The sequence below is a fragment of the Lupinus angustifolius genome, unplaced genomic scaffold (genome assembly GCF_001865875.1).
Source record: "Lupinus angustifolius cultivar Tanjil unplaced genomic scaffold, LupAngTanjil_v1.0 Scaffold_511, whole genome shotgun sequence".
Classification (NCBI taxonomy): domain Eukaryota; kingdom Viridiplantae; phylum Streptophyta; class Magnoliopsida; order Fabales; family Fabaceae; genus Lupinus; species Lupinus angustifolius.
In genome coordinates, this window is record NW_017727873.1 from 27767 (window position 1) to 99855 (window position 72089).

A 72089-nucleotide genomic window follows, 5' to 3' on the forward strand; every position below is an offset into this window, starting at 1 on the left:
TCCAATCAGCTAGAGGAAAACTACAATTCTTACCCTGCTTCCTATATACTGAACACTGAGGAGATCAAGATGGTTCACCTACCAGATTTAACAAAACCAAACTACCAAAACCAATATTTGGAAAATGATCTCAATGCAATGGATGTTAAGGCCACCTCATTTCATATGGTACCAGAACCATCATTTGCATATTCATCAGGTTACAATTGCCATCAACTCCCTGAACCACAAATGGACTTTACATTATTCCCAGGGTGCCATGACCTTGCTCCAGAGCCATTTGACCCCAACTTTATTGACATATTTGAGCAGAAAAATTGTTCAGAAAGTGTAAGCAGTCAGAAGTTTGTGACCAAGTTGCCAACTCTTGGATTAGAGGGAAGTTGTCAAAATACAATTCCAAATGGGTTCTTTGAGGAATTCCCTACTGAGATGTTGGAATATTTTGAGCATGTTCCAAACTAACTATTTTTAATTAGCCTATTATAGTAATATGTCTAGCAATCATTATTGCTCCTAGTTGTTGTACCATCCTTTTGGGGAAAAACATTTAATGCTATGTAACTTACATTTGCAATTAGCTAATGCATGATCATGTAGTTTCAGTTACTTGGGTTTACCAAGTAGGAACTTCAAACACCAATATCTGTCAACTTTAGGAACTTTGGTATGTAATACATGCACATTTGAGAGTATTTACCATATTTAAATATTTAACTAACCTTTGTAGAGATACTTTATTTTATGAACATCAGAACCTGTGACAGACCTAATAATTTTTTGGTTTTAGTTTCAGATTTACCCTCTCCTTTTTGTGTCGCAACCTAAACAAAATAGCCTTCAATGACCCTCCACTATGCCACCAAAAAAGTATACTAAAAAAAGTGTTGCTGCTACTTCATAAAACGTACCCTGTGTATTGAATTCATTACTATCTTAAATAACGAGTTTGTCATAATCACGGTACCTGTGTATTGAATTCATCAGTACCTGAATTCATTAAAAACTACCACATACCCAAGTGAACCACTACATGAGAATAAACAATTCTCCAATACCTTTAGCGGGTACCCACAAATCAAAAGTGGGCGCAAACATATCCATTTGCAATTTTTAGACAAATTCTAATGCCCTATCCAATATAACCATCACTTTTTGGTAATATCTCTTACCATAAATAATACCCATTTTACCATGCTAGTGGAGATGTAGGTCCCTCACCATGATTTTGTTACGTCTCTCGTGATCCTCCCAAATCCAGGTCACTAGTTTCCAATCTTCACCGTTAATTTTAATATTAAAAATGTCATTTTTTTCCCACCAACTTAATCATATTCCAGAAAGTCCCTTCTCTCACTAATAGAAATTTCCTTTCAACTTTGTCACAATTTTCATTATCTTTGATCAGAACAGCAACACTCACCACCAAAGCTTCATTATCAGTTTAACCAGAAAATGGTTAAAGCTATCAGAGTTCACGAACTTGGTGGTCCTCAGGTCCCTTTCTCTTTTTCTTTTATCTTTTCCGCTTCTCAGTTCTCACTCACATAGTTACCTTTTGGGATTCTTCATATAAAAAATTGATCTTTATCATTTGGGTATACATGTTTCTCACCAATTTGAAAGACCCATGTTCCAGAAAGAGAATTTGAATTTCAGTATTGCTTCCTGTAATATTATTTGTGCTATATTTTTTTTCCCAACAATTTTCTAAAGGGATCATTTCGTTATTTGCCTTGTTTGTTTAGACTAATAAAGTGAATTTGAAAAAGTGATTTTTTATAATGTAAAATATATAGATTCTCAAATAAGGTTGACTTCGACCTTTTTAGCTGCTTCTGCATTTTTGTATAAGTGTGTCAGTGTCAAAGGTGATTTTTTGTTTCAAAGCGATTACTTCTTTAAGGACTCATTTGATCAGGCTTAAAAAAAGTGGTTTTGGCAAAGTGAATTTTGATGAGCAGGAAAATATAGTTTCTGACAAAGCTGGATTTAATTTTTTTCTTTGCAATTTCTGCTTTTTCCTTAAGTCCAACCAAACAAATATGTGCCAGAGAGGAAGTGATTTTCTTGATCAAAATAATCACTTTTGGTGTGAAAAAAGCTTAAACAAAGGGTCCCTTACTATTTCTTATTAAATTGTAGATTAGCACGTGTTTCAGTGGTTAGATTAATCCTATTAAGCTTGTGGTAATGCCTAATGATAACAGGTTCTAAAGTGGGAGGATGTGGAAATTGGAGAGCCAAAAGAAGGCGAGATCCGTGTAAAGAACAAAGCCATTGGGATTAATTTCATCGATGTCTACTTTCGTAAAGGAGTTTATAAAGCCCCCTCTCTTCCGTTCACTCCAGGTTTCCTAGTTTGATTTACTTCTAATAAATGATTCTGCATGTAATATTTCTAGTTCTTGTGGTAAAAGTGGACAAAAAGTATGGTATAGGGTGCTGAATTATTTGTTCTATAATGCTGTTAATGACCCAAGTAGGTACTAATTATGTGTTAAGTCATGCCATGTAGCAACGTATACTTCATATTATTTAGCTTGATCTAGATCCTAGGTGTTGCTAGTTTCAATAACGAAGAGAATTTGTTTATGGATGATTTCACTTTTAATTGGTTGTTTCACAGGAAGATTAGTTTTTAATGAAACTTAAGGAAATCTTGCATTGATTTTTGTCTGTATACATAAAGGACAATTTGAGAGTGATCCTTTGTACAACGGTAAGGTTGCCTCCTTGTGACATGGAGGTTGTGTTTAGCCCTCTGCTACTAGGGTAAGATTGCCAGTGGATTTGAAAGACCTTGCCAGTTAGTCTCACACATGGAGCTCATCTTGAAAACTGAGCCACACCTTGTGGTTAGCGTTATTTAAGAGGATGGTTTGAAAGTATGAGGTGCAATTTTTACAACTATATAACTATCTATCAGCATATGTGTTTCTTTACATGTTCTTTGTGACTACTTTCTCCTCCTATTGATTTGTGCTTGTTTTGGAAACAATGTAAAGACAACAAGTAAAAAAAGGAATGAACCAGCTCTTTCGGCACGGACGTTCATAATTATGCATATCTTTTTAATAGCAATTCATTTCTATATAATGTAATGCTTGATTGGATAATTACCAAACTAAATTGAACACTTGAACTTTGGGCTACTATTTTTTTATGCACTGAAACACTTTTTTCAGCGAATCTGCTTGTAGTCATTGGCTATTTGGCTGCTATATGTCCTTTGATCAGTCTGAAGAAGAACACCCCGATTCTTCATTGCTTGTATTTGTAGCTCAAGAATCAACATTTACTTTATCATCATATGCATTGATGATTACTCTCTTAACTTTTAATGGAAAGCTAAGTTAATGCCCAAGGTATCATGTATTCAATTCTTTCCCCTTTTATGTGGCAGGTATGGAGGCTGTTGGAGTTGTTACGGCCGTAGGTGATGGACTCACTGGTAGGAAGGTTGGAGATCTTGTAGCTTATGCAGGTCAACCAATGGGCTCATATGCTGAAGAACAGATTCTTCCTGCAAATAAAGTAGTCCCTGTTCCTTCCTCAATTGACCCAGTTATTGTGGCATCTGTAATGATGAAGGGCATGACAGCTCAATTTTTGCTTCGGCGCTGTTTCAAGGTACCTGAAGGAAGTAAACTTAATGCGGTACGTATCTGGGTTAATGATGAACTGAGACTATACATATGACTTTACAGGTTGAACCCGGTCACACAATTCTTGTACATGCAGCAGCTGGTGGAGTTGGATCCTTATTGTGCCAGTGGGGAAATGCTCTTGGCGCGACCGTTATAGGAACCGTGTCCAGTAAAGAAAAGGCAGCTCAAGCCAAGGAGGATGGCTGCCATCATATTATAATCTCTACACAAGAGGATTTTGTTACCCGTGTCAACGAAATCACATCTGGCAATGGAGTTGAAGTTGTCTATGATTCTGTCGGAAAGGATACCTTTGAGGTAATACTGATTCTATGCTATGTTAATGCAATTGACACAATTAAAACTAAACCATCAACAATCACCAACTACATGATCCTAGATACTGAACTCCACAGTGATCATTATAAAAGAAATATGGCTATTAAGAAGAAAATGAGTTGCAAAGAACTCAAGAAGTAATGAATAAGAAACTTCTGTTATTGAAGATGAAAGAAATGAAGAATATGTGAAGTGTGAATCTTGAAAGAGTATCTAAAAAAACTTACTTTGATTAACTAACCTATGTTCTATTTATAGAAAGGAGGAAAGGGTATCTAACTAACATAACTAACAAAACTAATTCTATACATGTGCAAAATAAAGAATCCAAGAAGCTGAGTTAGGTGGTATGAAATTGTTTGAAATCTGGTGCAACTTGGTTTAGGCTTGGTGAAATGAGGATGCAAAGTTTGGACTGAGTTGGCCCATATGCAGAGTGATCCTGGCCTTGCCCTGGTGCTGAACTGTCTTGGCCTTGGCCAGGTGTGTGACTGTCTTGGCCTTGGCCTGGTGCGTGACTGTCTTGGCCTTGGCCTGGTGCGGAACTGAGTTGGCCTTGGTCTGGTGCAGGATGACTCTGGCCTGGTGTGGAACTGAGTTGGCCTTGGTCTGGTGCAGGATGACTCTGGCCTGGTGTGGAACTGAGTTGGCCTTGGTCTGGTGCAGGATGACTCTGGCCTGGTGTGGAACTGAGTTGGCCTTGGTCTGGTGCAGGATGACTCTGGCCTGGTGCAGGATGGCTCTGGCCTTGGCCTGGTGCGAAGTTGGCTTGGTCTTGAGCAGAGTTGTCTTGGCCTTGTGATATATTGGCTAATAATCATGGATTTTAGTCCACATTTGAAGCCATAGATCCTATTGAAAAACTTCATATTAATTTATTTTCATATTTAGAAATGAATTCAGTGTTTCATCCTATCAGCAACTTAGCATTGGGTTTCTCTCACTTTGCAAACCATGTGATGATATGAAAGTAGTCAAAACTAGTTACAGTACTTCAAATATAATCCATAAACCCTGAGAGCAAGAATTGATATGCTACTGATCAAGGCTTTCTTTTGTTATAAAGTTCTTAACTTGAGCTTTGGGTTATAATATCTATCGCAGCGATGTTTCTATCCTCATATTTCAAAATATAAGATTACTATGATATGAAGTCCTTAAGGGTGTATGCTATGGTCTGTGCAGGGTTCTTTGGTGTGCTTAAAGCTTCGAGGTTACATGGTCAGTTTCGGGCAATCTTCAGGTTCACCTGATCCAGTTCCATTATCTGCCCTAGCTGCAAAATCATTGTTCCTGACAAGGCCTACCCTAATGCAATATGTAGTCACTCGGGACGAACTATTGGAGACGGCTGGAGAGTTGTTTGCTAATATTGCTTCTGGTGTGCTGAAGGTTCGGGTTAATCATACTTACCCTTTGTCTGATGCAGCAAAAGCACATGAAGATCTGGAGGGTAGGAAGACCTCAGGATCTGTTGTGTTGATACCTTGAGCCACAGGTTGTGGTTGCCATACGCCAAAAAATATTTGGTTGATTCCTTGTGAATGAAGCTATAGATTTTGAATTATATTATTGTTGATGTATTGTTATGCATTTTGGAAAAGTTTATAACACATAAAAGTTGTTAGTGATTTTAGTAACATGTTAGTTTGTTTCTAAATTCTCATTTGGAAACAGAATTATACTCAGAAGAGTGAACTAGAGTTATTTCTATCATATATTTCCACATGGTAGTTTCAAACAAAAATCCCCTTTTATATGCTTAGTATATTAGGAATAAGTCTCATCTTCATTAATAGAGAGACAAATATTTCAATTTATTTATATTTTGAATGACAAAGATATTATTTTTATACTTAAAATGATAGATATGTCATTACATGTTAAATTTTCTTTGGTTTTTTAAGTATTTGTCTCTCTATTAATGGAGATGATCCATACTTATATATTAGAGGCTGCAATTAATTTTATGGAAAATGGTGATGAAGAAATTTTAAAAGAACAATTTTTTATTAGAAGATAGTTTATTTAATATTCGAAAGTGATGTATTCGGCTTTTTTTTATACCAATGTATTCTTTTGTTTTTGGATTCCTCAATATCTCAACCAATACCCAGTCAAACTTACTGAGTTTCTAAATTTAGACATGAATCCCATGATGATAATGCAAATGTACTTAATTTTTTCAGTTACATTTTTGGGTTGCTTACAATATTTTCTTTCTATTCTTTGACTAACCGTTAGGTGTAAAAAGTGATATAAGAGATATGTAGAAATAAGAGGAAAAAATGTACTCTTAGATGAGCGGTGTGGTTGGACTAGAGGTCCAAGTATAAGGTATTGAGTATCTGGATAGGAGCTCTTTTGGAATCTAGTTGAAGGTTGACTTGGATCTGCCGGTGGAGGTACCTGAAAAAGTTCGACGATCAAGTCAGGAAGACTAAAGAGGTAAGTAGATAAAAATAATGATAAGTAATAAGTTTTAAGTGATGAGGGAATAATAATACTTCCTCTGGAGGGGAAACCCTTATTTATAGGGGTTGAGATGGATGATGTGGCCCTGGAGGGTACTGTTGGCATGACCGACCATCCTAGCTTGTCGCAGGATGCTTTTCCCATGTCAAGCGGCTTTGATAAGGTCGAACTATGTGCGCAGTTGACTTGTAGCTTATGGCATGTCTAACAATTGTATTGTAGTTTGTCTTTGTCGTGTTGTCAAGAGGTATGTGAGATTGCAGATGTCATGGATGTGCGCTGTTGACAACATGTCAGACGGTGAGTGGTCCCGACCTGGAGTTTTGGCCTAAGGGAGATGATTCTGGTCAAGCCTTTTAATTGGTTATAGTCGGTCTTTGCTCGGCTAGAGGGGAGGCCATCTCGGGTAGTCAAGACGTCCGGATGATCGGGATGGAACAATTAGATCATCATTCATCGTTAATTTTCAATATCATTGACCCTTCAAATAGAAATGGAATAATACAAATGAACGGTATAAAATATAATGATTATACATAAATATTTAACAATGTATAGATATTAACACAAGAATTATAACTCCTTAATGACCGATAAATCTCTTATTCAATATGTGGAAGATTATTTTCTAGATAATACCACTGGTTTAAGTGGGCCTAATAATATATTTTTCCTTCTTTCTTCCCATATATCAAGCCACATCTTTACCCAACTCAAATTCGGAATAACTGATCAAATTACTTTAATTTAGTAACAATTCATCAATTTAAACTACTTGGGAATCCACTCTGCTACTTTTAGTTATTTTGACTTTTTGTGATTTTGACTTTCTTACTTTTATTTTAATTATTGAAATTAAAATCTAATTCGTCTATGATTACAAAAGTAAAAGCCACATCACTAATCCACCTTATCCTGTCAATCTATTTTAGTACCAGATACCTACATGGTAACACAAAAGCTTATGAAAAACAAAGTTAGTGTCTAGTCTATATCTGTTGTCTCACTTATTTGTGTCACTCCATATGTCAGGAGATATCATTAGTCAGAATAATATTTAATAATTATATTTTTAACTTAAATATTTTTTTTAACCAGTCAAAAATAATAATACATGTAATAGTACATAAAGTAGCACCACAAATGTACTCCCTTCTTTAATTGCCAATTTTGAAAACCAGAGGAGTTGAATTGAACCTTATTATATCCTAATTGAACTCATATATAATCGATTTGATAGGATTAATCACTAAGTTTGGATTTAAAAATAAAAAGATAAAATATAATATTTATGCACTATTAGTTAAATGATTTATTGATGGGAAATTCAACACAATAATAAGGAAATCTCTAACATAATATATGCAGCGGACAATAATTTCCCAAACTTGCTAGAATATATGAGGAGCAATAACAAATAATGTAGTAACTAAAAACACACAAAGGACACTACAATTTTAACGTAGTAACTAAAAACACACAAGGGATACTACAATTTTAATGTAGTAAACCTTTCCAATGTGAGAAGTAAAAACCACAGGACAAGCTAGTTAATCAAGCTCCACTATGATCAAAATAGGAATAGAAGAGGGTCTTTAAAATACAACACAAAACATGCTCAACAATACAACACAAAACATGCTCAACAATACAGCACAAAACGTGCTCAGTAATACATCACACAATAGAGTAACAAGCTTGAAAATGATAGCACAAAGTTGCAGAAAAAACCAGAAAAACAACCATTGTTTTGGCTCGTTTTCTACCACCTCGAATGACTTCTTACCGATCCAACTATTCAGAATGAAATACCAGAAGCTGTGAACTTGTTGTCTAAATTTCTGCCCAATCCAGCGGTGAACACAGACGCAGTCACAAATCTCCCATAACTGCTATGAGTTCCTGCGGGTTGAGTTCTTTCAACTTCTCTCTCACTTTTCTAATGCTTCTTTTTTTTGCCTAAACTGATTGTGCACCCTTGCCTCATTTGACCCCTATCAATTAGATTAAGTGAGACAAGTGGGTTTTGCCCAATTGGGTCTTTCTCTATATAGGAAGCGAGCCCAAACCCAACAAATCTCCCCCTCACAACTATGTGAAGAGAATCGTCAAACCAATGATCTTAAAAAAAGTTTCAAACTTCCACCTTGATAAGGCCTTAGTCATCATATCAACATCATTATCATCTATATGAACCTTAACCAATTCCAACAAACTAGCATCCAAAGTATCACGTATCCAATGATATCTCACATCAATGTGTTTGGACCTCGAACGAAAAGTTGAATTCTTCCGAAGATCAATTGCACTTTGACTATCACAAAATAACAAGTATTTATCTTGGAAAAAATCAAGCTCATGCAAGAATTTCTTCACCCAAAGCAACTCCTTGTATGCTTCTGCAATGGCAATGAACCATGCCTCAATAGTGGACAATGTAATGCACTTTTGCAACCTAGATTGTCATGCTACAACTCCACCTGCAAACTTAATCAAGTAACTGTAAGTGGACTTTCTGGAATCAATGTCTCCAACCATATCAGAATAAGTATAGCCCACAAGAGTAGGTTTATCACCTCCAAAACAAAGCCTCACACTAGCAGTACCACAAAGATAGCTCAAAATCCATTTCACAACATTCCAATGCTCTCTACCTGGATTTAAAAGAAATCTACTAACTGTACCAACAACATGTGCAATATCTGGTCTTGTACACACCATTACATACATCAAACTTCCCACAGCAGATGCATAAAGAACCTGTTGCATATCTGATTTTTCATCTTCATTTGAAGGATACTATTTAGCACTTAACTTAAAATGAGTAGAAGATGAGTGCTTACCGTCTTAGCATTTTCCATCTGGAACTTCTGTAACACTCTCATAATATAGTGTTCCTGTGACAGCCAAAGTTTCTTTTCTTGTCTATCTTGCATGATTCTTATACCAAGAATCTGGTTAGCAGCTCCTATGTCTTTAATGGCAAATGACTTGCCTAATTGCTTCTTTAACTTGTCAATCATAGAATTTTTTCCCCAACAATAAGCATGTCGTCAACATACAATAACAGGATGATGAAATCACCATCAACAAAATTTCTAATGAAGACACAATGATAAGAAGTAGTCTTCTTGTAGCTTTGCTCACACATAATAGACTCAAACTTCTACCATTGTCGTGGAGTCTGCTTTAAACCATATAGACACTTTCTCAACCTACACACATAGTCTTCTTTCTCTTCAACAAGAAAACATCAGGTTGTTTCATATAAATCTCTTCCTTCAAATCACCATGAAGGAAAGTAGTTTTTAAATCCATTTGCTCTACCTCTAAATCAAGAGTATCAGCCAAACTCAATATAATTCTAATGGATGACATCTTCACCACAAGAGAAAAAATCTCAATGAAATCAACACACTTTCTCTGTCTGAAACCTTAAACCACCAATTTGGCTTTATACCTTGGAGATGTAGAATTATTTCCTTGCTTCACCATGTAAATCCACATGTTTTCCAAAACCTTCTTCCATTTTGGCAATTTGACCAAATCACAAGTGTGATTATCATGTAAGGACTTCATTTCCTCTTACATTGCATCCAACCACTTCTTCTTTTCTTCATTCTCCCTGGCCTAATGATAATATCCAGGTTCTCCTCCATCTGTCACAACAATATAGTCATCTGAAGGGTACTTAGTAGGTGGTTTCCTCTACCTATTAGGTGTTAGATATTTGTGGAACGGCAAGCGCACCGTATCATCCAAGTAGTAAAATCCGGTAAAGTATTGGGATATCGTCCTCAGGGAACAGAGTGGATTTATACTACTTCCTACTAGAATGCATTGAGTATATATTTACGATGATGTTTTTATAAAAAATTGTGTTTAATTGTGAAAAATCATAAATTGACCTAAAAATTAGTAAAGTAAATTGGGATCGAAATGCATATTTTTTTCCCAATTACATCCATGGATTCAATTCCAAGTGAATTGTGAAATTACTGATTCAGATGCACATATCATTCAAATCATTCACATTAATCCCTTGAGTGTAAAGTCCTTAGATAATTGCTAAAATACCAATTCCTTGGATATTTGACCGATTAACCAGCATTAAGTTCCATGTAAAAGCAATTCATGCATCATTTTTCATTCCTAGAGCAACGATGTATGAAGGAAGATGATCCAGGTTTAGTATCAAGTTTAACTTCCCAATTAAACTCGAACCCAAGAACAAGAAATTAGTAGCAAATTAAATTCATGCATTAAGAACGGGATGAACTTCCCAAAATCAAATAACAATTACAATGGAATCAAATCTAGGAGTGCAAAGGTTAGAAAATTACATTTCGAATCCCACAGTAAGGTCTAATCGCTCCTTCTCGCTATTACAACACTCAAATCATGAAAATATACAAGGAATAATGCAAAGTAGAATCATTTCCACGATTTCTATCCTAATCTCCATGCCCTTCTCTCTATTTTTGTGCCAAAATTATTTTGAAAAGTAAATAAATCCCCACTGACTTCCAAAAACCGCCAATAGCAGTTCCAACTTCCAAGCCCTCGCCCAAGCTAGAGATTCTCGCTTGGGCGAGTAAATAAGAGGCTTTCAGACCTGAGCATCTCGCTTGGGCGAGGATCCTTCGCTGAGGCGAGGACCAGGCAGGACATCAGGTCCTTTTTTTGCTCCAATTGTCGCTTGGGCGAGCGACAACAGTGATTTCTAGTGATTTTTCTCCTATTTGTGGCTTGGGCGACCCTCTCCTTGCTTGGGAGAGGCTTGTGGTGCTCAGAAGTACCAATCTTCATCTTTTTCTCCTTTTTTCTTAAATCTTATCCCGAAACAACATAAACACATAAAATTTCCTACACATGACATGATTACTAAGTTATCAGGAATTTTACACAGTTACATCATAAATATGCACTAAGTGCCCCAAAAGCATATGAATTTCCTTAACAATTTGGCACTTAACATTAGGCATCTGAAGTTGAACTTGAGGTGGTTCAAAAGCATCGCCAAGATTCTCATCTCGTGACATCTCATGTTCATCTTCACCAATATCAATAGGAATATCTAACCCATCTCCAAACTGTTGATCATCAACATAATCATGTTGCTCACCATTTTGAATGTTATTCTCAACTGTATTCAAATCATGTACAGGCATCCAAAATGGATCAATATCAGACAATCTATTATCTTCCTCGTGTGTAGTCTTCTTCATCTTATCAATATCTTCAATGGTTTGATCTTTCATGAACTTCACATCACAGCTTCTAACAACCTTTATCTCAACAAGATCATACAATCTATAGCCAAATTCATCTTCACCATAACTGATAAAGATGCATTGCTTTGTCTTCGCATCCAACTTGGACGCTTCATTCTTTAGAACATGCACAAATGTCTTGCAACCGAAGACTCGCAAATGCTCATACCTGACATTCTTGCCAATAGGCAAAACAAGCATTGTCTACAAGCGCTGGAATTTCCAATGGGCAACGTGGGCGGCACACAAACATAATTTAAGGAAAAATTAAGAATTTTTCATATAAGTTATGATGTAATGTGATTTTTGGTCCCTAAAAAATTTGTAATATAATGTGATTTGTTCAACTTCATATAAAATATCAAATATTTTGTTAATTTTTTATCTTCAACTACCTTATTTTATTTATTATATGAATTTTTAATTTTTTTAATTATTCAACAATGTCTGCAGGCCGTCCGCAAGCCCGTTAGCCCATTTGTCTATTTGCCTGTTTCGCCCTGTCCATTTTGCCCGCAAAGCCCACTGGAATTTCCAATGGGCAACGTGGGCGGCCCACAAACATAATTTAAGGAAAAATTAAGAAATTTTCATATAAGTTATAATGTAATGTGATTTTTGGTCCCTAAAAAATTTGTAATATAATGTGATTTATTCAACTTCATATAAAACATCAAAGTTTTTATTAATTTTTTATCTTCAACTACTTTATTTTATTTATAATATGATTTTTTTATTTTTTAATTATTCAATAATGTCTGCAGGCCGTTCGCAATCCTATTTGCTCATTTTAAAATGGGCAGTGCATTGAATTTTGTCTGTTAAGCCAATGCGGGCATGCCCACGTCCGCTTGAATTATTGTTGGCATGGGCTAAACGGGTCGGGCGGCCCATTTTGCCATCTCTACCTGAAAGTACATCATTTTTGGCTAAACAATTCAACTCTTTTTCAATGATATGACTAAAACTGCAGTGCCACGAAGAAGCCTCCATATCCATGACATCCACACTTTCTTTAGCAACCAATGCTTTTTTCCAATACATTTTAGAAATTTCTCCCCTCTGGCCACAACCAAGTTACCTCTAGTGAGTTTCCGTTTTCCAGAATCAAAGTGATTATCATAACCACTAATCATCAAGCATATGCACAGAGATTAAATTGAAACGAACATTTAGAGCATGTTTAACCCCTATTAGCAACAATTGCACTCTCATGTTGGTATGCAATCAAATTTCACCAATATCAACTATCTTTGACACGCCATCATTATCCATCTTCAACACTCCAAAATCACCAGAAGTGTAAGATGTGAAGAATTCTTTCCTTGGTGTAACATGCAGTGTTGCACCATTATCAATTATCCACATACTCTCATATGATACAAGATTAACTGAATCACTATAATGAAGAATAATAAGATCATCACATGTGGCAGTAGTAACACGATCATCATCACCATGATTGTTTTTATTCTGCTTGCCCTTCTTGTCTTTGTTCTCCGTTTCCATTGAAAATAATTCTTCTATATGTGACCTGCTTTGTGACAATAGTGACACTCCACATTCTTGTATCTGGACTTGGACTTACTTCTTCTCTTTTCCCTATCACCTTTTGGTCCCTTTCTATGACTTCTCCCTCTGTTTCCAGTGACAAACACCTCAAAATGAGATGAAGTACCATGTGTCTTCCTTCTCATCTCCTCGTTAAAAATACTTCATTTTATACTCTCCAAAGAGATAATACCATGAAGGGCTTAATTTGTAATTGAAACTTGAAATATTTATCAAGAATCTAGTAGAGTATTCAATAGTCATGGTCTCAATACTTCATCATCAAACTTGATACCCATTCTTGATAATTGATCGAGGACCCCCTTGAAAATCATTCAAGTGATCTGAAATAGAAGCTCATTCCTTGTACCTCAAATTCATCAAGGAATTCAACAAGTATAATTTATTATTCCCTGATTTAGAAGCATATAAGGATTCAATTTTCTTCCATAAAGATTTTACATTTTTCTCATTTGTCAATGTGATTATAGACATTGTCTTCTACATATCGTCGAATAAAATCACAAACTTGTTGATGTTGAAAACTCCAATCCTCATCAGACTTGGACTCTAGCTTCTCAGTAACAAATACATGAATATGCAAATTCTTTACAAATAATAAATCTTTCATTTTTCCTTTCCACAAGTGATAGTTAGTGTCATTCAAACATATCATTATATGTGTATTTGCCTCCATCATTCAAGCAAGTCAAATAACCTCAAACCCAAAGAGCTCTGATGCCACTCTGATGAGAAATTCAACACAATAACAAGGAAATCTCTAACAAAGTATATACAGTGGACAATAATTTCCCCAACTTGCTAGAATATATGATGAGCAATAACAAATAATGGAGTAACTAAAAACACACAAGGGATACTAGAATTTTAATGTGGAAAACCTTTCCAATGTGAGAAGTAAAAACCACAGGCACAAGTCAGTCAATCAAGCTTCATATGATCAAAATCTGAATATAAGAGGGTCTTCAAAATACAGCATAAAACATGCTCAATAATACAGCATACAATAGAGCAACAAGCTTGAAAACGAGAACACAAAGTTGTAGAAAAAACCAGAAAACAACCATTATTTTGGCTCGTTTTCTACCACCTCGGATGACTTCTCACCGATCCAACCGTTTAGAATGAAGTACCAAAAGTTGTGAACCTACTGTCCAAATTTCAGCCTGATCCAACAGTGAACGAAGACGCAATCGCAAATCTCTCACAATTGCTATGAGTTCTTGTGGTTTGAGTTCTTTCAACTTTTCTCTCACTTTTTTAATGCTTCTTTTTTTACCTAAATTTATTGCACACCCCTTGCCTCATCTAACTCCTACCAATTAGATTAAGTGAGAGAAGTAGGCTTTACCCAATTGAGATTTCTTCACATAAGAAGGAGCCCAAACCTAACATTTATGCATATTCATTAGTATTTATTTTTCAAAAGTCAATAATAATAAAACATGAATAATGAACAATATAATAACAATATATAAAACTGATTAGTATATGATCCTCACATTCACGTTTATGGGATGCCTTCTAACTTGTTAGAGACATCAAATCAAATATACTATGCTAAAAGTTCTAAAAAGTAAAAGTAAAATTTCATGTTTAACCTTATCTTTAGTGTCCTTACAAAGGGTCACTGGTCTCTATCTTCTCATCCTCATCTTCTCTTGGGGCATTGGTGGAGCAGTTTCTTCTCATTTCCTAGGTAACCTTTCTTTCATTTCTATCACACCCTTTTTCTCATAGAATCTTTCTCTTCCATACACATTCACTACCTTCCTAAAGTGATGTATTCGGTTTTTTTTATAGAAATGTACTGTTTTGTTTTTGGATTCCTCATATCTCGATTCTCAACCAATATCCCGTGAAACTTACTGAGTCAATTCTCAACCAATAATGCAAACGTAATTAATATTTTTAGTTACATTTTTTTTGATGCTTAGAATATTTTTGGGTTGCTTAGAATATTTTCTTTATGAGTTATAAGTTCTTAATGACCACATAATCTCTTATTCGGAATGTGGAAAATTATTTTCTAGATAATACCACTAGTTTAAGTGGGCCTAATATTGTTTTCTTCTTTATTCGTACTAACGTGTCGGCAGTCACTCTATATATGTCGACCCCATTTTATTTTTTAGTATTGAACATTTAATTTTTATATATTTTATTTTAGAGAATTATAATCATTTTTTTGTAGATGATATTATAATTTTTTGATAAAATATAAAAAAATGCATTGGTAATTTGATATATTTAGTGGATGTAACTTCCTCTAACTTCTATTTATATTTTTATTGTATAAAAAAATATTGTAATAATTATTAATTATAAGGGCAAAATAGGTAAGTGATAATTATGTCATATATGTAGTTATAATATGTTTTGGATTTATATATAGTATAGATATATCAACCTACATCTTTTAAGGGAACCCAAATTGTCTTTACACCAATTGTGCCCAATAATAAATAACACGTAATTAATTTCTCAAGGAATATTATATTAATATATCTAGGTATTTGACAAAAGAAATATGACATAGAGAATCTGAATTTCTTTAAGGACTTAAATTCATGAATAATTGATTAAATTAGTTCAATTTAGTAACAATTCATCAATTTAAATTATGGGAATCCAGTTTAAAGATTTATATATACTAATTCATCATTCATTAATATATTTTTTTAAGAATAAATAATAACAAAATGTGGTGAATGATATAATATTAAGAGTAGGGATCTACTTACTAAGTTTATTAAACTTACTCTTCATCCTAGACCTAATAATTTAGATCTACTTACTAGTTGAAACCATTAGATTTTAGATATACTTACTAGTTGAAACCATTGCTAGAATGTGGAGTAAGTTTAAATTTTTTTTTATTAAAAATAATAATTATTTGAGTTAATGAACCAATTCGAACTGAGCTGAATAGTTCGCGAACTTTAACCGAGTCAAACTCGAGCTAAAAAAATAACTCGTGTCGAACTCGAATAGAGTTTCAAGTTGAACCAATCTTTATCGAACTAAACTGAGCTGAACTCTGATTCGACTCGATTACATATTTGCAATATTCTAACTTGTTAGTGACACCAAATCTAATATACTAGGCGTAAAAGTTCCAAAAGGTAAAAGTAAAATTCCAAGTTTACCCTTATCTTCAGTGTCCTTACAAAGGGTCACTGGTCACAATCTTCTCATCCTCATCTTCCAAACATCACCTTCTCTGGGGGCAGTGTTGGAGCAGGTTTTTCTCATTTCCTTGGTAACCTTTCTTTCATTTCTATCACTACCTTTTCTCATCGGATCTTTTCTCTTCTATACATTCACTCTTTTATTATTCATCTCTTTATTTATATAACAAATCCCTTTCACCCCTTTAAGATAAAATAAAATATATTATTTGCACTTTAATCTGATCTCATTTTCCTTTTCCATAATCTATAGCAAAAAAATGCTTAAGATCCCAAACCACCAAGTTGCAGGACACAAAGCCATAGATGGAATCCTAGGCCCTCTAATAGATGATTCTGGAAACTTCTACAAGCCTCTTCAAAACGACGATCGAGGTTCCAATGAGGTTTCGTTTTACGAATCTTTCAATTCTGAACCTAGGGTTCCCAAATCGATTCTCAAATACTTTCCAATTTTTCATGGCACTAAGATTGTGAATGCTTCTGATGGTTCTGGATTACACCCTCACCTTGTTTTAGAAGATGTTGCTTCATGTTACCCTAATCCTTCTGTTATGGATGTTAAAATTGGATCCAGAACTTGGTACCCTCAAGCTTCTGAGGAGTATATTAAGAAGTGTTTGGATAAGGATAGAGTCACATCGAGCATTACTTTAGGGTTTAGGGTTTCGGGTTTGAAATTAGTCGGGTCGGTGGCGAATGAGGATGATTTGTCCTGGCAGCCTGATAGGAAGTTTCTTCAGAATTTGTCTGCTGAGGATGTGAAGTTGCTTTTGAGTAAGTTTGTTTCTAGTAATATGCCTTCGGAGGACGCGGCTGCATGCCCGGATCGTGCTTTTGTGGAGAAGGTTTTTGGTGGATCTAATGGAGTTTTGGAGCAGTTGTTGGAGCTGAAGAAGTGGTTTGAGGTTCAAACTATTTTTCATTTTTACTCTTGCTCTGTTCTCATGTTGTATGATAAGGAGTCCTTGCTGAATGGAAAGAGTTCGGGTGGTGCTGTTGTTAAACTCGTTGATTTTGCGCATGTGGTGGATGCGGAAGGTGCTATTGATCATAACTTTTTGGGGGGACTCTGTTCTTTGATTAAGTTCATTTCAGATATCATAGCTAGTCCGGATGATGAGAACTGCATTTCTAATAATAATGGTACCAAATATGAACACTAAGACTACTTCGGTTCCATGAACGATTTTCGAATTCCAATCATATGCTGACTTTGTTTATGTCCAAATTCAGATCTTTGATTGACTGTTACTGTTGCTGTTTCTCTTTGTTACTTTTCTTGTCTTGCTAGTGAATTGCAAAATCAGAATGTTTTTTATGTGGTAGACATTTTATGTCTTCATGTTGTAATTTCTTTTGGACTAATGACTTGAAGCTTCCTATAATTTGTCATATAGTATGAAGAAATCTATAAGCCCTTCCAAGATTTTTTCATCAACTGTAGCTAAATATTTTAATCACTTTGTGATTTCTTATGCCATACTTAGTCAAATGTTTATTATTGGAGGTCCCTTTTCAACTATTCTTAATTATTATCTGTTTTCCCTGTTCATTTTTATATTAACTTAGTGATGGTTTGGTTGAAAAGTAATGGGGAACTATGTGGCAATTTTTAATGTATTCATAGCCTCTTTCAGCTGTGTTTTGTTTTTCTTCCCTTGTTTGTATGGGAGCATGGATAAAATTGCAACTATACATAGAAAAGAGTGAAGTGAATTTTCATTCTATTCTGAGTCTTTTGTCTACTGTTTCTATTCCACTGAACAAATTTGCAACAGATTAGTTAATAAACTGTATTTCGTTCTTGTTAGCATCAATGCTATAAGTTTGATTGGGCCATTGTATAGAATCTCTGATGATTATTTGCTCTTTCTAGGTTAACCAGTACAGGTTTGGAAACAATTATTTTTTAAGTCAATGACCATACTTTCATCGAAGCTTTTGATTATAAGATATTTTTATAAGTTAATATAAATTCACACTTATATAAAAGCTCAATCAACATAAAGCATAAATTGGTTTTTCTGTTTGTTTTTTCGACTGTTATGTTTATTAAAAGAAAAATAATATATCATTGAGTAAATTATATCCATATCCCCTGATTTTAAATTATATAAATTATTCATCTCTTTTCTATACCTACACCAACCGTGTAATTTATATACTTTGATGGGAAGTGTATTCTTTTAAAGAAAAAAGATGATTGATGTTATTAGGTTAAACAAAATATAGTATATTATGAAGAGAAAATCAAATAGTATATGAGTTAATATGTTTTCATTATTTTGGTTCATTACAATGTATAGTATAAGAGTGATTTAAATAATATATCATTAAAATTATTAATGCATTTTGTAATTAACAAAAAATAATGAAGAGACATTGACTCTTATACTATTTCGCTTATCTCTATGATATAACATATTTTGTTTAACTTAATAACTCATTTTTTGTTTAAAAGATAAAAGATGAATACTTATTTTTCATGTGGAGTAGTTAGTATAATATATGTACATAAATAAGGTTAGTTGATGTAAGTACAAAAGGAGATAGATATTTTTTGTAATTTCTCTAAAACTCAAGAAGTATCGATGTAATTTACTATATATCTTTCTACCATGGGTGACAAATTGATGGATTTGGATTTGAATCATAAGCGAAGAAAAGACATCCATCAATTCATATAAATCAATTAGATTATATTTTAGATTATTCAAACTTATATGATGAATTTTAATCCATCCATGAATCTATTTTAATGGGTTTGATGAATATCTAATATATTTCATTTTTTAATTGAAACTAAAATTATTTTTGAGGAAAATCATCCTATTAAAAAACTACTATTTCAATCAAGCGTTTTATTTTTAAAAATCATTTTTTTTTAAAAAGTGTTTTTTTTTTGTTAACAAACACTTTTTTAAAAACCTATAAGGCATTGGTCTAGGATGTAGGATTATGCTAGATCTTTAGAATGGCTAAATGGTTTAGAGTTCGATTCATGTGAGAAACACTTGTTGAGAGGGATAGTCACACATCCCAAAATGAATTAGTTTCTTATCAAAAAATAAATAGATATCCTTGGTAGTACAAAAATAGACACTTTTTAGAAACTGACTTTTGAACTTTTAAAAAATTGCAATATTTTACAAACATGTAACAAGTTCTATGTGTAAAAATTATAACATATTTATGTATGTTATGTATTTAAGAACAAACTTTTAATATTAACTATGTCCACATGTCATATAATTGATCTCAAATTAATTAATAAAAAATAAAGTGGGAGTAAGAAGCAACACAATAAAGTAAGAGTTAAGATAATGAATGAAATAAAAAACCAAACAATATTGTTTGTGGGAGTTTATTTTTTGATGGATTTAATATTTATCTAAATGGATATTTCCATTGGATACAATGGATGAATTTCACTAAAGTTATATATTGGATTATATCAATTTATATACATTAGCTCTAACCATGAATTTAGATGAATTTAGTTGTCTTAAATTTTGGTGAATTGTAAATAATTTTGTTATCTCTACCTTCTACATCATAAGAAATGTAATTGTTACAAAATAATATTTTATTTATTAATAATTAGTTTATATATATATATATATATATATATATATATCATTTTTTCAATCAAATATTTTAAGGCAAATTGTTTGTTGAAAAAGTGCGTGGTAATTCTCATTGAACTAGAGAGAAAGAATAAACAGGGGTAATTCGGGAAAACCAATTCACCAGCCTGGAGGAGTATTCTGTTAGAAAGTGTGTTGGAGACGGTTACTCCCTTTCACCAAACACACACATCGCTACTATATAATCTATTCTCCCCCTTCACTCTCTTTCATATCCCTTTCTCTCTCTAAAATCCATAACCACCTCTCACTCTAGTAAGGGTTTTTTCTCTTCGTTTCTTCATCTACTAATTTTGTGTATCTTCGTTACTACCTAGTTTCTTTTCTCTTTCAATAGACTCCTGCATTCATTTCATGTATATTTTGTTAATCGTTTATTCATTCGTTGTTTACTTCAATAGCAAGAAAGTTGTTGTGATTTTTTATGAGCGATTCTGTGAAATGATCATGTATAAGTGAATGTGCTAGAAATGTGATTGATTCCGTTAATTGATTGATTTTGCAGCTAGAAAATGCATAACAATAATGCTTGTTCTCCTTCCTCTAACCGCGGATACGGCGCCAACACCGCCGACGCTGATCAAATGCAGTCAAACAGCGCCGCCGCCTTTGCTTCCTTTTACTCTGCTTTGCTGAACGAAAACATTCCACCGTCGATCTCAGCAAGCTGCAGCAATCTCGGTGGCGGTGGTTACTCTTACTCTTCTGACTCGGGAACTCAGAGCCATGGCTATGACTCGTGCTTCATTCAGAAGCACCAAGACATGGTGAATCGTCATAGTATGTGTCTCACTCGCCTTGTGGAAACTTCCAAAGAGGTTGAAGCTCTGCGACAAGAGAATGCTCAGCTCCACGCTGTAAACAATGAGCTGCAGAAGAATCTGAACCTTGTAATTCAGGCCTCGCTGGAGAACCAATTTGGTGGTGAAACGCAAACAACAGCGTTTGATGTTGTTCATGGGTTCCGTGGATTCCACGTTGGGGATGGGAAAGAGAATTGCGCTGATTGGAATATGAATATCAATAATAATAATAATAATAATAACTGTAAGAATGAGAAGGTGGAGGTTTCCGAGGAGAGTCCAACAAGTGTGATTGAGAATAACGGTGTTGAGGTGGAGAGGTTCGCATTGCCCAAAAGCATTTCTGTGAGGTCCAATGGTTATTTGAAGACTCAATCTGCTGCGGTCGTTCCCACCAATACTGTTGCCACTCGCATCAAGGGCGCTACTCGCCCACGCGCCTCCTCCACTCCTCCTCCTGATGTTGTTGTAAGGATCTCACACTCACACTTTATTTGCCTTCAAGTTAATAATTATTATAATAATATTTTTGTTGCTTTAGTTGGTGATTATTGCTTTTTATCGTTATTTACCGAAGTGGACATGCCTGTTAGTTGCTAATCCTTTTTGTTTCCTTGCAAATGAAGTAAAACATTGCTTGTGTCTATGTCATGGACTGGTAGCTGCAACGAACAGATAGTAGTTTGGTTGTTATTTCATATGCGCGTGCTTGTTTTATAAGGGTGCAGTTTGTTTTTTCATGCTCATGTGAATTGTGGTGTTTTTCCTGCTATAGTAATCTTCCTACTATATCCATTGAATAAATTTTATTGAGTGGTATCCATTTATTTTAAGGGTAAGTTTTTTAAACTTATTTAGGGATATCTAATAGTTTATATTTTTTCATCAATTTAAACTATTGGATTTCCCTAAAATTGATAGTCAAGGATGAAGAGTAAGTTTAAATGGATCTCTCCTCAATTTTATTTACTAAAAAAATATAGGATAAGAATCTAAATAAATAAAACATCATGAAATGTTAGTATTTATAATAAGTAAAACTTCAAACTTTCAATCTCCTTACTACTTAATTTTTTAAACTTTCTATCATAATCACCTTATAACAATGAGACACTAGTTAAAGGGGTCAAATAATTATTTTTCATGCTTTTATGTGAATTTTAGAAATACTCGAACATGAAAGCCCCAACTTTCACTAGTTTGTTGTGAAAATAACATCTTTATAAAAAAAGTAACCATGCAACCGGATAAAATATTTAGTGGGTCCAATAATTTTTCATACAAATATGTTTTTAAAATCTTTATGACAGCCATGTACTATGAATATCTAATGCTCCGTGGTGTTAGTAAGTTCAAAGTTTAATAGTCAGAATAAGATTACAACAATGCCAATTTGTAGGATGAAATGGATGCATAATGAAAAATCTTATATAGACACTATAACGGGAAAAATTGTGGCATCTTGGTTGTGGCAAAGTACATGCAACAGCTAGCTAGAAAGCCACCGTGTGACCTAGTATATCAGTTCGTGATTTAACATCCAATCTAGAAAATCTTTTGACAATTGAACAGAGTTACATGGTATTGTAAATGCAACATCTGATGACATTATTTGGATGATATAATAGATTTGATTGTTGATATCCAGGAGGAAAAGATGGGATGGGGTGAGTTTCTATATTTTTGTATTTGTTGGTTTTGAGTAATGAATTGTTGAAAATGTGGTTATGTTGGTATGGTACAGCAAAAGGTGTATGTGCGTGGAGGGCAGAAAGAGGAAGAGCCCCTTGAGATGGTGGTGTACAACCAAGGGATGTTCAAGACTGAGCTGTGTAACAAATGGCAGGAAACAGGGACATGTCCATATGGAGACCACTGTCAATTTGCTCACGGCATTGGGGAACTTCGCCCAGTCATCCGCCACCCACGCTACAAAACTGAGGTCTGCAGGATGGTCCTTGCTGGGGTTGTATGCCCATATGGCCATAGATGCCATTTCCGTCATGCACTCACTGAACAAGAGAAAGCTCTATCCCACCCTAAGCCCAGAGCAATGAAGCAGCTGGATAGATAAGATGTCCTCATCACTTAAATGCTCATGACAGAGGTTATTAAGTCTCATGCAGTAATTAGAGAAAAAAGATGTCTACATGACTCAAACCAAAAAACAGTACATAAAATAGTATATACTTGATTGTGTAATTACAAGAATGAACTACAAATAATTACTTTCCCAATGAAAAACCAAAGGTAACAAAAAAGAAGAGGTGGAGGCTTGCTGGTAAATGAGATCTAGAGCAGGGTTAATGTGGGTGGGTCGTCATATCTTGTAATCTTGTATTTCTTTCCCCTAGCAAGTATGGCATTTTGAACACCACATACCTAATACGTCCGGTGATACCAAATGTACCAACCAAAGGGAAAGTACTCTTTGTATTGACGCTATTTGATACATTGCATGGCACGTAATTTCAGATTTTGGTTACATCAGTTGCCTGTACTTTTTCTTTTAATTTAAATATACTCGACTTTCATTTGCTTACCAACCTTTCGGTTCAGGATAAGAGTTCATGAAATAAGCTTGGCACATAGTAATATGCACTACCTTTCCTGGTTTTGCCTGCATTTAGTTAAAGATTGGTCGGGTATTGGGTCGAGTATAGTCTCGTTTTAATTAACTTTATTATAACATGGATTATTAGACAAGTTTCATAGTTGATATGGCCAAAATGTTTCTCTATACATTGAATGTATAACATCTCTTGCACTAGTAAAGTTACTTAAGAAGTAAGATGATTAATTCTGACTAACAACACACTCTTTTCAAAACACTTCTTACAGTTGGATGTAATTTAGTTGTCTGCACAAGAAATCCACCCATTAATATCGTAATGTTCAAGTGAGTCATGAAAAGAATGTCAAGAATGTTTTACTAACATTTTTCCTTAAAATATGGTATTCAGTACAACAATCAATTTTCGTGCAATGATTAAGAGTTTTACTGTTGTACACAATTTTCTCTCTTCTCCATCCATAATCCACGTGATCTTCACCAAAGACAAAATCTTATTGCCTGACCTGATTCATGGATTTTTGTCTCATAATAGCAAAAGTCTCATAATACTTACAAGATTTGATTCAACTCAAAATTGCTGCAAACTACAATTTATTATCTCAAGCTATTCGGTTCAGCTCATCATTGCGAATCAAAGCCAAAATACATTCAACAATCACAATTTTGAGGCACAAATATCATCAACAAATGCATAATGATTTTGTATTAAAAAGTTGGGGGTTGAAAGTAATAAGAGCTACAAGGTATTCGCGCAACGTAGATCACACACCACGCCACCATATGACCAAGTGCCACACATGTATCTATATATCTTGGTCGCACCTCATTCACCACCGTGAACCCTGCAAGTGAAATCACCATAAATCATTTTAGCTTCTCTGTGTGCATCCCTGTGTTAATTTCCAATTCAGAATCCAATACAAGGAATAATCCAGACTCGAGATTAATCAAAAAGAAAGTTCAAATGTTCCAATTACATCGTTTTTTTGTCAACTCTTTTCATTTACTTGTTGTACAAGTAAGCTAGATTATAGAGGAAATGTTAGTTTTTCTGTTTTAGTTAGTTGGTTGAGTTAGTTTTGGCATATTTCTTAGTTGATTACTAATATATATTGTACCGATTGCATTGCTTTTCATTCGATTAATTCAATTGTCACATTCTTTTCATTTTCCTCTGTTATGGTTCTTTGGAGCTTGATTTTCAAGCATGTGTGCAATCTATTTTCCCTTTCTGTTTTCTTCTTCACTTTCACCATGGATGATTACCATTTCAACACCCTGATCACATAAAAGTGAGATCGATTCGGATGAGATCGACTAATCAAATTGATAGACTACATGTGACCACAACAATTGACAGCCTCGCGTCCACTTAGAACCACAACACTATTGTGAGGCCTTCAAACTCATTGTATGCCCTGTTAAAATGGTAGGAGTTATTAAAGAAATCTTTTGGATGAATCAAGAAGTACGAAAAGATGTATGAATGAGAAATTGAAAACTTCAAAACTTGAAGAAAGAAAGAGAAAAAATAGAAACTTTATTTCTCATTAATTAAATTAAAAAGAAGATACAATGATTTATATATAGAAAACCAGAAAAACTAATAACCAACTATCTAACAACCAATTATCTCAATAATACTTTAACATACACTAACAAGATATTAGTCAAGCAATATGAGACTTATATAATCGGCGGATGATTTAAAGCACAATACATTTAATTAGCCTATTCAACTAACATTTTCTTGTTGAACCCTATGATTCATTGCCCAAATTTGTTCCACTGGCGAATTTCGTTGGTCTAAAATAGAATTGAGAGATTCATTCACATATTTGTTTCATGCACAATAAAAGTACAGAATTTTAATTGAGTAAACAAGCGTATAAACTATAAAGTCACCGATTAATTTTAGGACGTATGTACTTCGATTCGATCCCTTTATACACTATCTCAAAAGTAATGTTATCCTTCATTTTATATACTGGTTTCACTAATTATTACCCTTAGAACTTTATAAAATAAGTTTATATTAGAAAACTAAAAATGTTACTCCTATTTATTATCTTTTGTTAATTTCCAAATTGGAAAATGTGAAATAAGAAAATAAAATATTTAGTTTCACTATATTTTTGAAGAGAGAGAAAAGGATAAATGCAGTCTTTTATCTTTTCATTTTTATCGTAATATAAATAATAAACGTTAAAGTTTTAAAAAGTTAAGTATATAAAAACGTTTATTTTACTTTATTAAATTACTACTGTTAACTAACTTCGATTAACAAACACCGTTCTCTAATGACATATTAATGACGCAATGCTGAGGTACATTTTGACACAAACACTAGCCACTGAGATTATCCGTGGAACACAGCTCACGTTTTGACATAAGTAAGCGTGTGGCTCTATTCTTCATATCATTTTATTACAATTTACTTTTAATATTTTTATTTTATCCACACATTAATATATAATTAGTTTGGAATGGGAAATCAAACACTATTAAAAACAAGTGATCCCCATTCCATCCTATGTGGTAGTATAGCTTATGATCAGGTGAATTTTAATGCTGTTTTAAATGTAGATTTTAATCTATATGAGATATAATAAATGGGATATAATGGAGTTTATACCATTAGACCAAACACTTAACAAGTAAAACTTAAGAAGTATTTTATTAAAATATTTTAGGTAGTTAATGAATTTAAGAGTTCATACATAATTAATATTGTTTTCTTAAGGCTGACAAAATCCTCAAATTATCATAATATTTTTATCACGAAGATAGAGATACTGGAGAGGATTGGTGACTGAGATTTTTGCGGTGTTTGAGGAAAAATGATCGAGTCACAGAAGTTACTCTAGAATTATATGTGACACTTGTGTAACAGTATCTAGCATTATTGCATTATTCTAGAACAAACTGGCTTTTAATTTTCAACCAAACACAGCTAAAGGGAAATTAAAAATAAAAAAGAAGGGAAAGAAAGTGAAAGAAAATTGAAAATAGGGAAAAGAAAAGGGAATCTAACCGCTGACTTATTCATATGCTTTTGTAATCTCTTGCTTTTTTCTATTCCGATGGCCAAAATCTGTAGTAAAGTGATTGAGCTGCACATTTTGTTAGTACAAGTGTGTTCTTTCTCTATCATGCTCCAAAGGCTGTCCCTATTTGTCTTTCAAACTTAGTCTCTCTTGAGCCAGACTCCTCTCTAACAATAGACAGGGCGATTATTAGAAATAGTATTGAAAAACCAAAGGACAAAAACATTTATATTCTTTAATCTATGTTAAATTTACTTTTTTATCTTTATAAATTGCTCTCTCCGATAATAGAGATTAGTCTAACTAGTCTCTGTCGTACTAGCAATTGGTAGACAAAGACTTTCATGTCCATTATCTTTCTTACTGTAACATGATACATAGTGCCCAACTTCATTTTCAAAATGCTTGGCGTTTCTCATTTATTTCACTTTTGTAGTTACAATTATTGAAACTTACTATTTCAATATTCAAAATATGATAATATTATCACATCCTATATCTGTATTTTCATATCTCTTGTCTTTTTATATAGTTTCATGCAGATAAATGAAGATAAAAATATCATTAAATTTGTTAATGATTTATTAAAATTGACATTCATTAATGACAAAATTTTGTTTTTTTATTTTTACTCAAATTATTTAAATAAATAAGTGCATTTTTTGGTAATAAACTCATTTATGACAATGAGAACTTTGAAAAGTATCTAGAGTAAAACAAACAAAAAACACTTATTAAAAGGACCCTATACTACAATAATTATATCAATATATGCTTACATTGATGTGTCATGCTAGTGCCGGTTTGTCATATTTAGAATATACAGAGAACATTTCCTTTTCTTACCCCACCCATTATTGGACTTTATTTCTCGTAGAGGACAAAAATTATACTTATAATTTGTGTAATTGAAAGTTGTTATCTATTTAAAAATAAAAAATAAAAAATAATATTTTTATGTTATTTGATAGGATATAATTAGTTTAGGACATGAAATCTATTCTATAATTATTAACCTTTTTGAATCTTAGCATTCATTATACAATAATTGGGAAAATATGTGTATAAATTAACTAAGTTAATTCTAGGGGTCTGATTTCCATTTTCTTACAAAAATGACTAGAAATATATATTACATTTTATATGTAAGAAACTAATTTATGTTTTGGAGTTCGTGACTATTCCTCCTAATATGCGTCACTTACATTAATCGAATTTTTAACATTTTTGGTTCTCTAGGATTTAGCAGGAGACTATACCAACGCTTTGTTGGTAAAGATACAGTTAATGTCAGTGACGTATCTAGGACCTGGGAGTAGGGTGTGCAACAATGATACAAAATTTAAAAAATAAATATAATTATATATAAATATAAAAATATTAATATCAAAATTACAAAATTTAAATATAGTTACTCAAATAAATTACACACTACATATAGATTATAGCTAAAAAATCTCTTTCTATGATTATTGTGGCAACAACTAAAATCATTGCAAACAAAGTAGAATATAATAGAAACAAAAGTAGAATAAAAATAATAAAATTAAAGAGGGAATAGAAACAATGAGACAAACAAAGAATAAATGGGATGAAACAACTTAGAAGGTGATGAATAAAAATGTTAAAATGAAAAAATGTTAAACATATAACGAAAACAACCAAACAGAAGTAATAAAACAAAAAAATTTAAATAGTTTTATTCGAAGGTAATGAATAGAAACAATGAAATGGAAACAATATTCAGATAACGAATAAATGAAAAAGATAATAGTAACAATGAAATGGAAAATAGCAAAGCTCTATATAAAAAACCAATTAGTTAATTAGAAGTGAAACAATGTTTGAGGAGAATAAAACAACGTTTGAAAAGTAAGGATTGATCTCTATATAAAATAGAAATTCCTACATTTATGTGTTATTTAAAGTTTCAACTTCTAATTTAAATAGATCTTTCTTTTTCTAAGTAGTATTTCCTATTTACGTAATATTTATTTTTTAAATTCATATATATATATGCACACCCTCCCATTAATGTGGCACCGTCACTGGTTAATGTAACTAGTAAATAAACGACATCGATTCAACATATATGGCAGAACCTTTATGAAAATGAATAATTTTTTTGAAACTGGTGTTATTGTGAAGAAAGGAAAGGAAGGTTGCATGAACGTAGAATAGAATTTGCGAGTGTTCATATTTTTATCGTTTTCTTCCCATTTAATGTGACTACTCAAAAATTTCAAACCCGCATGCCACTATGATAACCTAATCCAAAATGTTGACGTTCTTTGTGGAGTTTTCAGTTTTCATCCTTAGCTTGGTGGTGTTGATTACTCAATCATGTGCGTCAAATTGGACGCACTAGCTTGTGGGGTTACTCGCACCTTGGGCCAATATCCTCCCCCATATCCATTCACTCCAATCTAGGTTAATGCCCCACTACACACTACACATATGATACTATCATCTTTCCCAACCAAACCCTCTCCCAATAATAAGTTAATAAATCCCAAAAGTTGCCCCTAAAAGCTTCGTTCGGTGTTGAGCATTGAAGTGAGAATATTACTTCATTATCCCCAAACATAAATTTTGTATCCACAAACTAGCCACGTGCACATATGCAGACAAGCAAACCCCATCAAACCCTCTACCATGTATCTTTTTTGTTTTTTCACCCATGAAAAAATGAATATGAAAATTCCAAAAGCATTGGAAACCGAGTTGGTGGAGTTTTTTTCATTCCCCACACACAAACATGCCCTTAACCACATTAGACCAAGAATTTCAAGTTTTTAACTCCACCTTTTTTCTCTTCATATGCATATTATAAACGATAAAAAATTACAATAATGTAGTATAATCAAAAGCTAAAATCTCGCCTTTATATACTACCTATCATGACACTCCTTGTCCCTATACTTACTCTCCCTTTCATTTACTTCTTCTAAGCCTTATAGCATATTATATAGCTAAAGATATAGCTTTTTGCCATTTCCATTTTTGAGCTTTGGTTAGCTTTGTTACTCATTCATAGCTTTTCCTTGCACCCACATACATGAATTCTAAAGTGGTATCTTCAAAAATTCAGGTAGTAATGATAGCGGCGGATGCTCGCTCCTGCGTGGACCGTGGCGGTGTACGGTGGAAGGGTTCTTCTACAAAGAAGAACCAAAGGTGAAGATGATGAAAGAACCAACATAACACAGGCTTTGCAATAACACTCTCACCCCACCATGATATATAAGGTGCAGAATTGGTAGAGTGTGATCATTGCATTGCGGGGAATTGAGGGTAGCGGTCCGAATTACCTTTAACTTTAGGTGTTTATTTCTTGGTTTTTTATTATGTTTTCTTTCTTAAGTATTTCCCACTGATTTTCTCTTTTTTTGTTTTGTTTTAAATTTCAATATAATTATGCTTATGTTATGATGGAAGCATGGGATGTAAGAGATGCATACGAGGTTGCTGGGGTAGGTTATGGTGTGTTTGGTCAAATGGGTAGCATGAGAGTTTTGTCTTATGCTTGGAGGGTTAATTTAGGGTCTCAATGCAGCTGGCATGCATCACTTACACTCATCAATGTAGCTTTGTCATGTGTTTGGTATAAAGGAAAGTGACTTTGGTTTTCTAAATTTCGTTCTTCTCTATTGTGACACTCTTCAGCTTTTGATTTCTCTTCCTTCGATAGGAGATGCAAAGTAGACAATGATAAGTTACCAAACAACCAGAAGAAAATAAAAAATAATGAGAAAGAGGTAAAGTAATTCAAAAAGCAGATTATGATGCTTTTGGCCAAAGAAAGTTGTACACTTTGGACTTTAACATCTCTTGATTTCAAAGTTAATAGAATCAAACAATTGCTAAATCAATTTCCCAGCATGGATTGGATCGTAAGAAATGAATCAAATTTATGGATAAAGAAATGAATCAAATTTATGGATAAAGAAATGAATCAAAATAGATACATGATGTTTCCTTATCAAAGCCGGCTACAAACTAGTTTAATTCTTAGTTTAACACCTTTTGTTAGATATTTCCTGATGATTGGTGAAATATTAATATTAGGATCTTGAATATCATGATTTTCACACATAATATAACACAAGGATATAAAGTCATACATAAATTCGTGTTCTCTGATCTACTCCTTCGACATACCTTTTGAGAGAGTTTTGGTATGATAGTCTTCCTCAACCAAATCCTTAATTCCTTTTGTGATCTTTGTTTTCTCTCTGATGAGGAGAAGTGAAAATTATTTGTGATTTGGTGTATTGGGGACCATAACCATTCCTCATGTGTTAACTTATAGGGTTCTCATTATCCCATATAGGTTAATCTGATGGTATCCACCCATTAAGCCCATATCCGTTATCAGCTTTTAGAAATCTACGAGGTGTCAGTAATTAGATCATTTATTATGTAACCCCGAAATAAATAGTTGATATCATTGTATCAAATATATGATGCTTACCTTAATTAGAAATTATAAATTTCTAACAATCTCTCATTTGGGCTTCATATCTTTCTGATACAATTATATCACAAATTTTTTAGGCACGCATCCGTATGCTATTTACATTTAGACTTCTCCTTAATACAATCTAGTTCATCTTATATATCAACTATGGAACCACTGCAACTTTCATTACATTTAAGTGTGACTCGACTACAATGATCACCATATTAATATACTCAATGACATAGATCAAATATGGATGAGTGACAATTTCATGCAACGTGATATCATACATGTCGATTTCCAACTGGTCCTTCTTTATTCTGTAGTGAGATCAATCCAAATTCCTTAATTGCAACACAATAGATGCAATATATAATTTCAAAATAGAACAATAAACCATCAACTTTATTATGCATAAAACTATATATGACGTCTAAACTAAATCATAAAACATATAGACTCCCACTAAACTAAGGTATCCTAAGGAGCAATACTCATATGAGCAATATGCTCATAAAAGACTTTAGGTACCAAACCCTTAGTTAGTAGATCAACTAACATAAATTTGTCCTTATATGTTCTATGAAAATTTGTCTATTTGAATACTTTCTTTAACAACCAGAAATTTATGTCAATGAATTTTGACTTTGTAGAATTCTTATTGTTGTTGGAGTAAAGAACCGTGGACTTGTTGTCACAATAAATCCTCAATGGTCTTTCAATACCATCAACCACACGTAAGCTAGGGACAAAATTCCGCAACCATATGTCATGGTCTGATGTTTCAAAACAAAACATGAAATATGCAACCATGATTGAAGGAGCTATGAGCATTTGTTTAGCAGACTTCCAAAATATAGCACATTCAGCCAAGATAAACACATATCCAGAGATGGAGTGTCTATTGCCTTAGACACCCAAAAATCGGAGTCAGAGTACTCAATGATCTCTAAATTCTCAGACATCCAATAAGTGAACATGTAATCATTTGTTCTTTTTAAGTAATGCATAACACATTTGACTGTCTTCCAATAATGCATTCCATGATTACTCAAATATCTACCCAATACCTTATACATATACTTTAACAATTGCAAAAACTGTAAAGTAATAAAAGTTAATGTCCAACATTAAGACATTAGTGCACATATAATATACATATTACATGAGAGAGTTATAAAATTTAATGTAATGTTCATCCACATATCTGAATATATACTTCAACACATATTGCAATGATTCATAATACAAATTACTCGTAATTCACATCAGCGGAAGCGAATAAAAGCTATCATAAAAAATTGAGGGAAAACATTTTTAAAGCTCTGATACCACTTATTAGATATGTCCTGATGATTGATAAAATATCAATTCTAGGATCTTGAATATCATGATTCTCACACATAATCTCCCAAAATAACTGATATTATTATATCAAATATATGATGTTCACCTTAATTAAAAATTATAAATTTCTAAAGCATTGTGCGGGGGCAAACATAAATGACCCAAAGAACCTTGTACAATTTGTTTTCATGTTACAAGTGGCATTATTTGATAAAAATAATTTCCAACTACATTTTCACTATATGATTATATGTCCAATAAGAAGGGCAAGGTAATGAAGGAGCCCAACTCCACTTTGCACAGTCCAGTACTGAATTATAGGAAGAAATAAAATTTAGAATTTATTTTATTAAAAAATAAATTAAAATCAGAATTGTGAGATATTTATTTTTATCATATATCACAATTATAATATAGTAATGGACTCTCCATAGGATGCAAATTAATGTAATGATGTTGAAAAACTGGTGCCCTGGACATATTGTACAAACGGAGGTTAAGTTGACAAATTTGCTTTGCCCTAACCTATAAAGCAATAGGAATAAGGAAAATGATTTGCAAATATTAATACTTGTACAAATATGGAATCTAATGTTTCTCCCCCATGTGTTTTAGAGAAACATACATGCAAAGATAATTGAAGTATGTGAGAAATAGGTATCAATGTGTCAAATTACTAAACATATTTATCACTAACATTATTTAAGAAAAGGCATTCCAAGTTTAGCATAAAGCTTCCTTAATCATATGGCTTTGAGTTAATAACATTTATAAGTGGAGATGATCAGGTATAAATTGCATTAACATTAATGAAATCGCACAAGAAAATTCTGATTTCTCACAACTCTGTTAAGAGAGTCTGATCGAGTGTTTAGTCTTTACCTTAGGAATGTTGAACTAAGGTTAAGAAAGTTGTAATAGGCATTTGAAAGTATCATGGCCATTCTTCAACATTTTCACCAATTTGAACATAAAAGGGCACTAAGAGGGGTTTCATTTGGATGGATCATAATCCTTACTATGCATTACTACTTCCTTGCAATTCTAGCTTCAGTTCCAGTTACATTTCCAAGCTCCCAGCATTTACTCTCATAAATAAGTGGCAGAGTTTGAGCTTAGTTCTAATTAATTTTCGTACTCTAACCATTTTCAACAATAACTTCGCATAGACAACTTGCATCAACTTAATTACTTGCATCACTGGAAGACTAATACAATACAGTGTAAGCATAACGCTTTCTCACTAAGTGAGGATTGCTAGATGCCTACATGGATTACATGTTGTTATAATGTAAAGTCAAAAATTTGTAGGACATATAAATCTAAACAAAATAAAACAAACAAGTGCAGTAGTCTTGGAATTTTTCCTCTATAAACCGAACCGAAGCCACCTTATCCAAATCTATCCCTCAAATGTTTGTCTTATTCTAACTTTGTAAGTAATATATGATTGTAAGTCACCTTTTTGGCATGAAGGGTAGTCTTTGTCCATATATGTACCCTTCATTTTCTTAATGTATATGTATAGAAAGAAAATAGTATGCCAGCAACTAGTAGTCCTGCTAAAACCAGAAGAGAAACAGCTTTGGGAATTGAAGTAAACTCAAAAAAATGTCACTTTGCTAAATTCAATTTCAGAGTAAATCGATTTTTTTGGTAAGTAAAATTTATTCAATTGATGCAATAAGAAGATTATTACAGTAAAAACATGCCGGAATTCATAACAGATATAGAACAAAACACAATAGTAAATAGCACATATACGGCAAGTAACAATGTCACGTGAAAAATTCTCCTCCGAGTATAATTAATGCTCATTAACACAATAGTTGTTTAGTTGTTGGAGTTTTTTTGGTTCAAAATGGAATTGCTCACTTATAGCTTTATATACTCCTTTTCTTTTTATATTCCAATAACAAATGAAACCCTCTAATAGTTGAAGGCTCTCCAATCGCAATAAAATACAACAAGTAGTATTAGAAGTGATACCTCGACTGTGACATGATGGACTTAACGTTGGAGGGTTCTCCTGTGGCAGTCGGTTGAACAAAAGTCATGGACTAGTCTGTGTATTTCAATAAATCAGTGATTAATATAACAGTGACAATTTTTTAGAACTTATTGATGCTTAGGATACCACAGCTGTGATGGCACGAAAGGTTCACGTGCAATGTACAAAGTGGGATCAGGTGAGAGTGCCATCTTAGCAACTATAGTCATGGGCAACATCATTCATAATGGAACTTTAGTGGTCCATTTTGGTCCTGATATTTCCTTGTAATTGCATAGCTAGCTTACAGACTCAAGTGGCCCTCCCTGTTAATTGGATCATTTCATCAATTAATTGGCTCATGTGACATCACATGGCACTAAAAACAATCTTATGAACAACTCCTTGTTTCACTAATCAACCAACATGCCACATTAGACAATGAGTCATTGTTTTAGCCTCAACATTTATTCATTGATGCTGATATGAAAATCTTCCCACAATCAAGAATGGCTATTCTGTTTTTCCTTTTTTATAAATTTTCTCCATCAAAATAGTTAATTCTCTTTTTTCTTCTTATTTAAATTAGAGCTTTCTAAATTCTATTGCATCATAATAAGTCTTTGATGGTTTGTAAGGCCCAACTAATTTTCAAAATGACCAAAAAGTAAAAGTTTTAATTTTTATGAGTGATATTTGTTGCAATACGCATTCACATTTTTCGAAAGAGATAAATTCATTACTCATTAACATCTTCAATAGTGTCCCGGACCTATCAAAATGTACTATTTTATTTAGAGAGAAAATTAAAAAAATGTAAAGTAATATTTTTATATTATTTGGTGATACTTCATTAAATAGAAACTCTAGTTCATGGTAGTGATAGAGGGTTCGTGACAGAATTGTCTTGGAAGATTATACATTTGGTTTGAAAAAACAATCACTAGACCATTTGTCCTGCACATTTTGGGTCCCTTTGATTCTTTTTTTGGCACTGCCATCATCAAATTCAGTACATCTAACATCTATCATCGATTATCTTTCCAGAAAATGAAAACATAAAACAAATATTACTTTTTTTAGGTTTATCCAGAGATTCTGAACAGTTTAGAGCACTTTTTCACTTTTGATTGTAGATATATATTTTTAGAAGAAAACTTTTTGATAACGTGGAAAGCAAAAGTATAGTGTTATTGGAAGATTATGAAGACTGGTTGAGGGAGATTCTTTGAAGAAAATAAATTATTTCATGATTGAAAAAGAAAACTCAAATTCTTTTTTTTTGGTTTCCCACAAATAAACTCGGGTTCTTATTTAAGGGGATCAAACATGTATCACTTGAATCAAGGTATGTTGGTAACAAAAATTCTTTTAATACATAGCTTTAAAAAGTTAACGTATTCCGAAAATCTAAAACACATTTAATACTCCATCTTTGTCTAATTAATGATATATTGCTATTTTCTGTCCATATTCCATATATACGCATGTATGACAACAGTTAACAAACCAATTCTTACTTTACTTGTATAACCAAAAGAGTCCATTTTGGACAGTTAAATTGGAAGAAAATGCAGAGTACACTCAAGTTGAATAGTATGTAATAGTCTAATAGATGTAATTTTAAATTCACGACTCGAGATGAGTTCAAAAGTTTTCTAATAAAATGTTTGGAGTTTGGTGGCAAGTGCGCAATTTGGTTTGGAGTTTGGACAATGGGTTTTGGTTCTTAATTTTTGGAGTTAAGTAGAAGAGATGATGGTCATGACTTTCTATAATAAGGGTACCCTCTTGGATGGTTGTGGTTTGGTCATGTAGAAGATGGTCAAGGTTGTAGAAAGAGAAAGTGTTGTATGTAGTGTTAAAGGGGGGTTTGTTGGTCACTATCAATGGAGATGTTAATAATTTTTGTGATGCATTGACAACTAGAAGAGAAAAGGCTTGGTGGTTGTAGGTTGGCAAAACTGTGGTAAAAAGTATTATGGTGATAATTGGAGAAGTGTCCATAGTTATCAGATAGTTGTTGATAAGTTTCATCATATAAAAATGCGGAGTCCCATCAAGTGTCCTAGATTTAATTTCGAAATAAGGGGATTGATCAGAAAATGCCCACTTCCACTGTCGCGGTCATTGTGTCATTATATTTCCTTTTGATTAAAGGAAAATTACATGGCCATCACTGCCCAAATTCACTATGTGGTGCACATCAAAAGAAGCACAAAACCTTTTGAGGTTATCCCCCACTAATTTTTAGCTTCATTGAGAGTTTAATGTATCATTACCATAAGTTGCAAAAGATTTTGAGGATAAAAAGTAGTATAAAATTTAAGAAATACTGTCAATCATAACTACTAATTATTCGAGGCTCTTTTCTCCACCTTGTAATATTCTGGTATATATTATTCATTATCTTCAGCAGGTGAATACTTCATCTACTAGTCCTTGGACCTTTTTTCTTTTCATTCTGATGTGGGGGACTACCTTTTTCCTTTTCTGTAATATTCATATACTGAATCATCAAAAAATTCAAATAACTTTACTCGATTGTTGCGAAAAAAAGCTAAAGTCAATTAAATCTCGAATACGATTGCTCATCTTTTTTAAGGTATTACTGAATTAAATTACTAAATGTGCCCCAATTTCTTTTCACATTACAACATTTTTTTAAATAAGAACAGATAACTACAAAAGGAAAGTATAGTAAATTAGGGAAATTGTACAATGTTCTTAATAATGTCTCCAATTATTAACCATAAACAAAGGAGTCCAAAATTTACAGCATATTCTCATATAGCCAGAGATCTTCAAAAAAACCTCTTCAGCAAAAATACTCCAGTAGCGTTTTTTTATAAAAATTCTACCCTATTGAAAATAAACTAATATTATCGGAAGAAAAAAAAACCATAAACTCTGCAGAGAGTGAAACCCACCGCGAAGGTTGGTAAAATTGGAACAATGGAATATTCGGTGGATAATGGTGCCATTTTGAACATAGAAAACGATGACGCATCACCGCGTGGAGAACCATGAAACAAGTTCGCGACCGACACGAGACTCCGTGAGAGCCATGCTCTCGTCGGAGATAAGCGCGGAGCGACAGAGCGGACAGTTGAACTTAAGGTGGTGGAGCCAGCCATCGAAGCACCGGCGGTGGAAGACGTGGCGGCAGGGAAGCATACGAACCTGATCGCCGTCCGTGAAGGTGTTCTGACAGAAGACGCAGTCGCTGTTGTGACTGTCGGCGGCGGTGGAATAGGTGTAGAAGAAGTGGTTGTTGAGGGAGAGCTGATCGGAGAGGATGATGAGGCCGGCGAGGCCGGATCCGACGGCGGAGAAGAAGCCGTCGTGGACGATCTGATCGGAGCGGAATCTGGAGAGGCCGAGGGATTGGAAGAGGGTGAGGAGGAAGGAGCGGAGGTAGCTGAAGTAAGTGGCGATTTGGGCTAATAGAAGCAGAGGAATCGAACCTGACGACACGTCGTTTAACTGGTTTTGTAAACCCATCTCTTTCTCTATCTCTCTTCTTCTGTGTTTGATGTTGGGATTATTGTCTTCAATGGATGAAAGTGTGAGAGAAGGAAGAAGAAGAAGTAGATAGGTGTGTCTGTATTGTGTGTGGTTTGTGAGAAAAAATAAAAGGGTCTCTTGCAGCTATAAAAAGGGCTTTTAGTTGAGGGATATGAAGATCATTTTATCCCAAAGGTGTCCCGCAGCATATCTCAAGCCGACTAGCTCGTTTTATTATTTTTTACTTTTAAATTTTTTATTTTATTTATATATGAATATATGGTTGGTTTGAAACAGAGAATGGGATACCGTTTAAGACATGTGATCCCTTTCCTTAATTGAGGGAATGAGATTATGAGAGAAATGGGGTAAATTAAATTAAAAGTAAATTAGATCATTCAGTTTTACTTAAATTATATAAATCATATTTTCATTTTTTAAATTTACATAAACTGCCCCTCGAGAGAAATAAGTATAAAAACAATATAGTAATTGTTCTTAAGGTTTGTCTTAATTGAATAAGAATATTTTTATTTTGTTCTCCACTGTGTTTTTATTTTGTGATTTTTGTTCTTAAATAAGGACAATTTTTAATTGTTCTTAGCCAAAGAAAAGTCAAGAGAGAAGTAGATGTTGTGGGAAAAGTAGATGTTATAAGAACCAAATAAGAATAAGGTTTCCTATTGTATGAAAAAAGTATATGTTGTTCTTATTGTATGGAGAGTTGTAATAAATTATAAAATAATGTGTGGGACCCAAATAAGAAAAAAAATTTGTTCTCCATATGAGATGTTGTAATTTATTAAACAAAAAAATGATAATGAAGGTAATCAAGTCAAATAAAATATGGTATATTGTGAAAAAAGTTCAAATAGTAGAAGAGTTAATGTTTATTTATTGGTTTTAATTTGTTTCAACAGTATCAATATTAGGAGGTGCTTAATTCACTCTTATACTATAATCTTATACTATAATGTAATGAACTAAAATAATAAAGAAACATCTGCTCTTATATTATTTGGATTTGTTTTCATAATATACAATGTGTTTGGTTAACTTAATTATACTCGTCACCATTTTTGTTTAACAAATTACATTTATCACCTGGATAGAGATAAATAGTATAATGTATGTACATAAGTTAGGTTATTTGTGTATCTATACAAAATGGGATATGATATGTGTAACTTCACTAAAACTCAAAGAATATAAGTTTAATTTACTCTTAAACTAAAAAACTAATATTAAATTACAAATGATATATTTTGAGTGTTATATTCATATGTTATTAGCCTAAATATTTTTATACATTTAGTAGATTATCTACTATTTATTTACATTATTACTTTTTTTTTGAAGAGTCAACATAAATGAAACATGAATAATGAATTAATATAATAACAACATATAAAATTTGATTTTATCCTCAAAAAATAAAACAATTATAAAGCACCTCCCAAAATAACAACAAGCCCTATCTTCCATTATCATCCTCTTCCCTAGGGCCTCAAGTTTTACCCTCCAACAATTAATTCAAACCAAAAAGAACAAAGAACAGAATACACAAGTCTCCATCTTACATACTAATAAGTTGAATTAAATTATATTGAAGAATAAAGCTACTATATTTTATATATTTTACACATTTTATATATTTTATTAGTTTGTTAGGTAAGTTTGTTACATATTCATGTACTATAAATAAGGTCTTATGCATTGATCAAATAATGAGAAAAATTCACAATATTCATTTTATGCTTCCGCATTATTTTCGCAATGTGGTATCAAAGCTTTCGATCTGGAGGCTTTGGTAACTGTTGCGCATTCTCTAAATTTATTATCTTTCTCTTCCAAGATTCAACAAGAGAATTCAGTGGAAGAAGATCAAGAATTGGTGAAACAACAATACAAAGTACAAATTCTGCAACAACCATTTTCAAGCATCTATTGGTATGTTGCTTGTATATTTATTGGCGTCTGCGATTGAAAGTTGATCGGTCTATTTTGCATAGTAAAGCTTTTGTTATTACAAATCTACGTTGATTTCAACAGCTTTGTGTTGTAACTCATTCCTAACACCAACCAAACTATTAGCAAACTCTACAACCTGGGGTAGTGCATCAAAACTGAAGTGCAAGAAAGATTGTGTTCTTGCTCACCACATTAAATCATGAACAAGATCAACAAGATCATCAACAACAACAACAAAATTAACAAGATCAAGAAGATCAACAACAACAACAAAATCAACAACAACAACAACATCAAGATTAACAAGATCAACAACAACAAGACCAAATGATTGAGAAAATCCAATCACGTTAAGATCGAGATTTCGATCCATTACATTGTCATGATATCAAATCGAATTATCAAGCTCAAATCATTTACCTTCAACTTGAGAGGCTATTGAAGAACAAAACTACCATATTTTACATAGTTTACACATTTTACACATGTGTTTTATTAGTTTGTTTAGGTAAGTTTGTTACATATTCATATACTATAAACAGGGTCTTATGCATTGATCAAATAATAAGAAAAAATCACAATATTCATTTTATACTTCCGCATTATTTTCACAATAAATTATTCTAGAATTTTGGTGGTGAAATTAAAATGTGAACGGTTGGTCGTATGGTTCTCAAAATCTTCTCATATGAATTGAAAAGGGGACCTGAACATGATGCTTCCGTCAATGTGCATGTGATGTGGGTCCCTTTCTTTAGACATGTATTAAAATTAATGTCTTTAACTCTTCATGATTGAACTTTAATTATGAGGTAGGATTATTGATAATCTCATTTCTTTATTTAATATCTCTACTTTATTAATGATAGTTTTATGAAGTATAAAAAACTTAACTTGATATGAAACACTATGTTTTAATCCATCCAAGGACGATGGTATCCCTCCTAACACCAACAATTATTTCTCGTTGAATTCGAAATGGGTACACCTACACCAGACGCATTGAGATCCAGGTTTATCTAGAGGTTACAACCTACAAAGTGTTGGTAAAATTAATTAATTAAGAAGCCAATTTTAAAATTTTATATTATTAAAATTATTGCTAATATGATGTATGTTTCATATATAAGAATCATATTTATTTATTTTTATATTGGCAAACATATTTAATGATTTTTATTTATTTTAATAGATGAGAAAATAATATTTTCAAATAATTCCTCACATACTATCCACTATAACTACATGAGGAATCGATTTATTCAAATAGTAAGTTTTTTAAATGTACTTCACATCTTAGTCATCAATTCTATGGACATCTAATGGTTTAAATTTACTCAATAATTTAAATCATTAGTTTTCTCGGTATAAGGAATTGGTACCTTTAGAAATCTTTGGCATAACATTTTAACTATTTATTTCCCTATTTAATTGCTTGACTATTTTTATACGAGTATTTAGTGCATGTTTGGTATGAATTAAAATTTTGAGTTTTTGCTTATTTTTTAAATATAAGCTTAAAATGTAAATCATGTATATTTGACAACCAAATAAAACTATAAATTCAGTTTTTTTTAAAATAAGTTAAAAGTATATCAAAAATCATGGGTTGATTTATTTTGGGTTAGTTTTTTTCCAATTTTTTCACTTCCTAATTTATTTCATCATAATTTTGTATAAAACTTAACATTATTGTCTATTATTTATTTTATCAACTGTGTAATTTTTAATAACTTTTATTTATTTGTGTATCATGTTGTTTTTTATATGGATATTAGTTTTTATATTGTATTTTATTTTAATATATTTCTTTAGCTTTTGTTATGCAATACTAAAAAAATATAGTACAAATATATATGATGTTAAATATTAAAAAATGTATAGTAAAAAAATAGTTTAAAAAACAACCAAAATAATCATAACATAAAATAAATAATATTATACAATTTTCTGTAATGTAATAAAAACAATATTTCTACTTTACTCAAACATAATAGATTAGTTTGTATTCCGTTTTTAATTAAGATATTTAAACATAAACATATTATAATCTTAACAAATTATAATTTCACACGAAACACACTCTTAAAGATTCTCCATCTTCCCCTTCTTTATTTTAAGCCTTTTACATGATTATCCTCACTTTAAAATATTGAATTTTGACCTATGCTGAGTACATTGGAAACTATTTGTCAAATTGTGTACTACTCAAATATATTTTTTATATCAAAAGTGAGTTACTTTGAAAGCTAGGTACCAAAATATTGGACATTTTATAACTTATCAAAATGAGGTGAATTTTGCCATGCCTCAAATATCCCAAGTTATTTTACTTTCAATTGTTATGCGGAATGTCTCAATCCATGAAGCACATCACAGGCATCACATGTCACTTCTTAGTACATGTCAGACCAAGTAATGTTTAGAATAAGCCACATGGAATAGCGCAATCCACATGAGGGCAACATGTGGACAGTAGATGAATTATACACTAAAAAGGTTAAGAAAGTTGTATCTACCCATGATTCAAACCTGACACCTCCCCAACGTTAGGGACATCAATAGCCACTTGCTAACGTGAAACATGGATTGAGGCATCCTATGTCACAATTGAAAAAATGATAAATTTGGTAGCCATCTCATTTTAATACAAAAATTAAGTACTCCATATTTAACAAATAGTTTTAAAAGCATTCCAAATTTAATAAATCGTTTGCAAAATACCTCATTTTAATAAATAGCTTAGATCGAAAAACAGTTTAAGTTAGGTTTGATGCTCACGGGTGAACTATACTTTATCCATTTTTTACTTCAAAGAAAATGACTGCAGGGTGTATATATTTTTCCATTTCATGTGAAGATTAATTGTCTCCGTAGACCTAAAATTAATAACTAAGCTTAGAGACATGTTGCACTCTGGGGTGGCAACGAATATAGAATAATTTTAAACAAAACAGGCAATCCATATGCCTGAGTTATTCTATACAGTTTGCTAATAGAAAAATACTACTAATTAATTATCATTAGTTAGGGAGGTTATCATGCTTGTGTATTAATTTTGTGATACCAAGATGCGTTATTGGCTAGTTGGAGTTAAAAAAATAGGAAGGAATCTGTTTGTCAACTTTAATCATGTGTTTTTTGTAACTCAATTAGTGAGCTAATTAATTAAGAGAACGTAAAGAACTTAGAATTAAAAAAGAGAGGATGAAACTAGAATTGTCACTAAGATTCGCAACAAACACAGATCTTGCGAGATCTGCGTTGGGTCGGTGACTTGTGTTCAGACTCTAAAAGTTATAATAAAGGTTTTAGAAGCACTTATATTGATAAAGGAAATTAGTATACTATTTATATACCATCCGTCTGAAAATTTATATACAATTATTTATCATTCATTTTTATTGTTTAGGTTTAAGATGTTAGTAATAATTAAATATAAATGATAAATAATGTATTAACAATATAAAAACTCTTATATATTAATGTATACATTTTTTAAGAATAAAATTAATATAAAAACTCTTATATATCAGTGTATACATTTTTTAATAGTAAAATTATTAAGTTAAGGAATCAAATCATATAAAATAAAACTCATCCACATTGATCCAATCCACACCATCTAATGAGATTCGCGTATCCGCCGACCACACTAATAGTGGCTTAAAACTAGTCTTAGCAGCACGCCAGCACCTACTACTTTATGTTTTCTAGTATTTTATTTTAGGATTACATTGTTTTAAACATAAATTCAAACTCACTATGTCAGGATTCATAAATGAGCTTCATTTAATAAGTTAAAATAGGAGGGATTACTTATCAATTTAATAGTTCATAACAATATTAACTCGTTCTTGAAAAATGTATGATAATACTATTATGGCTATCTAATTTTTCTCTAGCTATTTTAATCCACCAACAATATGTGGATTTCTTTTGCATTGTACATCTTTGTTTTTGTCAAAACTAGTTACCCAACAGACTAATAACCAAAGCAATCTTCAACTAATGCATAAAGTAGATTTGCAATAAATTGATTATACACTAGGTTTAATGTTAAAACATTATCTTTAATGTCATTAACTTATTTTTTATATTATATCTTTTAACTATGATACCATTTGTTACAATATGAGGGATCAATAATTGGAGATATCATCAACCATTAGACCAAAATAGGCGGATTCTGTTAAAATGAATAGAGTAATCCAAGTCTTAAGAGAGTCCAAACTTGAGTAAGTAGAGTAGAAATTGTAACTTGCCAAAATTAGTAGTTTCAATATTCTGGTAGTTATTAAACCAACCTTTCTATAAATAGGTTGTGTATGAGTTTGGCTTTGAGATAATAACATACTATACTCTTTACACACTTCTTCTTCTAGCTTACTTCCAATCTTCTATTCTTCTTTCTTTCTTCGAAATCCTAACAACTTTGGTATCACGAGCTACAAGAATCCAAGGACCTGCAGGTGCATATGTGTAGAGTCAACACGAAGGATTTGTTGAGCAGAAAAGCTGAGCAAAGGAGATTCGAACTCACAGAGTGAATCAAGACAAGAAAAGGGTGTTCAGAGAAAGGATCGAGTAAGAAGAGAACTGAGATAGACTAAAAATCTTAGAAAATGGTTGGAAATGGCACAAACCTTCCATCAATGGGACTCCTTATTCTCACAGAAAAGAATTGGGATCGATGGAGGACTCAAATGCGAGTCTTGTTTTGCTTCCAAGAAGTAAGTGAGGTAGTGGAAGATGGCTTCCCTCCATTGGGCCCTAATGCAACAGAAAGTCAAAGAACAATGTACAAAGAGGCCAAGAAGAAGGACACCAAAACACTCTTCCTAATTCATCAATGCGTGGATGATATTCACTTTAAAAAAAATCAGAATTCTACCACTTCCAAAGGAGCTTGGGACATCTTGATTAGAAGTCATGAAGGTGGAGACAAGATAAAAAATGATGAAGTTGCAAACTCTTAGGAGGCAATATGAGCTACTACATATGGAAGAGTGTGATAGGATTGGTGAATATTTCACCAAGGTACTAACCATAACCAACCAAATGAAGGGGTATGGAGAATCCATCATAGATCTCATGGTGATTGAGAAGATCATGAGGTCTTTGCCACAAAAGTTTGACTTCATAGTGATAATAATATAGGAGTCAAAGGACATCACAATGATGAAGATAGAAGAACTTCAAAGCTCACTTGAGGCACATGAAATGAGGATGCTTGACAGAGGTACAGGCAAGAAGACATAACAAGCCTTAAAAGCAACCTACTTCAAAGATGGAGAGAAAAAGAAAGACAAGAAGTGGAAGGAAAAACATGAATAGAATAAGAGATGGCCTCAAAATGCTGAAAGAAGAAAAACTAATCAAGATTGGGCAGAGTCTTCTGATAGAAGAAGAAAGCCAAGAACAAACCAAAAATCAAAAGGATTTGATAAAAGGAAGGTTGAGTACTTCAGCTGCCATAAATTAGGACATTATTCTTATGAATGTCCTAATGGAGAGGGAATACAAACAAAGAACCATGAAGAAGTCTATGTCGTGCAAGAAGATTCTAATTCAGAACCATTGAATCTAATGGTAACTACATCCACAGAGAGCTCACACACTGAATTATGGTATTTGGACTCAGGGTGTTCCAATCACATGACCAGGCACAAAGAATGGCTTACAGAATTTGATCCATCAAAGAAAAGCAGAGTGAAGTTTGCAAATGACAACTCACTAGAAGTAGAAGGGGCAGGGAATGTAGTAATTACAAGGGAGAATGGTTCAAAAGCAATAATCACAAATGTGCTACTAATACCAAAGATGAAGTGCAACCTACTAAGCATAGGTCAATTGTTTGAAAATGGCTTTAGTGTGATAATGAGGAATGGCAATCTTGATTTGTCTGATGCTGATAACAAGCTTATACTTATAAACAAGCTGACTAGGAATAGAACATTCCAAGTAAACATCAAAGCAGTTGAAATGCAATGTCTAGCCTCTATGAAGATTAATGATGAAAGCTGGTTATGACATTCAAGGTTTTGTCATCTAAACTTCAAGAGTCTGCATCAACTAAGGTCAAGACAAATGGTAAGTGGAATTCCCAGCATATCAGTGCTTGAGAAAGTGTGTGAAGTATGTTTGGTAAGGAAACAAACCATAAAATCCTTCAAATCAGAAATGGAAATGAGGTCCAAATCAATCCTGGAGGTTGTCCACTTTGATGTGTGTGGCCCTTTTGAGACACCATCCTTAGCAGGTAATAAATACTTCATAATCTTTGTAGATGAGTATAGTATAATGATTTGGCTAGATGTCTTACAGGAAAAAGTGATGTTTTTGAAGCTTTCTTGAGTTTTAAGGCTTATGTAGAGAAGGAGAGTGGAAAACAGATCAAGCTACTTAAAACTGATGGAGGAGGAGATTATACTTCAAATGAGTTTGAAGCCTATTGTAGAAAGAATGGCATAAAACATGAGGTTATTGCACCATACACTCCTCAACATAATGGTCTTGCTGAAAGGAGGAATAAAACCATTATGAACATGACAAGAAGTTTGATAAAAGAAAAGGAATTACCATAAAAGTTATGGGCTGAAGCAGTTTCAACCTTAGTCTATATCTTGAATAGATGCCCTACTAAGAAACTTGAAGGAAGAGTACCACTTGAAGCATGGTCAGGAAAGAGACCAGGGGTTAGTCATCTCAAAGTCTTTGGTCACTTGCATACAGACATGTACCATAACAGAAAAGAACCAAACTTGAGGATAAAAGTGAAGCAACAGTGTTTATAGGCTATCACAACACAGGAGCCTATAAGCTTTATGATCCTATCAAAGAAAGAGTTCAAATAAGTAGAGATGTGTTAATCCTAGAACAAGAAAGATGGGATTAGAAACATATGCAAACCACTTTGAAAAAAAATGGTTCCTATGACCATAAGTGATGAATCTGAATCAGAAAGACCAACTTAAAGAACTAAGGAGTCACCCAAAGTTCAGAGATCACAAAGAACAAGAACAGTGCCAAATAGATTCAAAGACTATGAGTTACATGCTGATAATCAGATCAATGAGGAAGGTGATTTGATTCACTTAGCATTGATGGTTGAGGCAACCCCTATAAATGAAAGTGAGGCATTAAACCATATAGAGTGGAAGAATGCAATGAATGAAGAGATAAAGTCCATCGAAAGGAATGAGACTTGGGACTTGGTTGAGCTTCCAGTTGGCAAACACAAAATAGGAGTCAAATGGATCTTTAAACATAAATTGAATCCTGATGGATCAATCTCAAATTACAAAGCAAGACTTCTTGCCAAAGGTTTCTTGCAGAGACAAGGCCTAGACTACAAAGAGGTTTTTTCACTAGTAGCCATAATTGAAACTATAAGGGCAGTGGTTGCAATAGAAAGTGCTAGGAATTGGGGGTTGTTTCAACTAGATGTGAAATCAACATTTCTCCATGGACCTCTAATAGAAGAAGGATATGTGTAACAACCACCAGACTTTGTTACAAAAGGCAAAGAGCAATATGTATATAAGTTGAAGAAGGCTTTGTATGGCTTGAAGCAAGCACCAAGAGCTTGGAACAAAAGGATAGACTCATTTATGGTCAAGCTTAATTTCCAGAAATGTTTTGTTGAGCATGGAGTATACATCAAAAGTGCAGAAGGAGAATAGCTTATCATATGTTGATGACTTGTTACTAACAAGATCAAACAAAATGAGCATTAATGAATTCAAGAGAGTTATGAATGTTGAATTCGAAATGACTTAGGAAGATTGAGCTACTTCCTAGGGATGGAGTTTGCATATACAGAATCAGGAATCATGATGCATCAGAAAAGTATGCAAGTGAAGTCCTAAAGAAATTCAACATGGATTCCTGCAATTCAGTAAGCATTCCACTTGAGGTAAACCTCAAACTAACCAAGGATGAGGAAGGTGAGTCAGTGGATGAGACAATGTTCAAAAGGATTGTTGGATCACTAAGGAGTGTTGGCCTTGTGATTAGGTTTATGTGCAAACCAAAGAAAACTCACCTTCAAGCAGCTAAAAGAGTATTGAGGTATATTCAGGGAACGATGGATTATGGCATATTGTTTCCAACAGAAACAGGGAGACATGGATCAAAATTGGAGTTGATTGGTTATGCAAATTCTGATTATGGTGGAGATTTGGTTGAAAGGAAAAACATATCTGGATACTTATTCTTACACAACAATGCTCTTATCTCTTGGTCCTCAACAAAGCAACAAGTCATTGCACTCTCAAGTTGTGAAGTTGAGTACATCTCAGGCTGCTATGCAGCTTGCCAAGTAGTTTGGTTAGAAGAATTATTAACAGAGATGAAGATGAGTATGAAGGTGCCAATGCAACTGAAGATTGATAACATTTCAGCCATAAACTTGTTAAAGAATTCGGTGAGTCATGGTAGAAGCAAGCACATAGAAGTGAGGTTTTACTTCATCAGAGATTTGGTGAACAAAGAAAAGATAGAAGTGGTTTATTGCAAAACCGAATTGCAATTGGCAGATTTATTCACCTAGGCATTAAGGGTGGATAGGTTTGAAAACTTATTAAGAAGAATGTGTGTTGTATCTCTTACGAACTTGTCTTAAGGAAGCATGTTGAAATGAATAGAGTAATCCAAGTCTTAAGAGAGTCCAAACTTGAGTAAGTAGAGTAAAAATTGTAACTGCCAAAATTAGTAGTTAATTTCAAAATTTTGTTAGTTGTTAAACCAACCTTTCTATAAATAGGTTGTGTATGAGTTTGGCTTTGAGATAGTAACATACTACCCTCTTTACACAGTTCTTCTTCTAGCTTACTTCCAATCTTCTATTCTTCTTTCTTTCTTCTAAATCCCAACAGATTTAACACTCCATCTTAACCACATAAAAATTAAAGTATTATGTTGACAATTTGATCCAATTATTTATTACTTACTTTAGTAACTTACGAGAAGAGAATAGTAATGATACCAAATCAAATTTGCTGTGTTTGTGTAACAATTTTGTGATTGGTCAAAACACAAAAAATAACTGATCATATAAAACATATCGGTTAACTAATCATAAATCTGAGAGATTAAATAATAGATGAGTGAGATACCTTAATTTGTCCCAACTTATTTACATGTTAGACAAGTTGACAAATATAGATTAAAAGGGGGGCAGGTTTAATGAGAGTACTGGTTAAGGACAATTTACATTGTCTTGTCGTCTAGAAGACAAGTCCCATCATTATACTGTGATAATCCTAATATCTTGCCACCATGAGAGCAATAAGTTCATTATTAGTCTGATAATTATATTCAAATTCAAACTTTATACTTAATTACGCTTGTATGTGAATATAATTATAATAATCCTCAAAATATATTGCTTGGGCATGTTTCTGATATAGTCAATTTTGGAATCACAAATCTGGTTTAGGTACAACAGCCATACCATAACTTTTCTTAATGATTTCTTTTGTGTTATACCTCGAAATGCACTTTAATATATAGCCATATAGGCCCTACGCTACAGAAAAAGTGCATCGAAGAGATGATAACAAAATTTAAAAGCACACTTTACTTTATAATAGTGCCAACACAGCCAAATGGAGGCAGGTAAGAATGTTCCAACTTGCAATTATAATAATTATAGAAATTACTCTACCTTGAAAAATAAGAATTTCTATAAAAATCCTATAATTGCTCCCTCCCTTAGTTATTATATGATTCGCGACACATCTAACTCATTAATTTAAAACATATATAAATTTAATATTCTAACGATAGTTAGTGACTTTAATATATATGGGTCATAAACTATAAATTAATTAATCCTCTTACCATTTACTACATAACTTTGCATGACCTTAATTGTATGCTTCCAATTACATAACGGAATTAATCCAGGTAATAACCAAGTAATTTTTCTTTTTTTTGGGTACATAGCTTGATAGTTAGGTTTTTTATTTGTTCTTAATAACAAAAATGTTATAACAATTTAAAGTAAAAAAATAAAAGTGTCATTATATTCTAGTTTTTCTATATATTTTTAACTAACTGTCTTATCCAATAATGGAGATGAGTCTAACTCGTTTTTAAGCTTAACCGAATTCTAAGATTAAGTTTAGCTAAATGAATTAAAACAAGTATTATAATAACAATTTATCAAATTGGGCTTAAAAGTTAAAAGAATATGATACTTTTTCATGAGAAGATATTAAAACTTGGCAATATTATTTAAACATAAAATAAAAGCCATATTCACCTTATGCATAATATTTGCTATATCAAAAAGAGTGTGTCACTTCATGTAATACTTTCCCCGATTGTTTGTAAAATATATATTTAAGTTTAAAATTTAATAATAAGTATTTTTGTGACCAATTAGATAAAGTAATATATGGCATGATACACTTTTTGGAATAGAATATGGGTTCCGAGGTTGGACCACCCTACATGGAATAGTTGTGATTGAATTTGGGTTATCACCATGGCAACGAGAAAGCAACAATGGTAAGGACATCGAGAAATGTTTGCTTTAAAGATGGCTGGCAAGAGTAGTGATCGAGTAGCATTATTACTGGGACAATAGTCCAATATTAAATGGACAATGATTACAATATGCACAAAATAGAAGTTTAGAAGAATACGTTAATGTAATCTTAGCCAGGAACGTTCAGGTAATGTTATGATAAAAATCCCATTTACATATATAGTTAGTAAGTGGAACTAGGAAAGTCCAGAATATTCTGAAAATAATAGATAGGATTATACATAATTACTTAAATACTGACAATGTATAAATATTATATACATTTAAAAAATGTTAATTTATATATGATTAGCGAAAAAGTAATCCATTTTATTTAACACCTTGTAGAAATATTTTTTTAAACACAAATTATTTTATAACATAAAATGGCTACCTAAACCGCCTTAAGTTATAAAAGAAACTAACAATCAAAGAATAGGAAAAAAAAACAATATCAAACATAAGAAATATCGGAAAATAAACAATATTGTACCTTCAAGGCTTTTGATTTCTATTTTTTATGGAATTTAAGGGAAATAACTTTTAATTTGTCTCAATTGTTTGATTCACAAAGTAAGCGAGATGCTTTAATCAAAATGCCTCCCTTAAAACCCAACACTACTTAAAGTCTGGCATTTATACAAATCTAGCCACTACAGTAGGGATATAATCGTGATTTACGAAATATACCTAGTAGAGAAAAATGAAGGCAACACTTACGAAATAATCACTTTTTATTTTAAAAAACTCGCAGAAATCTTTTTATTATAAGTTATTTTAAACACAAAATGAACTAATTTACGCCTTAATTTCTTCTAAGCTAATAAAAAGGCACAGCCCCAAATTAGGAACAAAAAGGAAGTCATAAAGTTCCTTCCTATTTGTCATCAGAGCATTCAATTACAAAACTATATTTCTCCTTCACTTCCATTCACTAAATTACTAACTAAATCACTATTGTTTTCAACTTAAAACATATTCCATCTTCTAAAAAACAATCCTGAAGCCTGAATCCAAAAAAAACTGTACAAGCTGATGAGGTTGATTAAAGTCACAACCTTAGTAATTCCTGGAAAGTGAGGACACATAATTAGTTTCATGAAAGGTGACAAGATTAGTTAGTTTAGAAGTTTTCTTCATCTCAAAGATTTGTTACCTGTTTGGTGGCAGCAATTGATAAGCGCTCTCTTTCCTTCTTCTTCCGTCGGCATTCTCCACACCAACTAGAGAAATTTCTTTGATATCTCCTCATCTCTCTAAACGCCGAACTGCAACAAGAAAGTTGATAGATGCAAATGTGATTGATCATGGATAATGCTTAAGATATAAGCATAGGATAGAGGATAGAATGGGAAAACAAGAGATGTTCAGAACCTGAGATATATTGTCATTCCTTGATGGCAAAAGAAAACCCATGGTATTCTAAAATCACATAATTTGCTACATAACTTATGTAAGGAGCTAGGCTATTTGATGCAAATACCTTCTGCACCAGAGAATTAAATTGAGCCGGTGCCCAGATGTTGTAGGTCTAGCACCATGCCGGTGACGACCACGGTGTAGAACAGCACGTCCCGGAACATGAGAATAATCAAAGATCTCCTACAAAGATTTTATAGGAAATGGAACACAGAAAAGGATGTCCGCATGAAAGTTGTATACTTACATTAGGTCAATATCTATTATAATATCACTATAATGCCATTGGGTATTTGCAGAATAATGAAATGAATAAAGCAGTTCATAATGTATTTGTTCATTCAAGTACTTAGGAAATATAGTATGTTGTCACCATAAGCCTGGGGTTGAACTATTGTCTCACCCTCATTTTGGATAGTCTGAACTCTGAAGTCCCAATTGTATGCAACAACCTCTCTATTGGGAGCACGTCTTCGGATAAAAAATTGTGTCACTCTATGTGTCACTTATTGTAATTCATAATTAAATATTTTTGTGACCAATCACAACAAGTGACACAAGGAGCGGCATATCCTTATGTGACAACATATGTGCTCTCCTCTATATTAAGCTTGTACCCAAAAAAATCAAGTTCCAAATAAATTTAAATTTGAAGTTCATAATAAATCTGTCTTTTAACAATCAAATGACAAGCAGAAAAGAAAAACATCTTTTAATGAATAAACTGGTAGGCATTTCTATTTTCCCTTCTAAGTATAAAATAGAATTCAAATCCATGCTGGAGAATGTACTGTAGCTAATTGTAAATTATTAGGCCTGAGATAATTTTCCCCATACAGTAAAGTAGTAGACATACCTCAGATTGGGTCTCTGTATTCACATGTTCATCGCATCGAACACCCCTGAAGAAGAGTTCTCCACCAGAAAATTCTTTTCCTAGGCAAATATTCAGTGTTATCTCTGAGTCGTCGACATGGAAGCCTGCAAAATGTTGCACATCAGATTTGAAGAAAGGCATATTATTGAAATCATAGGGTTTAGGGATAGAAGGAGAAAAAGCTACATAGTCAGTCACTCATAGCGAAGCATAGCAGTCGCCCCCAAAAATGCCGTAGCGGGTAGTCGGGAATGCAGTATGACCACCATAGCTAAGGGGAAAATATAAGTAATTTATATCCTATAAATATAACTACACGAAAAATACTAAAACACGCCAAAATTAAAGACATAGCCATAGTTAATAATCAAAATAAGTGTAAGCCTCTAAGGCTTCCATATAACATAAGCATTCATAACATATAAACAAAATAAGTGTAAGCTACTAAGTCTTCAATATAACAGATCAAGCATAAAAAAATAAGTGTAAGCCTCGGCTTCAATGTAAGTGTATTAAAGTGCTCTAAGGCTTCAAAAAATAAGATTAAGCCTCTAAGGCCTTAGGCAAAGTACTTTCAGACTTCAGTAGTCAATACTTGTCATCACTATCACTCATTAGGTTCCACTACTTAAATTATAAACTGGGAGCAGTACTAGGAGTTGGTGTGGCAGTGGGAGGTTGAGATGAAGCCATGGTTGTGGAAAGTGAGCTCTCTTGAAGTGGTATGTGGCGATTGAGAACAGAGTGAAGGGAAGAAGCAAGGAGAAGTCGAAATGGATTGCCTCGCCCGAAAGTGCAGACTGGCCAAAAATCATGGTTGGAGCTGCTTTAGTTCATTGCTAGTATTAGTAAGACTGCTGTAAATGGGAGAAGGGCCTCAACATGTTTTATATAACAGTGAGAATGGGAGGGTTAAATTACCAAAAAGTGCGTATTAAAACACGGGCAAAAAATACTTTTCCAATTTTAAGAAAGGCAAAACTAACTTTTTGCGCTTTAAAATTAGGGTTCTAGTTTTAGCAATGATGGAGCGACTACTTGACCCGCGATTGGAGTCCATATTCACTGCTAACTTGTTGCTACAGGGCACAACAGCTCGCTGCAATCACCATCTTGTCCCATGTAAGGGTCGAAAACTGTCGCTCCTCCTCTATCCCACTCAATCGCAGTATAGCACGCCATTAACTACCTAGGAAAAAGAAATACTCAAAATAGTAAATTACATTGATATTATTGTGAATGATGATGTGATGCAAAAGGCATAACACTAACTCCTATTTATATTAATATTGGACTCTTAATTACTTAAAGAAACAAATCATAAAAGATAAAATAAAGTAACTCAATCCTAAATGATATTCTAAGATACTATAAACTAATTTAAGATATATCATGATATACAAGATATCCTCCCGATATCTAAATATCCTCTAGATATTCCCCTCAAGATAATATAAGATATTGTGAGATATTTCATATATTCTAACACTCCACCTTAAGTTAAAGCTTACTAAGCTTTAAGATTGTTACAAATAATCCCTTTAAAAATTGAAAATTATCAAAGTAATTATATAGGGTCCACAAACATGGCTAGAAAGGTGTTGAACATTGGCTAAATCTGCAATGAAAATGGTGCAATGATAGTTACGACGAAGGTAGTCTAAGGGAGTTGGAATAAAAGCTCTAAGCCATTAACAACAACTGCAATCTTCAAATGTCATTAGGTAACAAAGTTTACCCATCCATGGCAAAAGCTATCTCTAAGCTTCAGTACAATAGACAGAAACAGACAACGCTTAACTATCCATGGCAGAAGCTACAACCAAGCGTAAACAACATCGACAGAAGATATAATCATGATAATATGAGATATCCTCTCAATATCTAAATATCCTCTAGATATTCTCCAACAAATAATTTAAGATATTGTGAGATATTTCATACATTCCAACTTATATAAAGAAGAAAACAAAAGACGTGTGGCAAAGAAAGTAAAGCAAGCAAAATACACTTGGGAAATACTAATAAAGGAACTACATAAGCATCATAGGCAAGCAACTCAAGAAGGAAACAGATCTAGTATTGAATTGAATCCATGAGAGAAATATATCTAATTATCATGAGAGATTAACGAGTAATGCAACACAAGTAAATTATTAGTTGAAAGCTGATAGAATAGACACATTCAGCTTTAGAGTAGATAAGCAAAAATAACCAAAAGTAATTTGATAGTCATAATGAACTTCAACTAATTATAAAAATGATGTGAACTTCAGCCGTTTATGGGGAAGATAAGACTGTATCCTACTAAACAGAAATTAAAAGACTAAAAGAGCCAAATACAACAAAACTGACTAATCACGCTGTAGTTCAGACAATGATGGAAGTCTAATGCATTTTCAATCCCCCAAAAAAAAGGAATCAAAATATACAAGATAGCAGGTAAAGGTTAATACTTAATAGCATAAAAAGTGTGATTAAGTAAATTATAAATAAAAAACATAACTAGCTACCTGAAACATTAAACTCCATTTACCTTTTAAAAAAATTATTACAGATTCCAGGAAATAGCAAAGTCACATAACTAATGACATAAGTTTGAAAATCCTACCAAGTTCCACATCCCTATTGGTACCGTATTCAACAACAAAACCATGATGAGAGTCCAGCGTGGATCCACCAACTTCAGCAAAGAAAACTACAAAGCAAGAAAAAAACAAAAACAGATTCACATTGCAGAAGTGTTCATGTTATTACATTAGTTTCTTTATCTCAGTCCTAGTTTCTCCTCCATTCTCATTAAGATAAATAAAATAAACCTCGAGATATAGGCAATATGAAATCATTCATCAATCTGTCAAGCATAGTTTCCATGCCAAAATCATCAAGAACAGCACCATATTGATTCATTGTATTAGGTCGCATGATTCTGAATTTAGTCTGATTGACCCACCTTTCAAAATGATCCACCTAACCAAACAGAACTGGATAAGAAAACATAAAACACTAACATGGAACATGTATAATGATATATGGGAAGGAAAATAAATGTGATACCTCGGATATTAACTTCTCACAAAAAATTGGTTGAAGCATTTGAAACGTAAAAATTCCTTTTACGGGTTCAACCATTATACTTCTAAAGCTTGCTTCTCTATTTTCTTTAATTGCTTGGAGAAATGATGGCACAAAATAGTTTTCAGCGTGCATAGAATATATCTCCTTATGTAGTGGCTACAAAAAGTGAATAATTGGTAAGACTTCACATGATTGATATAGGTGCTACATTTGGAAAATGACACGCAATAATTATTCTCATGTCATAAAATCCTGATATAAATGTATTGATTCCAAAATCTCATCGATGAGCACCAGAGAAAAGATGCCTTCCTTCAAAAGATATCCGAAAGACAAGAGCTCCCACAATTTCCGAAATAACCATAAAATGAACCCATAGATATTCACTATTCAAAAATGTACAAAACTACTATTGAAGGGTTCATCACATAACTTACAGTAAAATTCGATATGATCTTCTGCCTGTACTCCTTGTGCTTCTGAATCTGTAATCCAGAACAGTAAAAGCTCAAAAAAGTGAACAACAAAACCAAACCTAATGATAAAATACCAGGACAAAGAAAAGAAACTCCACATGAGGAAGTGATTAGAGAACTGCAAAAAAACTTCAAAAATAACAAAGTAGTGGTGCTTTCATGACCAAAACTATACTCCCTAAAACAATTGAAAACAGAAAATTCTGGCCCTCCAGACTATTAGAGTCCCAATGGAATATTAAGCTTCCATAAAATCCCTAATTTTGTCTTCCCATTTCCCAACATATCATTTCTAGAGAAGTTACAAGCAAGTACATTTGACGGATAAAAGGGCAAACAGATTGCCATCATTCTAAGAAGAAACGTACTAACATGAATGGTTCAGGACCATGTCTAAGTGGAAGACCACTAGGTAAAATAGATAACATACTCCATTTATCTACTAAGCAGTCAGAAGCAAAATGGAGGACCAAGTGCACGAGGCTCCCACGGTCTATGAACGGTAGATGTATAATCTTACCCTCACAAGTGATGAGACTATTTTCAGAATTTGAAGCTATGACCTCTAGGTCACAAGGCAAACAACCATATAGTTGCGCCGAGGTATACCCTCAAGCAGTCAGAAGCAACTAAGCATCCGAATTGTTTTCCAGCCAATTTTCTACTCTCGCAATTGCAAACTATAAATAATCAACATCATCCCATAGAATCTCAGTCTATCTAAGTTAAGCAACAGGTAGCAAGAGTAATTCAAACAATTCATCCCCAATATCCTCAATGCCTAATGAACCTCATTGACCAAGGGCAACATCAAAATCAACATTTTAATAAATAAATAAATAAATAAAAAACACACAATAAATAATCAACATCATCCGCTAAATTCTCTCACTATTTACCTAAGTGAAGCAACAATTTATTTCTACATATCCTCGTTGATCAAGGGCAACGTCAAAATAAATTCTTAATCAAGTAGTTGAAAAAAAGACAAAATAAAATAATCAATATCATCCCCAAAATTCTCTCACAGCTTATCTAAGTGAGGCAAAAACTACCGACCATAATGCAGCAATTCATGTATACATATCATCAATGCCCTTCAACCTAATTAATTATGGGCAACATCAAGATCAAATCTTTACACAAATTAAGAGAGATAAAAACCCACAGCACCCAAATTCAAATACCCTTGTGGGTATCTCAGGTATCCAATTAAAATTAAAAAAAAACTGAAAAGACTAAAAATGAAGGATATATACCCGAATGCGTTCACTCTCGGGTAAATAGCGATGGAGAATGCTGGTCATGTAATTGGCTTTCTCGTCACGAGAACGATTGAGCAAGTGTGGAGGCAAATACTGTTCGAGGGAGCTGAAGATAAGATGGTTGAACTCCAATCTCATGTCATCGTAGTTATCGGGGTTATGGTCACGTTGGGGACTTGTAAGGAGTGTGCTGTTAAGACCATAAGATGACAGCGTTGGTGGTGGTAGTGCAGGGACGTGGCCGTTGGACACGGTGGGAGGGTGGTGGTGGTGGTGGTGGAGGAAGGGGGTGCGGTCAGAAGAACCATTCTGAGGGTGAGACATGGTTGATTGGGGTGATGAAAAAGAATGAAAGATTGAAGAAAGAAAACGAGAATTTTGAAGGTAGGGCTCAGTATCTGCTTTTAAGTGTTTGTTTCAGTTGAGTTGGAGATAGAGGAAGATGTTTTATGTGTGAACATTTTTTACGTGGATTTTTTATTTTTTATAAGCATTCATGACGTGGAATGGAAGGGAGAAATAACATCTGAATTTACTTTGATTTAAATCACATTTATTCAGTTTAAAAGTTTAGAGTTTGAATGGGTTGATGACAATATAATGCAAAGACAATCTATAGGACATACATGTGTTATGTGTTTGATACATTTTCACGCAATTTTTCTTCAAAGTTTAAAAACCTATATTTTTTTTTAGGTTTAGGGTTAAGGTTAAATTATAATAGTAAGTTTTTCTGCATTTTATAGTCGAACTAAAATGTTAGTTTTAAATGTTTTCTAATTTCTTTTTCGTGATTGTGATGTTATATAATGGTAAGTTTATCTTCATTTTTAAGTTTCTCTGTTTTTTTTTTTTTTGTAATGAATAAAGCATTTTCATTCATTAGACAATTTTAGTTTATTTTATTTTGTTTTGTTTATAGAATTCTAATGTTATGCAACATTAGTCGTCTCACTTATTTATTCAGGTATTGACTAATAGAGACGTGGTTGTCATATTTACATGTATGACAATTTCATAAGCAAAGAGATATTTTATTCTTATCTATACTATTAATAAAGGGAAAACACAAAATAATCCTCCATCTGGTGTAATTTGTGTTTTCCTATTTTACCTTCAATATTTTTTTATTTCTACCAAAAAATCATATAATATTATTCTCTTATTTTATCCTTATTATCTTCTTATTTTAAAAGTGTATTTAAAAAATTGAATATTAGACCAATTGAATAAATTCAACCGTAAATTTAGCACAAAAAATTATATTTGAATTTATAAAATACAAACTATACATTACAAGCGATAGAAAAGTAGGTTGACAGACACGACAGTGCATGTCAACACACTAGTATTTAAAAAACAAAAGATATGATATCAACTTATTACAATTCCTTTATAATAAAATAATTAATAAAACATAATATATGGTATTTTAATAATAAAAGATATTATGTAAATAGTTTACAAATTTTTGACCTAGAGTGAAAGGGGAGATAAAGAAACTAATTAACTAATAATATCTATTGTTGCAATAATTAAATCTATACTATAATAATATATAAACATTTGAGAGTTTCTATAAAAAAATATTAAAAAGATATTAAATTATTCAAAAGTAAGTCCCGGAATAATATTTACGTTAAAAATAACAAAATAATACTTTATATCTATCTATCTATATCAATATATAAAGATAAAAATTATTTAAATCAAATTATTCTTTTGCCAATAATTTTAAATTTTATTTAATCATTCAAAATAAATAGATAAAAGCATTACTGTTGGCGAAATTTTCAATTATTTTAATTTTACAACTACTATTTCATAAAAAAATTATTTATATATATCTGAAACATATATTCATAAACTATTATATATCTAATAATTATATTTCAAACCTAAATCTTATTGTCACACTGTTATTAAGATTAATATTTCTTTATCTACTTAAAATTAATTTTATATATAAATTATAAAAGTTTTAATTCTATCATCTACTAACCTGAGTCAATCTTACTTGAATTAGGTACGACGACTATATGCCGTAAATCCATACAGTATTATATCGTTTAAATTTTATTTAAAAATATTAATTTATAATATTAATTTATTAAAGAACAAACGGAAGTGTATATCAAAAGTCAAAACACTACTATATTATAAAAAGAGAACAAACAATATTAGATCTATTTATTAAAATTACCTCGCCTGAAAAGGGAAATGAACTAATGGAAATAAGAATAAATTAATATATAATAGAAAACAATTTAGGGTTTCATTCAATAATCATTTTTAAAAGGATGTTCAATTATTCAAGAAGAAATTTCAAGACAGGTAATATTTATACTACAAATAAGATGTTAGTACTTTTATATGTATCCTTGAACAAAAAGTACTACATCCTTTGATTAATATTTTACGACCTACACATAAAAATAATTAAATAATAATATAATATAGAATACAATTGAGAGTTTCCATAAAATATAATTAAAATAGATATTTGGTTATTCAAAACATATTTTGCTACTGATGTTTATATTTGTAATAATAAATAATGCATAATATTATATATGTACAACAATCAAGTCTTTATTCCACTAAGTGGAGTATACTATATATTATTTTTATTGACTTTTTTGGGTCAAATAATTTTAATCAATTCTTATAATATATTTGCTTTATTTATAATATTTATTTTAAAAAATTCAACTCAAAAGTCAAATGTTTTTTCTTATAAAGACATAACCATTTTTAGGTATCAAATATTTGTTTTAAAATAATTTCAACCTAAAAGTCAAATGTTTTTCTTATAAAGACATTACCGTGTCTCAGATAGAACTATTATTGAACAAGCAGTCCATGAATATTCTTGTTGAACATAAAAATTAGGGTACCACTCCTTAATGCACTTTAGAAATAAAAGTGTATCAAATTAAATTGTTAATCCTCATAACTGGTTGAGATTATATTACCTATCGTTTTCTTAGCTTAGATAAAATTCATCTTCAAATTTCGAATTCGCCAATTGCTTACTTATTTATAATTTTTTTTTTCGTTTTCCAACCAAACCTTCTTGATTGGTTTCAAACTTGAGTTTGTGTTGGTTCAACCATGATATCGTCTCAAATTGAGAACATTCAAAGTATAATAAAATTAATTATTCCAATAGAAGAATAAGTACATCGAACTCCAATTCATACTTAGGTTCATAAAGATACAACATATTAAACATCATCCATGTCTATGATTGTATTATTAATGCTCTAATCGTTTTTTCATAATTGCCTCTGCATATTATGTTTACACATTGCTTCTGCTGCACATTATGTTTACATATCTCAATTGCCTTTATATCTTAGCCCATGCCTTAGTGCATGAGGAAGTCTCCTAATAATTGCAGGCTCTAGCTCATGATGAAGATAGGAAGACTAGGATCATTACACACAAGAATACAACTCTGCAAGTTGCTCTGCCTGCATACATTGAGGCTGCAAGTTGCTCTGCCTGCATACATTAAGGCTGCAAGTTGCCCTGTTTTCTATCCACAACTTAATCATATCAAGCTATTCTTGATTCATTTGTATGAGTGGTTTAGCAGCAGAACTCTTAGCCCTTTGGCACGTGATTAATATGTTTAGTGTGTTAGTTATTAGTTAGTTTGCTTGTTAGGAAGTTGTTTTTTCTGTTACTTCTTTTCCAAGCAAACTTCTTTTGGTTAGCAAGCTATAAGTACAAATGCTTGCTGGTTCTGTAAAAACACCAATGAATAATCAATACAATCCATTACTTTTACATTCTCTTCTCATTATGAAATCCTTTAAAAATATTGAAAGCCATATGATAAGAAAACAAGATGGGAAGGTTTTTCATGATTTTGACTAACTCCAGAAAGAACTAGAAGAAAGTGGAGTCTTCAAGAGATGGAAAGAAGGTAGCATAGAATTTGGCCCAACATATAAATATTCATCATCCAATACACATATGTGGGGAAAACAAAGAAATCAAGCTTGGTATAGTAACAACTTATAGTTCTTTTTTTTGTGATAGGCTTTAAATTTGTTTCAGATTTTTTGGTTTTGTTTGCTTGAAAATAAAAATAAAATAGATTTCCAATTATTTTAAGAAGTTATAACTAGTGGTTCTATAGAGAATTTGTAGTGTTGATGACCAAAATATAGTAGAAAGGACTACAATAATACTTTTGGAGAAAAATATCTCTATATAAAAAGTGTTTTCTATAATTTATAACTAAATTTAAAATGATTTATGCATTATAGAAAAATTTCATATTGATATAATTAAAAAAAAAACAATATAAAAATAAATCATGCATTCTATAAACATTCTACAATTTTTTAATATACTTGCACAACTTTCATTTAAAATCATTTTTCTTAAACATAGATCCTAACTCAAGGATAAGGAAAAATAGCTCATACCTCTTAATATTCAATCATCATTATACCTTTTTCTAATATGGGAAGTCATTCTAATTACATTGAATTGCCGAAATGGAATGGTTCTTCACCTCCTTAATTAAATTAGTGTCAATAAACTAAAACTGTTCATGAACTTAATTTTTTTGGTCTCATTTTGATTTCTGAAAAGGGCAATTTGATAAGAATTTTATAAATTCAAGAAATTAGTTATACAACAATTAAATTCAGCTGCTACCCAAAAGTGGAAAATAATGCAAAAACTAAGATTTGTTCCTGAAAATTCATACTATTTCCAGAATGAAGATAGCGAAAATCTAGATTTAGCTCATTATTAATAGCTTTAATTTTGAAAATGATTCCACCAAATCAATTTAAAACATGTCACATGTCTAGAAAGATGTTCACAGTGATTAACCTCTCTATAGCACTCCCTCATAGTAAAAAAAAATTGGGCAAATTTACGTAAGAGTTCCACATTGACTAAATATTATAATTTATTAATTTTAGTACATTTTTTAAATTAATTATCAAATTCTTGTAGTTTTTATGGAGTGATCAACAATAACGGCAATTTATAAAGAACTAGACAGTGAGATTGCTGAGTTTCATAGTTTTTGAACAAACTAAACTTGGCAATAGGGTTGTAGAATTTAGTATAATATGAAGAAAAAAAATTACTCATCGATTCAAATGGCTGAGTTTTATATTTTTTTTCTCAAACTAAACTCAACAACAGGGTTGTAGATTTTAGAATGGTACACTAAAATTGTAATATTTTAATTAATGTATACTAAAATTATAATATCTCAGTTAATGTGCAAGTATGATTGCCTGAAGAAAAATAATTTGAACTTCAAGCATGGAGGAAATGAGAAATGAGAAATGAGAAATGAGTAAATGAGTATGCTATTACTACAGAAGTTGTTGTGTGTCAAATAAAAAATCAGAATAAACTTCTATTTTTGTGATATATGCCACACTGCTAAACAAACTAAGCTTCATTTCCCTAAGAGTACATCTCATAGTTCTCAACCTTTTGACCTCATACATATGGACATTTGGGGCCCCCTTAGCCTTCCCACCATCCATGGTCAGAAATACTTCTTGACCATTGTGGATGACTTCAGTAAATATACATGGATTCATCTTATGACTAACAAAGGAGAGGCAAGAAAACTGGTCCATAACTTTTTTCAACTAGCCAATACTCAATACAACAAAAGGATCAAAGCCATTAGAACTGATAATGGCTTGGAATTCATACAACCTGAGTTTTATGCTAATCTTGGTGTCATACACCAAAGGTCTTGTGTTGAAACACCTCAACAAAACTCAGTGGTTGAGAGAAAACACAGACATATTATGAACATTGCTAGATCTCTGCTCTTCCAATCCAATATACCAAAACAATTTTGGGGTCATGCTGTCATGCATTCTGTTTTCCTGATCAACAGGTTGCCCACTCCTGTTCTCAATTTTAAGTGTCCTTATGAGGCCCTATTACATAAACAACCTAATCTCAGTAATCTTAGAGTATTTGGTTGCCTTGCCTATGCCTCTACCCTCATCAACAATAGGACCAAACTTGATCCAAGAGCCACCAAGTGCTTCTTCCTTGGATACACTGATGGGACCAAAGGTTTCCTCTTATATGATATGCATATGAGGAACATCTTCTTGTCTCGAAATGTTATGTTCCATGAGCATGTCTTTCCATGCCATGACACACAAACCATGCACAAGCACCCTTCTGACACTGCTGATACTATGGAAACCTTCCCATCCCCTGCCTCACAACCTCTCCTTAACTATCCATTCATCAATGAGACCACCAACCCTGCACCTTCCCATACTGACCATAATTCCCTACACAACTCACCTATGCCACCATCCTCACCCATCCATACTGAGATCACACCAAGAAGATCCCTTAGGCCTTCACATCCTCCTAGATACCTTCAGGACTATCACTGCAACTATTTAGCTTCTGTGCCCATCACACACACTTCTACCATCAAGCACCCCCTTGACAATGTTCTATGCTACAAACACTTATCCACTACACAACTCCATCATATACTATCCATCACCTCTCACATTGAGCCTAAGACATACAATCAAGCCATCAAGTCTGCTGAATGGATTAAGGCCATGAACACTGAGTTACAAGCCCTGCATCTAAATAACACCTGGACCCTTGTCACTCTTCCACCTAACAAAACTGCCATTGGGTGTAAATGGGTTTATAAACTCAAATACAATGCTGATGGCAGCATTGAAAGACACAAGGCACGCCTTGTTGCAAAAGGGTACAATCAAACAGAGGGATTAGATTATAATGAGACTTTTGCCCCTGTAATCAAGCTTACTACCATAAGATTACTCTTGGCTCTTGCTGCCACAAAAGGATGGACATTGCATCAACTTGATGTCAATAATGCCTTCCTCCATGGGGACCTTGATGAGGTTGTTTACATGAATTTACCCCCTGGTGTTCACCACTCTAAACCCAACCAGGTCTGCCAGTTGAACAAATCACTATACGGCTTGAAACAAGCTAGTAGGCAGTGGTTTGCCAAGCTGTCCTCCTCTCTTCATTGCTTAGGTTACAAGCAATCCCAACATGATCATTCCCTCTTTACTAAAACACATGATACTCATTTCACTGCCCTGTTAATCTACGTTGATGATCTAATCTTAGCAGGGGATGACTTGATTGAAATACAATCTGTAAAGACCCATCTTGATGCTCAGTTTAAAATCAAGGATTTAGGCACATTAAAATACTTCCTAGGCCTCGAGGTAGCTCGGTCCAAATTAGGAATCACCCTGTGCCAGAGAAAATATGCCTTAGACCTTCTCAATGACACTGGCTTCCTCACTTCTAAACCTGTTCCCACACCTATGGTCAAAAACACCCACCTACATCAGCAGGACAGTACTCCTTTCCATGATCCTCTCTTGTACAGACAACTAATTGGCAGATTGCTTTACCTAACAAACACACGACCTGACCTAAACTTTGCCATACAACAACTCACCCAATTCATGGCTGCTCCTACTGTTAACCACTATAAAGCCATGACTCGAATACTTAGATACATCAAGGGCACCCCTGGACAAGGATTATTCTACCCTACCACCTCTGTTTTGCAAATAAAAGGATTTTCTGATTCTGATTGGGCCTCTTGCCCTGATACCAGAAAATCTATTTCAGGATACTCCATGTTCTTAGGAGATTCCCTTGTTTCTTGGAAATCCAAGAAACAAAACACCGTTTCTAGATCATCCTCAGAAGCTGAGTATCGTGCCCTTGCCATTGCTTCTTGTGAGATTCAATGGCTAACTTATTTACTCATTGATTTTCATATTGATTACAAACACCCTGCTCTCTTATACTGTGATAATAATTCGGCTAGATATATTGCTGCTAATGCTGTTTTCCATGAGCGTACTAAACACATAGAAATAGATTGCCATGTTGTTAGGGAAAGGTTACAGAACAAACTCTTTCACCTCCTCCCTATTTCCACTTCAGAGCAGGTTGCTGATCTTTTAACAAAACCATTAGAACCTGCACCTTTCTCTTATTTGTTGGGCAAGCTGGGTATACTTGACATATACTCTCCAGCTTGAAGGGGGGTATTAAACATCATCCATGTCTATGATTGTATTATTAATGCTCTAATCGTTTTTTCATAATTGCCTCTGCATATTATGTTTACACATTGCTTCTGCTGCACATTATGTTTACATATCTCAATTGCTTTTATATCTTAGCCCATGCCTTAGTGCATGAGGAAGTCTCCTAATAATTGCAGGCTCTAGCTCATGATGAAGATAGGAAGACTAGGATCATTACACACAAGAATACAACTCTGCAAGTTGCTCTGCCTGCATACATTGAGGCTGCAAGTTGCTCTGCCTGCATACATTAAGGCTGCAAGTTGCCCTGTTTTCTATCCACAACTTAATCATATCAAGCTATTCTTGATTTATTTGTATGAGTGGTTTAGCAGCAGAACTCTTAGCCTTTTGGCACGTGATTAATATGTTTAGTGTGTTAGTTATTAGTTAGTTTGCTTGTTAGGAAGTTGTTTTTTCTGTTACTTCTTTTCCAAGCAAACTTCTTTTGGTTAGCAAGCTATAAGTACAAATGCTTGCTGGTTCTGTAAAAACACCAATGAATAATCAATACAATCCATTACTTTTACATTCTCTTCTCACTATGAAATCCTTTACAACAAACCTTATTTTATTTTTTACAATTTTCTTCTTGCACCAAGATGTTAATAATTGATTATCGAAAATCAATGGCATTAAAGACAAACAATGTTAAATTGGATTTCATTTACATAAACAAAACTTTATCATATGGGGATGAAGAAAAACCAGACATTATATTTATACAAAAAAAATCAAGCACCTACTATATTTTTTGTTCTGTTTTTGTTTCTGGTTACAAGTATCTACTATCTATCTTAAGAAACTCGTAGGAGTGGTCATGCCTCAAGATGATTAGTTAGAGGTTTGAATTTTGTTATAATTATTTGGGAGCATTTTACCTAACAAATGTTGATGGGGTAAAGGGTCATTGTCATAATTATAGTTTTGTTTAGAACAATTAAGTAACAAATTACATAAAAAGTTATAAGCTAAAAATTGAATGTTATAATATAACTAATTGAATTAGAGCTATTTAAAAGATTACTTAATAAATTAGTTGCTAGACATGAAATAAGTTATGTCAAGTATCTAATTTAACACAATCTTATATAAAGATATAATGATTATTATTTTTTATATAAATATATAAGTTTGAGGACTACACCTCATAGCTAGGGATGACAAAAATATTCAACTTAACTAATGGGTAGTCATAAAAAACTCACAATAGGTGGAAATGAGTTATGATACATGCTTTATAAATACTCACATATTTATAAATTTATGTTTAATTAAATATTTATATATATATATTATAATTTTTTATTTTAACATTACATTTTGTCAAGAATATTATTTCATAATACACTATAATCACAAAATTATTATATATATATATATATATACCATATTATTCAACTAATAATTATATTTGTATATTAATTATTATAAAATATATAAAGATATAATTAAAATTTAAAACTCATTAGATACTCATGAATAGTATAAATATGAATATATGTAAGCACTACCCGTACTTATGTCATTAATTGTCATCCCTACTTACACTACTAAATTAAAATTCTATTTATTGGACAAATTGTAAGTACTTAGCACATATAAAGTTATCAAGTAAGAAGATTCTAAACACTTAGTGTTTTTGGCTATATAAATGGAATAAAGATTCTCTTTACTAGGAGAAGATAATTTTTGTCTCTACTTTTATTTTTTAGGATAAAAATTTCATTTTATTATAAATAGAAAAAATAAAATTTTATAGCATACTTTAATTTTTTGTATTTGGCAACATTGCACTCTCAAATTTTCACTGATAAATAAGTATTAATTTTGTTTTGGAGAAAAGAAAGAAGCAACAATTGGTTAGAAGTTATTAGGAGTAAGAAGTTTGGTGATTAGTTTTGCCGCATGTTGGTTGTCTTATTAGGATCACCTACCGCGGAGTGCCCAAGAAACCAAACCTTCGTTTTCTGCACCTTTTCTATATAAAGCATAAACCATACAAAACAAAACCTAAATTTCATTCATCATATAACCAATTTATTTCTCTCCATTTCACTCTTCATCATCTCTTTGTCTCTGTTATACTCAATCGAAACCATGTCTTGTGCAAGTTTCGCAAAAATCAACGTTTTGTCTCCTCAATGGATCGGCAACAACTCTTTCTCTTCTCGCCGCGGCGGATCCTCACCTCTCACCGCCACTCGCCGAGTCTCCCTCCCGATCCGCGCTTCTTCTTACTCTGATGAACTCGTCCTAACCGCTGTTAGTCCCTTTTCCGTATTGCTACCTTTTTATATTTCTCAGTTTTTGTTCATTCTTTTGATTCGTAAAATGGAAAAGTTGGTCCTGCCCTTTTTGTTTACTTTCTAGGTTTAATTCTTTTAAATCCTTAAGTTTATAACTTTGCTTTTGTGGGACACTGGGTATGTATATTTTGCTGCCTTTGATTTTGGGGGTTGATTTGCATTTTTGTTTTTCATCTTAGCTAGTTTTATTTTTTCGGATTAGTTATTACTACTCTAACATGATATTTCCTTCAATTTTGCATATTATTACATTGTTTGACTTTTAACTAGTAGTAGTCCGGGGTTAGATTATCATATTCTCTTGTTGGTAGGAGATATTTGTAAATTACACTGTAATTCTTATTGAGGTTGATGGTCTTATCGAGAATGGCATGGTGGCATGCCCTCCATAATCTAATATAAATCTTTATGTAGAAACCTAGTACTAGGTAGCGTGAGAAAATTTTGTCTTGGAAGATGCTTTGAGTTGATATAGATTTTAGTTTAGTTATTAAGATAGCATATTTTTTAAAAGCTTGACTATCATTGATTATTGTTGGTATAGAAAACTATTGCATCTCCTGGTCGTGGAATTCTTGCAATTGATGAGTCAAATGCAACCTGTGGGAAGCGGTTAGCATCCATTGGATTGGACAATACCGAGGTGAACCGTCAAGCATACAGGCAACTTCTTCTGACCACTCCTGGACTTGGTGAATACATTTCCGGTTCCATCCTTTTTGAGGAAACCCTTTACCAGTCAACAACTGATGGAAAGAAGTTTGTGGATTTGCTCCGTGAGGCGAATATCATACCTGGTATCAAAGTTGACAAGGTCTGTTTGCCAATAATTTTTTAATGTAACCTTTTATCATGGCTATCCTTCTTTCACTGATAATGCACCTGCTTGTAGTTATAAACATATTTTCTTTTATTTTCAGGGTTTGGTGCCACTACCAGGGTCAAACAATGAATCTTGGTGCCAAGGTTTAGATGGACTGGCTTCAAGATCTGCTGAATACTACAAGCAAGGTGCTCGATTTGCCAAGTGGTAAGTCATTCTTTATTGCCCTTTACCAACTTCCTTGGTAATAAGATGCATTGAAATTCAGTTGGTATTGTGGTTTGCTTTTGTAACATGCAGGCGCACAGTTGTTAGCATTCCTAGCGGTCCTTCTGCATTGGCTGTTAAGGAAGCTGCATGGGGACTTGCTCGTTATGCTGCTATCTCTCAGGTATTTTTTACTCATGAATCTGTATTTGTTGAAATTAGCTTATTCATAGAGTAGCAAATGTATTTTCTTAGTTTATCCTTTGGTCCCCTTCAAGACACCCATCTGACAAGGGAGGTTCTTTCATCTGAAAGGAACGAATATTGATTGTGGGTCATGACGGCAACAGGTTTTATAAGCATATCTTTTATAGGTTGTGTCAAATTTGGTTGAAGCAGAACTATGTCATATTTACTGGGTAATGAACTTCAGTGGTTTGATGCTTGTTGTTAGTTTGTATATAAAATAATTGTTTAGTGTTTATCTCACACAAGGTTGTTCTGCATCTCACACCCATGATCTATCCCTAATCTCTTTCTGGTTATTTTGATTGGAAATAAGCTATAGTAATGCAACATACATGTGCTGCATTTTGTTTTGCTATATAATTTTAAAGAAAAAAACTACATTTCATTTATGGACGGATGCCTTTGTGTTCAATTTCAGGACAACGGTCTTGTTCCAATTGTAGAGCCTGAAATTCTTCTTGATGGGGATCACCCAATTGAGAGGACACTGGAAGTGGCAGAGAAGGTCTGGTCAGAAGTTTTCTTCTATTTGGCTCAAAACAATGTCCTTTTTGAGGGAATTTTGCTCAAGCCTAGCATGGTGACTCCTGGGGCTGAACACAAGGAAAAGGCTTCTCCAGAAACCATAGCCAAGCATACACTAACCGTGCTTAGAAGAAGAGTCCCCCCTGCTGTCCCAGGAATCATGGTACTGATACTGCACCTTTTTATTTCCCCCTCATGTAAATTGATGTGATATATCATACTTACTCTAAACAGTCCACTTATGACTTTGATAATCCAAAGATTAATATCATCAATATCCTGTTATATTGTTTATAGTTTCTGGCTAATTTTAAAAGATGAAGTTTTGTTGCTTGAAGCTCAGAATGACTAATTGAAATCTTAAATTATGTTCTGTTCGTATTTCAGTTTTTGTCTGGTGGACAATCTGAAGTGGAAGCAACACTAAATCTTAATGCAATGAACCAAAGTCCCAACCCATGGCATGTTTCATTCTCCTATGCACGAGCTCTGCAGAACTCTGTGCTTAAGACATGGCAAGGACGCCCCGAGAATGTGGAAGCTGCTCAGAAGTCTCTTCTGATTCGTGCAAAAGCAAACTCCTTGGCTCAACTTGGAAGATACTCTGCTGAGGGTGAAAATGAAGAAGCCAGAAAGGGAATGTTCGTCAAGGGCTATACCTACTAAAAAAATTGTCATCCTTTGTCTTTGCCTTGTTAGCAAGGAATTATGACGAAATTTACAAGTGTTTGCTTTTATTTATATTTTTTTTTCAACTTCTAGAAACTGAGCTTGAATTTGAATAAGTTGTGCAAGAAAGGAAACTTTTCTTGGTGCAACCAAGATTGGTTTGAGTAGTAAGAAAATCAAAGAGGGACAGAACAAAAATTAAACACAATAGTTATTACTTTTTCAATGTTTATTTCTGCTGCATGATAGCTTATGCATACCACTTCAGAATTTTAGTTAGTACCCTATTTAGTATTGAAAATGATGAAAATAACTAATAGGCATTGCTTCTGCACTTACCATGATATTTGACACTCCCAAGGGATACTGCTTATCTTACATAGTTTTCAATTTTCAATTTGTTCAGTTGCTTCATTTGTGTGGACTACATTTTGAAATACTAATAAATATGTTTTTGCCATGAGAAACCAGGCTTTAGCCTGTTGATGGAAAGAGCTGCTAAAAATAATGGACTGTAGAATTGCTAACAAGGGAAAAGTAGCATATCGTGAGAAATGGTAATTTGTTATTTTGATTCAAGCTTTGATTGATTGTTTCTTGCTTCAAGTTCACAGATGATCCATAACTTTTCCTTCAATGAGGAATTGGTACCTTTCAACTTCAAAATGAATTTGTTTGATAGCTACAGTTGATTGCTATACTCACTGCCTGCTTTCTACCGAGAAGCCATTGTAGTGTAGTAGGGTATGTTTTCAAGTTATGTTTTGGAGGAGAAAGAAAAGAACGAAAACTTTAAAATTATCTTGTAAGTATACTTAATAATCCTGAAGTCTTTCATTTCTTTTCGTTCCCTTCTAAAATCCAACTTGAAAGTGGACCCTTAGTTGTAACATCTTTTTTTGCACTCTTACTGTTACAAGGTTGATCCATTATCTGCATTCCCTTGAACTCAACCGTAGCTTGAAACTGATTGCTCTTAGACTGTTGGGTAATATGAAGGAGATGCAGGTAGGTCTGAATAAAACAATCGAGTTCTCCTTACACTTTTTACATTTCAGCTATAGCAGGCTCCATGAGAAACTGTTAGTAAGAACACTAATGACTAGATTAAAAGTTAAATTTATAAATATCAACCTCACTGACTAGTGTTATAATGATATATGAATGACACAACTCATAAATAATGCTTGTAATCTCCCATGCAGAGCTCTTGACTGAGTTCTTATTAATTGTGCATCTTATGTTAGGGTTGTCATGCATCCCAGATTCAATGAGATTTTGAGAATATTGTGAATACTTATTTTTGTCCGGCCCATAATAGAACGCAACAATAGTTTTTTAGCACCAGAAATATTATAAAAAAACATTTTTAATTATTATTTCGAAAATTATTAAATTAAATAGTAAAATGGTAAATAAATAAAAAAAGAAGATGGAAGGGAAGTTGGTACCATATTGGAGTAGTGGATGGCAGTTTGTGATGGTGGAGAGAAGCTACCTAGTTCTTAGGGGATGTGATTTATAATCTGCTATTAAATTAGAGGGAGAACACTAAAAAAGATAGCAGAAAAAGGAAGGGGAGATTAGACTTCACTTTTATCAAAATCCCATATTAAAATTTGTCTGAACGGGTAATCATATACTGTTTAGAATTTTCCCTCTCTCAATCCAATGAGT

The 72089-nt window shown here is 32.9% G+C and overlaps 6 protein-coding genes across 9 annotated transcripts; 4 read left to right on the forward strand and 2 right to left on the reverse strand.

Annotated features, from left to right (window-relative positions):
• Positions 1 to 1319: 1319 nt before the first annotated feature.
• Positions 1320 to 5620, forward strand: LOC109341587 (quinone oxidoreductase-like). 2 transcript variants are annotated; one of them, XM_019579523.1, is made up of 6 exons: positions 1320 to 1373; positions 1405 to 1497; positions 2211 to 2352; positions 3407 to 3633; positions 3711 to 3968; positions 5175 to 5620. In XM_019579523.1, the coding sequence occupies exons 2-6, from the start codon at positions 1456 to 1458 to the stop codon at positions 5478 to 5480; spliced, it is 975 nt and encodes a 324-aa protein (XP_019435068.1). In that variant the 5' UTR covers positions 1320 to 1373; positions 1405 to 1455; the 3' UTR covers positions 5481 to 5620. The 2 variants fall into 2 exon arrangements, with proteins under 2 accessions (XP_019435068.1, XP_019435067.1); XM_019579522.1 differs by having other exon boundaries at positions 1334 to 1497.
• A 9266-nt stretch (positions 5621 to 14886) lies between these two features.
• Positions 14887 to 18004, forward strand: LOC109341590 (inositol polyphosphate multikinase beta-like). Of its 2 annotated transcripts, none has more exons than XM_019579527.1 (2): positions 14887 to 15008; positions 16754 to 18004. In XM_019579527.1, the coding sequence occupies exons 1-2, from the start codon at positions 14902 to 14904 to the stop codon at positions 17664 to 17666; spliced, it is 1020 nt and encodes a 339-aa protein (XP_019435072.1). In that variant the 5' UTR covers positions 14887 to 14901; the 3' UTR covers positions 17667 to 18004. The 2 variants fall into 2 exon arrangements, with proteins under 2 accessions (XP_019435072.1, XP_019435073.1); XM_019579528.1 differs by lacking the exon at positions 14887 to 15008 and adding an exon at positions 16481 to 16571.
• A 2269-nt stretch (positions 18005 to 20273) lies between these two features.
• On the forward strand, positions 20274 to 23472 carry LOC109341588 (zinc finger CCCH domain-containing protein 15-like). Its single transcript, XM_019579525.1, has 3 exons — positions 20274 to 20405; positions 20656 to 21421; positions 22698 to 23472. Exons 2-3 carry the CDS (start codon positions 20663 to 20665, stop codon positions 23025 to 23027), a joined length of 1089 nt encoding a protein of 362 aa, XP_019435070.1. The 5' UTR covers positions 20274 to 20405; positions 20656 to 20662; the 3' UTR covers positions 23028 to 23472.
• Positions 23473 to 37060: 13588 nt separating this feature from the next.
• Positions 37061 to 38006, reverse strand: LOC109341585 (E3 ubiquitin-protein ligase RHA2A-like). 2 transcript variants are annotated; one of them, XM_019579519.1, is made up of 2 exons: positions 37380 to 38006; positions 37061 to 37345 (listed from the first exon to the last, which is right to left on the reverse strand). In XM_019579519.1, exon 1 carries the CDS (start codon positions 37876 to 37878, stop codon positions 37384 to 37386), a length of 495 nt encoding a protein of 164 aa, XP_019435064.1. In that variant the 5' UTR covers positions 37879 to 38006; the 3' UTR covers positions 37061 to 37345; positions 37380 to 37383. The 2 variants fall into 2 exon arrangements, with proteins under 2 accessions (XP_019435064.1, XP_019435065.1); XM_019579520.1 differs by having other exon boundaries at positions 37061 to 37339; positions 37374 to 38006.
• A 13206-nt stretch (positions 38007 to 51212) lies between these two features.
• On the reverse strand, positions 51213 to 57935 carry LOC109341586 (uncharacterized PKHD-type hydroxylase At1g22950-like). Its single transcript, XM_019579521.1, has 9 exons — positions 57499 to 57935; positions 56201 to 56248; positions 55743 to 55919; positions 55505 to 55655; positions 55297 to 55383; positions 52665 to 52789; positions 51873 to 51991; positions 51546 to 51657; positions 51213 to 51458 (listed from the first exon to the last, which is right to left on the reverse strand). Exons 1-9 carry the CDS (start codon positions 57826 to 57828, stop codon positions 51441 to 51443), a joined length of 1167 nt encoding a protein of 388 aa, XP_019435066.1. The 5' UTR covers positions 57829 to 57935; the 3' UTR covers positions 51213 to 51440.
• Positions 57936 to 67582: 9647 nt separating this feature from the next.
• Positions 67583 to 70699, forward strand: LOC109341589 (fructose-bisphosphate aldolase 3, chloroplastic). The gene is made up of 6 exons (XM_019579526.1): positions 67583 to 67895; positions 68484 to 68753; positions 68860 to 68969; positions 69063 to 69153; positions 69637 to 69906; positions 70131 to 70699. Exons 1-6 carry the CDS (start codon positions 67731 to 67733, stop codon positions 70407 to 70409), a joined length of 1185 nt encoding a protein of 394 aa, XP_019435071.1. The 5' UTR covers positions 67583 to 67730; the 3' UTR covers positions 70410 to 70699.
• Positions 70700 to 72089: the final 1390 nt, after the last annotated feature.

What these genes read in the sequence shown, in the direction of transcription:
- LOC109341587 (XM_019579523.1), top strand. Translation starts at nt 1,456, where the DNA reads ATGGTTAAAGCTATCAGAGTTCACGAACTTGGTGGTCCTCAG. An exon ending in CTCTCTTCCGTTCACTCCAG is followed by an intron (nt 2,353 to 3,406) that starts GTTTCCTAGTTT and finishes TTTATGTGGCAG; the next exon opens with GTATGGAGGCTGTTGGAGTT. An exon ending in TCGGAAAGGATACCTTTGAG is followed by an intron (nt 3,969 to 5,174) that starts GTAATACTGATT and finishes TGGTCTGTGCAG; the next exon opens with GGTTCTTTGGTGTGCTTAAA.
- LOC109341590 (XM_019579527.1), top strand. Translation starts at nt 14,902, where the DNA reads ATGTTTAACCTTATCTTTAGTGTCCTTACAAAGGGTCACTGGTCTCTA. An exon ending in AGTTTCTTCTCATTTCCTAG is followed by an intron (nt 15,009 to 16,753) that starts GTAACCTTTCTT and finishes CATAATCTATAG; the next exon opens with CAAAAAAATGCTTAAGATCC.
- LOC109341588 (XM_019579525.1), top strand. Translation starts at nt 20,663, where the DNA reads ATGCATAACAATAATGCTTGTTCTCCTTCCTCTAACCGCGGATACGGC. An exon ending in CTCCTCCTCCTGATGTTGTT is followed by an intron (nt 21,422 to 22,697) that starts GTAAGGATCTCA and finishes GGTATGGTACAG; the next exon opens with CAAAAGGTGTATGTGCGTGG.
- LOC109341585 (XM_019579519.1), bottom strand. Translation starts at nt 37,878, where the DNA reads ATGGGTTTACAAAACCAGTTAAACGACGTGTCGTCAGGTTCGATTCCT.
- LOC109341586 (XM_019579521.1), bottom strand. Translation starts at nt 57,828, where the DNA reads ATGTCTCACCCTCAGAATGGTTCTTCTGACCGCACCCCCTTCCTCCAC. An exon ending in CCGAGAGTGAACGCATTCGG is followed by an intron (nt 56,249 to 57,498) that starts GTATATATCCTT and finishes TCTGGATTACAG; the next exon opens with ATTCAGAAGCACAAGGAGTA. An exon ending in CAATAGGGATGTGGAACTTG is followed by an intron (nt 52,790 to 55,296) that starts GTAGGATTTTCA and finishes AACATTTTGCAG; the next exon opens with GCTTCCATGTCGACGACTCA.
- LOC109341589 (XM_019579526.1), top strand. Translation starts at nt 67,731, where the DNA reads ATGTCTTGTGCAAGTTTCGCAAAAATCAACGTTTTGTCTCCTCAATGG. An exon ending in ATGAACTCGTCCTAACCGCT is followed by an intron (nt 67,896 to 68,483) that starts GTTAGTCCCTTT and finishes TTGTTGGTATAG; the next exon opens with AAAACTATTGCATCTCCTGG. An exon ending in CTGCTGTCCCAGGAATCATG is followed by an intron (nt 69,907 to 70,130) that starts GTACTGATACTG and finishes TTCGTATTTCAG; the next exon opens with TTTTTGTCTGGTGGACAATC.